This window comes from Dufourea novaeangliae, unplaced genomic scaffold (assembly GCF_001272555.1).
Source record: "Dufourea novaeangliae isolate 0120121106 unplaced genomic scaffold, ASM127255v1 scaffold1, whole genome shotgun sequence".
NCBI lineage: Eukaryota > Metazoa > Arthropoda > Insecta > Hymenoptera > Halictidae > Dufourea > Dufourea novaeangliae.
The window spans coordinates 65,408-137,496 of record NW_015373885.1 but is presented as its reverse complement, the minus strand read 5'-3'; the positions used below and the strand labels follow the sequence as shown (position 1 = coordinate 137,496).

The window sequence follows — 72,089 nt, the reverse complement described above, 5'->3', positions numbered from 1 at the left end:
AGCTACAGAAATCCCAGGGCACGAAAAAGATCGAATACAAACCTAATCAGAATCATGCCACGCATATGGTAGCCAACCGGTAATTCGTATCCACGGGAGGATAGAACGCGTATCGTGATCGCAATTTCACTGGTAGAATCCGCATCGGACGATCGTGTATATACGCGGCAGTCACGTCCGATGTCGTGAACCGTGTCGGGGATGGAAAAACCTTCTTTTTCCAATAGAAGAACGAGAGAGAGAGAGAGAGAGAGAGAGAGAGAGAGACGGGGGTCTCCGAGGCAATCAGAGTGAGACTGTAAACGCGATCGCGAAACAGAAACGTACGATACACCGTGTACGTAGACCGGTGTGTGCACACACGACGTTGGGTCCTTATATCTGCGTCTCTCTGCCCCGTAATTACCGGGATCGGCCTTCACCGCGGCAATTTGTCAAGGCTGTAATAATCCCGCGCTGTACCTATGGCATTGTATACATATCGGCAGATGCCTCCCACCGTAGCAGATAACATCAGCAGACCGGGACCTTCTCGGTCCCATCGGCTGAGAACCATCCATTTCGAGTCACCCGGGCACTATCATCGAACTCGGTTTTGACGCCCCGCTTCAAATTAAAGCCAATCGCCACTCCTCGGATAACCTCGTTCCGCCATCGATCAGCCCTCTATACAAATAATCCGCGAGCCCACGAAGTTTTCCTTTTGTTTCCGTGACCCTCTCCCTGTGTCCTGTCTCACGACGATCTATCCGATCGCGTCGATCGTCGCGAGAGGCGTGATTGGGACTCAGAATTTTGTATTATTACGGCTCGTTAAGTATACACACCCGTCCTCTTCTCGGGACGGAATACTGTCTTGTCGATGTTTATGGTAAAAATGCTTCGATAAATAGCGAATGGTAAAGGTTGCCTCGTACAGAGCCAAGGCAACCACGTTGTGCTTACACCAACACTTTGAAAAATGATTGTACCCTTTCGGGATTTTATGACGATGGACCCCTCTGTATGCGCAACTTGAGAAATTACGACGATACACGCTTGATATTCCTGTTCCCGTGGTAAGCGATAACTCATTTGTTTGTCTACACTTTTTTACCACCGCAATCGTCGAGCTTGCACCGGTAATCATGCTGAATCTCTATGGACCACTTTGCAACATCTATTCCGACTTCGTAATGAACCGTCCAATAGCGTAGCAGGATTGAATATCACCTGGTGCCCTGGGGGCTCGAAGTCTCCCATTCCAACCCCCTTTACGTCATCCCTCTAACATCCCAGAGGGTCGCTCTCTCGCCGAATCGAAACAGTTTCCATCTCCAACGAGATCCTTCACCTTTTCCGAAGAGTCCTCGGCCAGGAAGACGTGTCAGCGATGGGAAAAGAACTAGTCGTCGAAAAGAGATGAGAGGGACAGGCCGGTCGGATGTTCAACGTGACTAGCCACATCTCTTCCTCATCCCCTCCCTCCCTAACCCTGGTTTCTTTTTTCTATGAGAGCCGCCACGCCGTCCAGATCTCGGTTAATGGTGGATGGCAGTTGCAGGGGCCAGAACGTCAAGTCGCCGCAACGGAGTGCGAGCATCCACCTATCTTGATGAGATCTTGTTTTCCGTGGGATCCCCCGCGGCGCGCCGCGATTCGTTCCCCGTGTTCCCCTCCTCCGATCCCGTTCCCGGCTCCATCGCCGGAAAATCAGTGACGTTGAACGCGAGACACACGTTCTGCGTGTACATACATTATACATACATATGCACACGTCGTATTGTGATCCACTACGAGTGTGGACAGACACGAGGATGCGAAAGGGTAGAGGTCGTCGTTAATTGTCTGTGAAGTCGATTGGATGGAAGAAAAGTTCCATCGACTTCTGATTAAACAGAATGCCAAATTATCGGAGGATAAGATATAGACTAAGGAGATAATCTTAAAAATTACAAAAAAATTTGTTTTCGACAAAATGGCGACACTAAGTTTCAAGTCATTTTTACCCAATGTATGTTGTTTCTTATTTTTCAACGGCTTTAACAAATACAGAGTTTCGACATGTTAGATGTTTAAATGATAATGTTATACGATTCAAAATATTACTGCAATGGGTTGCTAAACGATGTGAACTTATTCCTGACTGACGGTACGTTTGGAACTTGAGCTTGGCGAATATAATAAATATGGATGATTTAAAATCATCTGACACCGTACAAGATATACTTGTACCCGAAGGATCGACGGTAAACTTGGCCGGTGTTTCTAGTAAATGGACGCAAAAAGGAGTCGATGATGGCTGGCTAACGATTAATTACTTCGCCTCGCCGGAACGGTCGCAGAAAATCGTCCGGGCGGAGTAAACGAATCGTTTTTTTTTTCTTTCCCCTCCCGCCGGCGAGGTCCTGGGCCTCCCCTTCCGGAGGATGTTTGCAGGAAGCCCCGGAGATTCAACCCTAAAACACCGTCCGACCAAAAAAAAAAAGGGGGAAAAGGGGAGGGGAAGAGGGAAGGACTTTACTGCGTCCTAATTGGAATGACAGAGACGTCAATGGCGGCGACGGTCAAAGAGGCCGTAAACGTTGGTTACGGGTGTAAACTACGGATTTTAGTGTCACCGGGGGTTTCCCGACTCCCATAAGATGCCCTGTTTATGGGGTTGTGTAACCGCCCTCGTAAACTAAAGTGTGTATTAACAAATGGAACGATTACACGGTGCTCCGGCGACCGTTACCAGCCTCTTCCCTGATGCTAAAGCATCGTCTGTGCGCCATTTCTCTGAGGCCCGTTTTGTTTGTTGACAAAATTAGAAAAAAGACACTTTCTTAGTAAATGGAAGCAAAAAGAGTCGACGATGATTCGCTAATAATAATTAATAACTTCCTTTAGCGGAAGGGTCGCGGAAAATCATTCGTGTACAATAAACAAATCGTGGATCTATACGATGCATTGGATTCTCACAAAGGATAAAAGTGAATTAAAAGATACACTTTGTTAGAAGTACCATCAGGAACATTCGATTAAAAGAAACACTTCGTGTGTGTTTAAGTTCACAATCATCATTGTCTTAGGCGGATCGCTTAACGAAGCGTAGGAACAAAAGCTAGATGGACACGGTTGTATCTCACGAAACAGCTGATCGAAGGTTGTAACTAACCGACCATTGTCTACGCTATACCATTAAGTACGTTGTAAGCTAATTGACACAGATCCACGAAACGGTAGCCGTGGCGAGTTCAGTAAATTTCACTTGCGAACGATTCGCGTTATTGCTCCGATTTATTTGCAGCTGATTAGCCTCGTACGAACCGTTTTGTTCGCTTCCTCGTTGTTTATCCTTTTTGTCGGGGCGGCCTTTCGATCGGTTAATCATACACACACACGCACAATCACGCATACAAACGCACATACACACAGACACAGATGGACCAATATTCTGGCCTACAGTCCAATTGTTCTCCGGTGATTCGCAGTCAATTACGCGGTGGTGCGTGCACGTGATATATGAATAAGTGGAATATAAATACTCCGTTGTCCGTGTTTACCACGCGCGTTGTATTCCAGAATATAAATAGTCAGCGGCGGGCGCGCGATCCTGGAATACTAATCAGCCTCTAGTTTACATCACACCCGTCTCTGGGCTCTCGTCGGCTATGCATACAATGTGTGATTTCACGAGATTAAGCCCGATAATTAAGTTCATTAGAATGGCTTGCTGAGTGATTACTATGCCCGCGCCTCGCTTTTAATTAATCCGCTAATAAACGTCGTTATTGTTACCATTGCCCCTCGTTATCATTGCGGAAAACGCAACCTCTCTCTCTCTCTCTCCCTCTTGCTCCCCCACCTTTTTCCCCACAGACCACTTATGGAGGAAAAAAAATGGTAACGAGACTGGGAAATAACGATGGAAATCGAAGAAGTTGAAAGATCGTTCAGACGGAAACAATCTATGGATGGTAGTTGTGTGTTCTCCCTCGATATGTACGTCTTTCTTCTCCTTGTTTTTCTTCATTTACAAACGGACATATATTTCTTTAACCAATTTTTACACCTTTTATTGCCCACACAGTAACCAGTCAGGGGTCCTGTGCAAAACTATGAAATTTGATATTTATTCAAAGGAAAAACACAGTTATTACAAATGTAAATTCATCATTCAGTTTCTGTTCAATACAAAAAGAGTGTTTTAAGATTTTCCTTCGAATAACTTAATAATAGCTGCAACCTTTTAAGCCAGTCTCTCAATAATTCATCTACCGTCCCAAACTCTCTCTCTCTCTCTCTCGACCTCGCAGGCGAAAATGATTTGAAACAACGGGATTGTAAATACCGCAGAGGAAAACAAGCATGTCCTCGTGAATATTAAAAAATAGAAAATTTAAGAGAGTAGACCCCCATCTGGAACGTTAGTCGCGCCAAAGAAGGAGCGTGGGGTTTCGCATAAAGAACCGATAATCGTCGTCGCACCGTGTCGATCGCGTAGCCGATTAATTAAAGAACGGAGTCGCATCGATTTTCGGGGCCCACCGGCCCACGGTGATCGTCTGCTCCCCCCCTCCCCCCTCTACCCGTATGATAATCGAGCGTTTTGCTTTCTTGTAATTAGAAATTTATGCACTAGTTCACGGTCGTGTTATTCAAATGTGACAGCACCACTTCGGCCCCCTCCTTGGCCTCCGCGCGGTCGTATACTATCCGCGGCATAATAATAAGCGATATTTATGCCCGCGTGAACGCCCTGCCATTAATTATCGCCCTAATGGGGGACCTCGGTGGACAACGCGCGTTACCCATTAAAAGCTTTCGGACTCTCGATGGTCCCCCGTCCTTTTCAGGGCCGCCTGGCGCGATCGAACGCGATGGAATTTTATCCACCATCTGGATGAAATCGTTTCATTTTCATGAACAATACGATACAACGAAAAATTTCGAAGACTCGTGGTTTCATAAAAATCACCAACTCGAAATTGGAGCCCTATTCTTGCGAGCACTGATTCTGATTTCTTAACCCAAAAGCACCCAGTGCTATCGAGTGGCGATCAATGGTTCAAATAAGCGTACACATCCCCGCATCGTCACAGAAAAATCATGTAAAACCACTCGAGCAATCCTCCCCCGGGGGCCAGACGAAAATCGAGCTGAGGAAGAGAGCGGATAGCAGCTGCTGCGGGCCTCGTAAAAGCCAATCAAGAGTTCCACGCGAGCGGTCGCTTTCAGCGCGTCTTTTAATAAAGCCTGATTCGAGATAGCGCGGTCAGCCTTTCGAGCGAGCTGGACGGTGTTAATGGCGTACCAAAAGACAACGGGGGGTGTTCCATCGCGTCTCGGTGGGGAAAAAAAAAGGGAAAGAAAAGGAAGGTGCCGCAGCCCACCCTCTTTCTCTCTGCCCTCCTCCTACGACGGCCAACCCCCAGAGCGAAGGACTAACTTCTTGACACCGCGGCAACAAGACCAGATAACGATCCCCGCGACGTATGGCGTGCCACGTAAACGTTTGTTACGTACCTACGCGCGATTAGCGCCGCGAACTTTCATTACCTTAACGCTCGGGAGATTTCATTAGACCGATTTATGGGGTTCGAGTGGACACGATGTCTGTGGCGAGAACCGGCACCATCGAAGAGACCAGTACAGTACCATATGGTGGGCTAACATTGACTCAGTCGGAGTAACTTTGTCCCCAATCACGTGAATTTCAAGGTATACGAAGAATACTCCGAGATTAAGGGAACACGCTCCGAGTCCCCCTTTAAACAACTTGATACAACTTGTGCGAAATACGCTTTGTATGTGTCGTACACATCCAGTAGATTTCAAAAGGGAGTTACCCTTTAATTATATCTTACTTAATCGAAACTCATGTATACTCTAGTTATAATGACTTCTACAGTAGGAGTAACCATTAACACATTAAGCTTGACGAATGTACAGCTCCGAGAAAGTTTCGATCAAACGAGATTTTTTCCTCGATAGTTATACACCCAGCTTTGCCAGATATCCCTCTACCTCGGCTTCACGAGCTCTACCTGAAAGGTGTCGAGGGCCAGGCCGGTTAACGAGCCGTGACGTCGCTAAATTCAGATGTGCAACGATACGGCCGCCGCTGGATCGTTTCGTTCGATTCTCTATGGGGGAAGTTGTGTATAGAAGTGAACGGGGCGAAAAGAGTCGTGATTCGTTTCGAGACACACCCGTGTTAATCTGAAACGGGCGGAGAACCGGACAAGGTGGCCGCGATTTCGCAGCCGAATCAACCTTTCTATCTGGTCCTCGATAATACTCCACCTGTGCGCCTATCGATTGTTCTAGGAAACACCGATCCTTCGTTTCTTCGACGTTTTTTTCTTTTTTTTCATTTTTATTTTCTGCCACCGTTCCTCGTTCTTCCGCCATCGATCCACAATAAAGAGAGAGATAGACCGCGTCACTTCGAGATCAAGCGGCCGACCTTTCTCCCGTTCCCACGCGTGAAATCGGGGACGAAGAATGGACGATTTCGTTGGTTGCAACTTGGATATACATTGTCCGGTGCATTATGGATGGAAATTGCTCGCTGGAAGGTCCAACCCGTGGCCACGCACTTGGAACTCCTCGACAGGCATCGTTACCTCGTCAGCGACTGATTTCACAGGATTGTATTGTCTATGAAACTTCGTGAACTTATTCTTCCTAGCGATTCTTCACGTGTATTGTAACACACGAGACCACTGTACTATCATTTATCGATGACTCAAAATTCCCATCTACATACCAATTTCACTAGCACAGGAATCGAAGCGTGATAATAGTCGTTAAGAAATATCAATACCATCGTACTACAGTCCTTGAATTTTTGTTCACTCACATAATACACTCGATGATAATTATTTATTCGTAGGAGAAAAATGATCGAGCAGCAATTCATTGAATTTCCCCGGTGCTTCTACGGCGCGTCCGCGAGACAGACAGTGCCTCGAACTCCCTTCAAACGGCCATACATTATTAGACGTCGCGAACGGAGACTTGGCAGGTTGGCAGGTCGTTCCTGACGCGAACGGTACCACGGTATACACGGGGGTGAGAGGGGAGGGGTGCAAGTACTCGAAGGAGGAGAGAGATCCGTATCTTCACGCTGCGTGCTCGCGTTGCCAGAGATGGAACGCCGACAGCTTGACAAATTACTCCCTGATTCGCGTTTTCGCTAAAATCAATCACCCCGCCGTGCCCGTGTCACCTTTGCACTCTGGCTACGCCGTTAATTACCAGATTCTCAGCTAATTACGTTTCCTGCCCGGGCACAATGCAACCTCAATCACGGTTTTCGCCGAATGTTAGCGACCCCCGGCGATATACGGACATTGGAACCCGCTCCGCGATAACGCCTTTCGTTCCAAAACCGATACAATCTCGCGCGTAATTTATTATTTCCTAAGAAGCTCATTAGTATTATTATGACGTCTTTATCATACACCGTGGACGTGTGCAAATACGTGGACTTGAGAAATATGGAATCGATAAGAACCTCAAAATCGATCACCTTCCATCGTCTATCACCTCTAAATACCAATAATCCTAAAGGAGGACCACCCAAAATTTGTAAGGGACTGTTTATGAAAGCTTTCCGCGACAGTTCGACGCGAAATGACGCACGACCAGCAGCCAGGATCGAGCTGGGTCACGAGAAGAGGAACAGAAAGGGAATAGGAGAAACGAAATACAACACGAAAGATATAGAGACTTCTACGGGGCACAATACCGTGGCTGTGGGGTAGCCATTGACAGAAACGGCCGTGTCATCCAGTCATGATACATCCCATTGTGCCTCCGAAGGACCTTCTGGAGAACTGCATTATCGTCTTCCTATATCTTTTTATTAGAGCCCCGGGTCCCGATTTCTCTCTGGCCTCCGGGTTCCTCGCCTTGGTGCACGAGAGGACGGACGATGGCGCGCGCGCGCGCGAGATGGAGGATGCTGCTGCCGCTGATACAGAGCGTGCGTCAGCAAGAACGTCGTCGAAACGATTCCTTGGGGCTTCCTTTCGAAACTGGCCGCGGCTCTCAAAAGCGTAATTAATTTCACCAGGGGGAACGGACGCTACCGCCGTCACTCTCGAAAAGACAATAAGCTATGTATGTATATCGGAACATCTGCACTTTCTACTCCGATTCCGTTCAACAAATACGGTTCGATATTCCGCTGTTACTCTCGCGCACGTTTCTTCCGACAAATACCAAAGGCCGTGACATTTGAATTTTGGCAGCCAGACGATTTAAGAAACGTTCTTCGATTACAATCACCGTACATACCTACATCGCGTAACTAATAGGATTAAACAGAATCAACAGACATTATTCATTGATGATTCACTAAGGTAACAGACTATTCAGTACCATTTCTTCGATTCACTTGATTTTCAGAAGGGATTCAGGGGGACTCGGAAGGATTTCAGGGGGGACTCTGCCTTGACTGGGACTTTAGAGGGACAGGATCCTGTATCCACCTACGAAAAAGAGTACAAATTTATTTGTGATAGATAAATATCCAGGAGATTTCGATTGCAAAATCATAAGGAAAGATACCAAAAATTGGCGTCAACGACGAAAGGATTTTCCGAAGGATTTCAGAGGGGACTCTGCCTTGACTGGGACTTTAGAGGGACAGGATCCTGTATCCACCTACGAAAAAGAGTACAAATTTATTTGTGATAGATAAATATCCAGGAGATTTCGATTGCAAAATCATAAGGAAAGATACCAAAAATTGGCGTCAACGACGGAAGGATTTCAGTGAATTTTCGGAAGGATTTCAGAGGGGACTCTGCCTTGACTGGGACTTTAGAGGGACAGGATCCTGTATCCATCTACGAAAAAGAGTACAAATTTATTTGTGATAGATAAATATCCAGGAGATTTCGATTGCAAAATCATAAGGAAAGATACCAAAAATTCGCGTCAACGACGACATCGTGGTTTCAAGCAACGTTACAGAGGCAAAGGGGTGCAACGCGATTCGATCCCGGAAGATCCATCGTTGTCGGTCCCCCAGAGAGGCCGGTGACAGGGGAACAAAAGGCTGCCGGCAGGCTTTTGCAGGCATCGCCAGTGTTTTCCAAAATTCGTAGCAGCGGGCCACCGATTGTCCTAAGCGCCTACGGGGGCCCCTTTACAAAGGGAGTCACCCGCTGACGATAGCGTTGCGAACGCAACGATCCACCACCGGTGTTTACCGTGTCCGGGCATTCTCAGCCGACGCGGCGGAAGGATCTCTCGATAATTTCGATAATTCCTTTGTCGTTCCCCGGAGGTTTGTTCGTTCGAAGCTCGCGCACGAGGAAACTTGAAAAGGGGGATAGCTTGGGCCAGCGACTTGAAATTTGACCTACACCTTTTTAACGAAATTGTTCGTATTTTTTTTTTTTTCACCAAACGAGCACTCGAGACCGACTTGGGCTGTTCTCCGGAGGGGAAACAGAAAACTACCGAGGACGTTTATGAAAAGCTTATTATACTAGGTTGGTTGCCTTGCAAATATGTATTTCGAAAATCGTTAGATTCAAGAACTTCCGAATTCCACAGAAATACACAACAACACGTACCAGAGTCTTAACATCCCATAATTAACGTGAATCGCGACAAACACGGCGGATTAATCGAGCAACAAAATAGTCGAACGGATCGAACACGCGCGGTATCGGTCGAAACGCGGACGATTAATATCTATTAGATGGGCAGGAAGCGTGGGGGCGGTTGTTTTCTGCGGGGGATGCTCCGGACGGATGACGCGGCGGTGACGTCACTGCCGGTCAACTACAAGTATTTCGCATTAGCCCGCGTCGGGGCCGTCGCTAATTAATTGGGTTAAAAAGACGTTAGGCGAATTGATCGGTCCATTCAAGGTGGCCACCAGCCGAGATAAAGTTATTATTCGGCCGTATCAATTTGCCGAAGGGGGGCTGGTAGGGATGGGGGTGGGGGCCAGCGCGGATCGCGTGCCGTCCGGCTATATCTCGCCTTATCGCTCTTCGATTCGCCCGGGGGAGGGCAACCATGGGAAAAACCGTCGGCACAGCTCGTTCCTTTTCCCGCAGTAACTTTCTCGGGTCCAGAGAATCGTTTTCTGGTGCGAAGGCGGACAGCCGGTGCTACCGGGCAGCGTCGACGTCATTGAGACATCTAAGGACGACGCGGGGAAACGGGGGTTTGGGAACTGTAATACTCTCGTACCGATCTGGTAGATAAAATAGAAGGATCGAACTGTCGAGTGATAGATTCGTACTCACCGTACTAAAATCGAATTAGTACTTTATATATAACTTTATCACGATACCTCATCCCACGAGTGGAGTCAGTAACTATAATCAAAAGGTGATGCATCTTTTTTTCAATACAATTTTCAATAGTCCTCGTACAGGCTGTCCGAGGCGTAAGCGACCGGAACAAGGCGGTGTTTAAAATAGAAACGAATTTGTCCTCGAGATTTCTCGACCTATCCAAATAGAGGGTAGAGAGGCTCGGGGGCTCTTACGCGTACCTGCCAGGGTTCCGAGTCAACTTGATTTACCTTAGCCAGCCGAACGAGGGATTGGCTTCTGTTTTTGCTAGACTGCGCTGGAACACCAGCGTGATCCGTTTAGCGTTTCGACTAATCCAGAGCCGGTCGATCGTGGCGTCCGAACGCGGTACGGATCAGAAACCCGGAAAAATCGTTGGAGAACAACCGGACTTAGAGGTCCGGTTTCCAGGCAATTTCAGGTGGACAGACGACGACGACAACGACGACAGGGACGTTCCTTCGGTCTGGCTCACGGAGTTAAACCTATTATTATCATGCCTCGTCTCCCGTAGTGAAAATGTCAAACGGGTATCCCGCGTCGGTGATTCTGACCACGACGACGACGGCGGCAGCGGTCAGATCAAAGCAGAAGGGAGAAGGGTCCTGGCGGTTCTCGCGAACGTCACGCGACAGGACACGTCGGTCCTGTCGACCGTGCTTGTCCCAACTATTTTATCCGGCTGTATCTCGATTCCCGTTCCTCACGTGCGGACGTATCGGTCCTCGCGATCGAGCGCTCCTCCTCTTCGAGCCACGCCAAACACCGGTTTACTTGGATCTTCGACCGTGGACCGATTCCAATTTTCGCTCGAATGAACCACGATCCGTAATATCGAAACTAGGATTTTTGGAATTTCGAAGAATTTCTTTGGATCAGGGGACAGCTCCTCTATTTTTTATACGTTAGCCTGGAGTCGTTCGAAAAGAGGGACTAATGTTGCTCTTATGATTCGTGTAGAGTTACAATATTGTTATCGTAGATCATCGAGCTGCATTTCTCCCGAATAGAATATATATATCGTAACACTTTCGAAGACTAATTGTAAGGTGACTACGACGATCATTCACCGACCAAATCGCAATTAATCTCTCCGTTCTTAGTCGGACGATCTATTCACGAGGCGATACCCCATCAGTCAGCGATCTAACGACAGAGAATCGCGGGATACAAGAGGCCACGAGATAGAGAGAGAGAGAGAGAGAGAAAGTGGACGAAACCATGGGGGAAGAGAGGAACAGAATAGAGAAAACGAATTAGGACCAGGTGAAAAAGGTGGAGGACCCATCGAACAGGGAGGAGAGGACGAAACCGATAAAATCCAGCGGAGCGGAGGCTGAAAGACCGGCAGAAACATCAATCGTTGACTCATCCCATTTGGATCACAAAAGTACGTCGAATTGGGTCGTCTGGTGTCGGGTATAGGTCCCAAGGTATAAGGGGGCCCCGGAGCTCATCCAGCGAACAATTATTTTGCGGGTCCCTCCCCGGCTCTCTCTCTCTCTCTTTCTCTTTTTCTCTTTCCATCGCGAAGAGCACGCTCCCTTCTCCTGTGTCTCGGTTCGTTCTTCTTCGCTTCGGGACACAGAATGTATGTATCCCGCAGCGCGACGTCCACCGACGCGCTGCAAGACAAATGGCCTCGTGACGGCGGCTACATTACGTTTCAAAACTGGCCTAATCGTCGGCTTTCCGGATGAGAAACAGCCTCGATATGTATAGAGAATATAACCGCGGCCATACATAGTATATTAGATGAATGTACATACCTGCATCGTCTCGGCCGGTGCATCGCGGAACGCATTGTCTTTTCTGCAACGTTGCGCCGCACAGTGGGACGAACCGTGTAAAAATTGCGATACGGACGAAAATTTCAATTTCGGACTTTCACTTCTTTAACTATCTCAATATAATCCTTGGACATTAAGGAGCAAGGAAAATTTTTTTTAAATTGTTTAAAACCTGATTTTTCAACGATTTGAGCGAACACTTTTTCAGGCACCTGTTCTTCGAATTAAAACATCTAATATTTGAATCGAAACAAAATTTTTTATTGTACGTATACTTGGCTACCGACTATCATTCAGAAATCTAGAATTCGACGATTAGTTTTGGAAATTGGAAACCCACACTATGGTTGAAGTCCACTATACTTGATCGCAGAATCGAGCGACGTCCGCGTCGATGATCATCTAACGACAGAATTCTGCATTTTTCATTTCCCTATTATTCGTTCTATTCTCTTTCGTTCGTCGAGCGTTGTTAAAACCGTAAACGTTTGAAATAACTGGGAGCTATAGGCAAAACGATACAATTTCGTGACGGACATTTTGCTTCGCTCACGGTGTTCTCGTTCCTTTTTTTTTTTTTGCGGTATACGAATCACCGGAGTATTGAATCCGTTGAATCCCCGCGGACCATCGCGGTGGTTACGATCGATTTTTTTCGCGCCTCCACCCTTTATTATTTTATACGCATCGATCCGATTTCCGGTTATCCTCGAGGAAGATTTGCCGCGTGTCCGTTGTAAAAAATTGTACAACGTCTATTTTCGTTGTCTGAAAAATCCATGAATGAAGTTCGACCTAGTGTCTGTATTTATTTTACTATACTTTAACGAGGAATAATACGAAACGCTGTCGATTACATCAGATGTACAATATGTACATACATTGATACCTAGAAATATCCCAGATGTAATGAAATATAACCCAGGGTAATCCATACAAGCGGAACCAATTTAGAAGTTTTCGAACGTTCCAATCGTACTAGAACAGAGGCCTCCATTATGTATACCGTTGTTCCCGCGCGTTCCTGTTCTGCATACACGTGAAAAATCCACCGGCAGGAACAGTTGTCCGGGAGGAGCAATCTACGAAACCGTCAGATCAACGATCAGAAAAAGAGAGAGGGAGTGAGAGAGAGGTTCGAAACGGTATACACACCGGGTTCCTTGTTCATGGGGCGTGACGCGTTTCCACGGGGTTTCATTGTCCGCGCTATTCACCGGCCAAGAATACCCCCCCATAGACGGTGACTATGGGACAGGAAAGAAAGATTTGCGTGAGGTATCGTTGGCGTAACTAAAGGCCAACCGAATGGTAGAGACCTGTCGCGGAGGGCTCCCCCATGGCGTATGAAAGGAGGGAAAAACAGGGATCGACATGCAAATTCCGAGTGACGGGGGAACAAATTTTGCGTACCACCCGCCCGCCATCCTTTCCCGTTTGTTTTTAGAACGTACACGCGCGCGTGTTCGCCAAGAAACGGTCTCTTTTGTGCTCTGTTCCGGCTTCTTTGTTGTTTCAAATGTCTCCAGAGAGAGAGAGAGAGAGAGAGGCCTCTGTCGAAGTAAGAACTAACTTCTCAGCTATTGATTTCTGTGGTCTTGGTTACCGATAATTAGTATACTGGGTGGACCACCAAACGTGATCATCAAAGAATCTAAGCATTAGATTATTCTACTGGTAGCTGCTCGATCGAACATTTTTTCCCGTTCTTAATCATCAGTGCAGACGTTATAAATAATAGAAGTAAGTAGTAAATGATATTTTCTTAATATTTCTTTGCTTTAGAAGAAAACAAATTGGTTTGTCACGATTTTTGCCGAATTCGTCTCTAATATTTTTCTTTAGACACCGATATATCCCGATACTTCATAGAAGAACCATTACTCTACATCGTATACAGAAATCATTCTCCGTATCGTGTAAATAATATCTCTCAACGTTCTTCCCCGTTCGGACAACCCTTAGAGGGGTTGTTCTTCGAATGGAGAGAACACAGTTCCCCATCGCCGTAACTAACATAGGGGTGATCGTCGCGCTTCGCAAATCGTGAAATCGAGTGAGAGAGAAGAAGGGCCATGCAAATTCTCGTAGGTTCCGTCGAAATCGAATTTCGTGGCCCAGGGCCATTGTCTCAGGTGGCTGTTCCATTCCCCCAGCGACGATCCTCCGACGTCTTTCAGGGGACTTCCGTCCATTGTTCCACGGGACCTGTCAACAGGTCGGTCACGCCGCGTTTCCGAAAGAATTCGCGCTTCCCCCTCCACCCACCCTTGGGTTATCGTGCACTTTTAGACAAAGCCACGCACCTGCTGCCCCATTGACACTCGTCGCAGGTTGAAGGGACGCCGCCCCTGAAAACCAGCGAACTAAAGGAGCCGCTAATTATCAAAACTATCATTTGTTACCGAACGGGGGGTGCTCCGCGGCTGGCGCTCCGCATGGGGTTGCTTGCGTGGCGCGCTCTATTCTGCGAACCAGGATCGGGGATCGTTAACTTCCTTTCCGCGTGAAACCGCCTTTTTACTTCTCCATTATTTTTCCTTATTTCTCTATTCTTTTTAATACTGACTGCGGTTTTCTGTCGTAGAAAAAACAATTCGAGATATCAATGGAAGTTCTTACCGTCTATGATACTTCGAACCAATGCCAGGTGGTCCAGAATCAAAATTTAGCATCTCGTACGATCATTTATCACGAGCAATCAACGATTTTGAAACTTATCAATTTTCTTTAAACACAAGTAGATAAATAAACGAATTTCTTTCATCGGTCACTAACTGCATTCTGAACACCTTCATGAAATTCTACATTTTTGGAGAACCTTTTCCTTCTATTTTTTTACTGAGTTTGACGACACGAAAGGGTCTAGTGAGACCAATAATACGTGGAACGAAACTTCGATGGTTAATAATAGGTTGACGTGAGTTTTTTTTTAAGATAAGAGAAATTTGTTTCACGACCACTCGAACTATTACATTTTGATTTCGGGTCATTGTGGCGATGCTTGCGAAGATTCTCAAGTAACTGAATCTCATTAGTAACGAGGACTCGTTAATCCCGATCTGACTCGAGGTCTCGAAACGGCAATCTCGAACAATTATCTAGGAGATAATAACAGTACCATAGTGTATAATTAAAAGGTACTCAAACGTGTACAAAACTTTGAACAAGATCCCCGAGGGCGACCAAGACATTCCGAGGCATCGATGATGTAATTTCTGGTATCCTCTCGGTTAATATCTTGATCGACGAGATCCGTCAGACTGAGAAACAGGGAGGGGGACAAAAAATATATTGTCTCGATCAAAAATTTTTCTGTTGCTTGTTCGTGGGGGAGCGTACGTGCGTACACACCGTAAATATCGATTAGTCCCCACGTAGGAGGGACAGTCGAGCGATTCGATCGATCTCGTCCAACGAAGAACGTGTCAGGGCTGACTAGCGAGATTCTCTCGGCCTTTACGTAATCGTCCCGACGATCCTGTTCGAGTGAGCAGTTGCGAAAGATCGTCTCCTCCGGCAAAAGGACGTCGGAGTCGTCACGCGAGGACGAAAAACTCCGATTTCGGAACGGGCGTCTACGTCTCTTTTCTAGACGGTCCCGAATGGGACGCTTAATTGCACGACTCTTCCCCTCTCCCAGGCCCCCTGGACGCTCGTTTCGTGTCCGTTTTGCGATCGAGAACCAGCCATGCTCGCGCTGTCCGCCGTATTCCGTGCGACTCTTCCTTTTGACAGGGGGCGTGTGTCGACCTAGAAGCGGAGACCCGTTCTTCGGTCTCTACGAGGCCGATGTTTCCATTTTTAGACGGGTTCGATTCGTTTCTTGCGTGCCGCTCGACTCGCTGTGTGCGAAACTCAGGTGTGTTCTCGGTTTGGCGACCGAGATTTTCAGTTATTTTATTTTTATATTTTGCAAAATTTTGTAGATAAATGTCTGTAGAATACTATCTTATTTCGAGCATGGGGTGATATCCGGTTTGTTTAACGATTTTTGTCTGAAGACCAGCAGTTGCGACGCTGTTCGTTCAGGATGTCGAGGAAGATTGCGTAAACAGTATCCTCCTCGTAATAAGTGATACCTTGGTTACTTTATACGAGCGATGTAATTGCGCCAGGAAACGTCTGGTATCGAACTAAAGATCGTCACATTGGAATACGGTATTCATAAGCGACGATAATAACGAAAGACGAATAGATATTGGTCTGCTTTGATCACAACACTGTACCCCGTTCGTAGATAAATTGTACGAGTGTCGTTCCAACGTTACACAAGGTCTGTCTAAAAAGTACCGAGACTGGTCCTCTAAAAATATTTACCAGCAACTTGTGTGTATACATTCAAGTACCAGAAATCCAACGCTAAATGCATCCTCTATCCGCGTAACCTTGTGTCTGAGCGTCCAGGACACTCGATCCTTCGATAAGCATCTTCAATCAGACCCCCTTTATCAATCTCCAAGTTTCGATCACGTCGTTATCCCGGAAGGAGGCGAAATGAGAGCAAGGGCTTGGTCGCGGAGTACGGCAGCGACGCGAGCACAGTTTGTACAGCACTGTAAACAGCCGGGTTCCCGAGGTTACAGGGCGCGAGTAAATGGTATGTAAACCGTGGCAAGCGTGCTCGCGCGCGCGCGCGCCCACAGGGTTTGGGAGGAGGGGAAGGCTCACCCTTGGCCCGAGCCGCGCGAACCACGGTGCCGCGCGTACCCTCCCTCGCACTCCGCAAACTCCATTAAAACATTATCCACGTGCCGATGCGCTCGGAAAATCAGACGCGACTATCCTGCCTCCGTGGCGTATTGATATTACGTCCCCGGCATCATCGCGTCCCGCGTTGGTTATGTATGCATGCACTCGAATCTCCATTTCGTGGCTGCCTGGCTACGATCGACCGGCCGTGTCGGGCTTTCAGATCCTATATTTGTCTCTCTCCTTCCCTCTAGTTTTTTCCTCCCGTTTTGCTGTGTTTTAAAGGTCAAAAAGCACCGTGGCGAAACGTCAGGATTTTTGTTTTCGGGTAACGCTTGGCGGCAGCAACTGGACAGCCAGGACTTTTACCCCCGGCCCGTCAGTGCACTACCGTTCGTTGTTTCAATGATCACCCACCCCCTACCCCTGTGTGTGGATCCTCTCTTTTTTTTCTGATTCGAGAGGAACAGAGAATGTTTACCGAGTGGGAGGTTTCGATGTTAATTGTATGGGCTGTTCGTTTTCTGATTGAGGTGACTCGTAACAGGAACGTGAAAGAACGGAATTACATTTAGAAAATGGTAAGTGGTCCTGTTTAGGAAATTCAATATCTTTTCGTATAATTCAATGTCGCCGATCATCCGTGTTCACGAATATAAAAATTCAGGTGTTCTAAAAATATTTAGAAAATACTAAACTTTTCCTGTCAAACTTTATATACAGGAAAAGCGATTTTTCCCTATTTTTTACTATTGTTTTTGAACAGACGTATTAGTACGTCATCCGACATCAAAGTGTTGAGAATAATAGTCGCAAATGGAACACTCAACGTTGGCGAGACATTCGAACGTAGATACCGGCGTTAAACTGCGGGGTAAACATTATCTTTTGTGAAATCCAACGATAGCGCGGGCCCGAACGAAAAATAATACCGCCGTAGAATTCCGGTGAAATTCGACGGACGGCTGCTAGACCGGTGTGTGGTTGCCACGCACACTACACGTCTCGCCAAAAATGCGTTTCACCCGTCGCATCGCCGTAAATCCAGCTAACACACCCGACACCCGTGCCACCCTACCCTTCCATCGACGTTCGTTCGTCGGAAAATTCATTGTCGCACGCGCGCGCACCCACCGAGCCAATCCAGCGAAAAAAGATAACAACACCACGCCGTGAGATACAAAAAAAAAATTCAACGTATCGTCAGATGAAACGTTGTTCCTTTTATCGGAGCTTTTTTTCAATTTTTTGTTGTATCAATTGCACGCTCTAAGAACTCCCTAATAACAGTGGAACATAGTCGAGGTTCAAGCTTCGACAGGGCGAAGACAATCTTTCCCTCATTTTCCGTTCCACGAGGGACGTAGGCAATTGACCCTGTGTTACGGTTTCTCAAACGGGTTTAATCACAAATTTTCCATTGACGGGAACTTCTTTCCGTTGGCAGACATTGGGGAACCTGATTACTAATTGCGTACAATTTACATTTTTACGACACTTTGTAAGGATTATTTCAGAATAATTCTCAGATAATTAATAACGGAACGGAAAGGAAGTTCGCGGCGGGAATTTCCATGTCCATTCTCTCCCTTCTTCGCGGGACTTCCTTCCTACTTTATCACCGGTATCCCAGACTTCTCGATAAACACTGAGAATTGAACGGATTTTATTACCTTTATTGTTGTACCGCTTGGAACCCCCGCTCGTGGATCGGTCTTTCCCTTGAAAAACATTCTTATGGTTTAAAGTGTAAATTTTGGCCGAATGAAAACATTAATAAATCATAATTATTGCAAGAATCAGATCGAAATAGCCGAATGTGGCCAAGGAAGCTGGAGGACATTGGCCAATAACTGACTAAACTCGTAGCAAAACTATACCAAAGAGGAAAAGAGGGCTGAGCAGAGGTCAAAGAGTACCTAGAGGTTCCGATATACAATCACATCATGCATTTTAACACGTTACAAATGTTTCACAAAAAATACAAACATCGAACTGTCCTATTGACAAGGAAAACACCGTAACGGTCAGTGAATTCTCCTAACTAAACGACCTCGTTGAATCACCCTGCGCTTCTCATCCTCATTGCTGAGAACCACGCCTCTTCGCGGTAGACTCAACAAACCAGATAGTAACCCTAGACGTGAAAAGGCCCATCTCCGTTCAGGCAAAAACGTCGATTTAACAGCGATCATCGAGGGTACTCGTTCCAGAAACCGATTTACAACCTGCGTCCTTTCCTCTGCGAGAAGGTCCAGACCGTCTAGGTGGCAAGATCGTCATCGCGCGGTTTAATTAAATCGAAAATCGGATAGTCATTAATGACAAGTGGCGCCCAATCGGGATGACTCCGTGATTTCTATTGATCCCACGCTGGGACCGCTGCGAGGGTCCGGGACCGCTCGCGGAGTCCCCGAGGGGCCCCCCGATATGGCACCTACAACGACAATCATCGCCCCCGTGCCCTGCCCCTCCCCGTAACAATCCGCGCCGCCCTCTTAATGTTATCGCCCGGAACAAAAAAAAAAAGAGAAGGACGCGCGCGTAATGGATCCTCCCGCGCTATATACGCGCACCTACACACGACCCCGCTTTCCCATCGTCTCGATACGACAATGAGTGATTATCTCTGTCTCTAGCGCGCCGGAGACCCCGGCGTTTCGGCACCGGCTTTGTTTAGGTTGAACGTCCTCCGCTAGATCCAACGTGGGTTCAAAGCCTCTCGATTGGTGGCTGTTATTACTAAGGGGCTAAAAGTCACTAGGAATTCCTCGAAGGTTAGACCCGTGAAAACCAGAAGTCGTCGCAGGGTACTTTGTCTTCAACGCGGATGAAGTCCTGATCCCTTTGGACTGGCAAATTTGAAGGGGTTGATAAGATAAAATACTCGATACCATACTAAATGAATCTGGTGCGGATATTCTACCTAAGTTTGCTACATTAGGGGTACCAGAAAGTAATGTGTCCATAGTTTTTTTAATTTTGTCCATAAAGAGGACAAACAGGATTGTATCCTCATTGTTTTTCATCACATTTTTCAATAATACGCACCTGTTACAAAGTTTGTTGTTATAGCCTTAGAAAATTCATCGGACATCTTTTTTACTCCTGGGCCTCGATTAATCGTTCCCCGGCCAATAAATTCACGGTGGGTTCACGGTATACGGTACGGGGAGATTGATGGGGCCCCAGATAGAAAAAGGAAAGATTAACGTGCACAGTTTCGATTAATGTTTTCGTCGTACGCGAAACGCGGGAACCGATATCATCTTTTGGTACTGTGTGTATCTGTGTGTGTGTGTGTGTGTGAGTATGTATGTGTGTCTGGGCGGTAAGAAGGCCTATAAACTTTCGTGTCCCGAGATAGGAATCGTCAGGTGCGAAAAGCGTGACGGTTCTGGAGGGAAAGCGCCTCGAGACCTTACGGGTGTTTCGACGATTATACATGTACGCGGCGCAGCGCGGTCGGTGTCTCTGAGAAAGCAAAGCGCCGCGACTCGGACACACCGTCACCGCGGGCGTTTTCCCTTCGTGAACACTTCCTATTGCGATTGTTCCGCACCCTATTCGTATCCCTCGATAAATTCCGCGATGTTGAGTAGAAACTCTTAGAAGGGGTTTTCACGTAAAAATATCCAAGGGTAGCATCGCTGGAAGATTGATACCGTTGCTTTAATTATATAAGATTTATAATTTCTGATTCTTTTCGAAATTAGTTTTACAAACAGGATCATCCCAATTCTTGTACAACTAATCCGGAACGTCTCTAGGGTTAATGATCGGTACCCTCCTAAGGTCGAATCTCCCGTTGTCAAACCTGTGATAGAAATTAATATGGTGAACAGGACCAAAAAAGGGAAATATCAGAAAAATAACAGGGGTACGAGAGAATACCCATGGAAACGATCCTCGGGTACTCCTCGAGAGAACGATTTCACCCCGGTAGCGTGTACGTACGCGTCGTAGTACGGGCGATCGCCGTATAAACCGAGACACCGTGGCGGCAGCAGCAGGTTGATGGATGCCGAGTCTCATGAGAAAATCCCGCTGGTGGGGACTGCCGGTACATTCCAGCTCGCGCAGTATTGGTAGCGGCCACGGCGGCCAGGTATATAGTATATCGATATATGTGTGTGTACGTGTGTATAGCAGCAGGAACTATCCTATACCCGGGGTCCGTTGGTAACGGCCGGGGCCACGGGTGTATTGGTAGCCCGGACAGGAAAGATGGTAGGGGAGCGAGTCCGGTGGCGGGTAGAGGAGGTAAGTAAGTACCCTCGGTGCCACGGCGACCCTAGGTTGCGCGTCCGTACCGATACCCGGAGAGACACAGAAGCAAGAGAGAGGGAGAGATAGAGAGAAAAAGGGAGAGGGAGTGAGGGACAGACACACGGTACGGTCGAGCCGGGAGAAGGCTAGATGCCGCGAAAGGAGACAGAAACAAAACGAAAGGACAGGGACCGAGAAGTACGTGTAGAGGGGTTGGAGGGGGAGGGATGGGCAAGAAACGCGGGGGTGGGAGGTACCCGGCACGGATGGGCGAGTGGGTTGGTGAGGGGCGGGGGGGGGGAAGGTTTGTCCACGGTCACCAACACACGCGCTAATCCGTGGCGGCCAAACAGACGACTCTCTTTCTAACCCCCGTCTCTTCTCCTCTCTGTTTGTTCCAGCGCTGGCGCGACTCTCAGGCCTCCACCAGCAGCAGCAGCGGCAACGGCGATCGGGTGGGGATGTCGTCTCCAGCCCCCGTGGCACTGGTAGGGAGGACAAAAGCGGCGTAGGGAGGGTAAAGCAGGCGACGCCGACGACCACGGTGACGACGACGCCGCCGACGACGACGACCACCGCGTCGAGGGAAGGAGGAGGAGGCGGTGGCGGTGACGGTGGAGGTGGAGGTGGTGCTGGTGTAGGAAGTGTCAGCGGTGGGGGAACGTTAACCGGTGGGGGGATCAGTGGTGGGGATAGAAACGTTGGAGGTGGTGGTGGTCGTAGTGGTGGTGGTGGCGGTGGTGGTGGCGGTGGTGGTGGTAACGGAACTGGTGGGGGCGGCGATGTCGCGGAGAAGGAGGAGAGGCCACCGGCTTCAGAGAGTGTCGAGCCGACGGCCGCGTTTGACGTCGCATCTCTCGTACTCTACGGCTCGCGCGCACTGCCGATACGTCTTAAGATCTTGCTCGATCAGTTGTTCAACCAATTGCCGCACGCGCAAGTGACACGTTTACTAGCCGCTTTCGGCTGGACGTACGAGGATTACACGCGGGGATACATACTGCAGGTGAGTTCGAGATACAAAAATTTCACGCGCGAACACACAACAAACGGAAACGTGGGATAGGTGGACCCCGTGTTCTTGTGGGAGACACGGGGGCTGAATGGGATAGTGGACACCGGAGCATCAGTTTTTATTCGTCGAGTGCTCGAGATCACCGATCGTATAGACGACAATAGGGTGTGGACATCGTTTTGACTGGACAGTTTGACGGACGAAGTGACAGAGTGCGTGACAGGGTTGGTAGGGTAGCATGAGGGGTGGATGATATCTTCGTTGTTGTTGATCGAAACGATCGCCAATGTTGTTGGAAACTTGGGCGATCGTGAGGTTGTATTTCATTCGATAATTTCGGAAGTGATGTTAGATCAGTGGAATTGGAAATCGACTAACAACAGAGGAACTGACAGGTAGGATAGTTATGGAGACTTGTATACGTTAGGAAACAAAATGGAGTAAAATAAATGACAGATACACTTACCACGCTAGAACCACCGATTTTTATATCCTTCACAAAAGCAGTGTCACCCGGTGACAACCGTAAATCTTCGTGTAATAAACACACTACGCCAATTCGAAAAATCGAAATGCAGTGACTGTAGACAATAATCAGTGACAAAGTTTACGAGTGCTTCATCCATCGATGCCGAACATTGTCAGTGTCTCTGAATGTCATCGGTTCTACCGCGAGATCGACGGAAAGTCTCTCTGTGTAAATGGAATGCATCGTAGATTCAGGAAGAAAAGGACAGTGAGAACGATTCGGAGAACGTTGTTCGAAAGTGCAAGATCGTGAAGAAGTGCTCCTAGTGCCCGTTGGATCGAGATAAGAGTTTCGAACGGTGTGCTATCGCGGTCACATGGAAATGGGAATAGGAATTTTGTCTGGCACTTCCGGCGCGATGTCCTCCAGCGGTATAGACGGAAGACGGAAGATCACGGAGAATCGATCGATCCGTGGTGGGAAATAATTTCTTTTGGATCTCGAGAAATATCATCAAAGTTTGTGATTGTACCTGTTTACTCAGAAAAACCCTATGGACTATGAATCTTCTTCGATGTTCGGTGTTATTGTGAGAACAAGCGAAAATGGAAGGTGATTGCGAACGTTGACTTTTGGAAATATCTGCAGATTCAACGAATCTGACGGAGCTCGTAGATGAAGACACTGACTGTATTTGTGTGCCAGTGCTAACGACAGATGTAACACGGAAGATAATGTGAAATGTTTACAAAAGTTCACTCTCGAAATGATCTATAGATTCGGACGATTAAGAGGACCTTACGAATGCAGAGAAGTTTGGATATCCACGATCATATTTCGAAAACTATCGAATCTACTTGCTCAATAAAAGATACCGACGAAGTTAATATGAAATCGATCTCGATGATCGATAACTCTAAACGCCCTCTTCGACAAAGAAAATGATCTCGAGTTTTTACAAAGCCTACGACATTCTTCTTCGCGAAAATAAAACCAGAACTAACCGTGTCTCGTGAAAAGTGCCGATACAAATGTGCACCTGGAACCGACGTTCGCCGGAAGTGCCAGGAGTTCAAAGGTCGGGAAAGTTTGCCGTTCGTAGATTCGAGGAAGTTCCGTCTAACTGTCTCGAACTTTAGTTACCAGAGTTTAGTTTCCTGTGCGTCTACCCGCGAGACATAAAAATTGAAAACCCGTGGCGGCGTGGCCGGTTGACGCGGGACCAACACGAACGGAAAAACTCCAAGACAAGTTTCACCGCGCGTTGATCAAAGAGAATTCTCACGATGACTACCCTGGACGGAAATCAATCCCATTCTAATTAACTGGCTAGGAGGGGGAGAAGGAACCCAGACAGGAGTGCGTGAAAATAATTAATCCCAGGTCGATCGATCGGAGCCGTCGATCGATGTCGACCGGAAACGACGAAAAAAGGAAAGAAACCGGTGTATGTGCGTGTGTGTCGTCTGAGATCCGCTCAATTAGCCCCGCGAGCTGATCGCGCGCGGATGATTAAGATCGAAAAGTGTACTTACGTGGTAGAGGAGGAAGATGAAGAGGAGGTGGAGGAGGAGGAGGAGGAAGAGGAGGAGGTCGTCCGGCGGTGTTCCTGGGAAACGTGTCGCGGCGTAAATTCCGCGGAACTTCGAAAACACGCCGCGTACACACACACACACACGTACACACACCGGCTAGACATTAATCTCGCGGGCCGCGCTAGAAAATGGCCAGTATCCGTGTAAACTGAATTGCGCCGATGTCAGCGTGAAATTAAAACGTATGGAAAACCGGTTTCTCACCGATATGTGAATTTAATCGGACGAGAAGGAGTTTTACGCGCGACCCACTCGCTCCGAAATCGTCTTGATCTTTGACCGCCGTTGCGGGCTTCGGGGGGTGGGAATATCGAGCCCCGAGGAGGTGCATCCAAAGTGATGGCGGTTCGATGCAGTTTTCGCTTTGTGTATACTTATTTCAATATATACGAACCGGATCTTGTGCGATGGACATTACGGATTTTCACGACTTTTCCTTCCTGTCTCCTTACAAAATCGGTGGTCCCATAGTGACAGATAGATGCAATTAGTGCACAATACTAAAATTCAATCCTTCGATAAATTCAAATGCTTGGAGTCCAATTCCTTAATGTTATCTATATTGACATCTGGAAATAATGTTTCACATAGATAGTTTTCGATACAGTTACACCGAGTACATAGTACACTAATCAATTCTATGCTCCGATCGGTCATACCGCTTAAAATTCAATTTCCATTCTTATAAATCATCGGAAAATCAAACTACAGAGACTATCGTCACAATAGCAACTCCGAAAATATCGTTTTTGGTGTCTGTTCCACTGAGAAATAAAATTGTGAAATATTTATGTAATAATAGGTTAGTGACTTTATCAGGTGACTCACGATCGTGTGAGGTCTATTCAATCTAATGTCGCGGAGAGAGTGTCGTAGGTCCGGCGAAACGCGTACGATTACTTAAAAGTGGCGGAACGTGCTCGGAATGTCGAATCGGGGGGCCGTCCTTCGTTCCTTCACGCACGTTTTTTTCCTTCTCCGCGGGTCGGAGCCACCCCGGGGGCGTCTCATAACTCGAGATCACGATAATGGGTGATTACGATGCCCGGAGGGCGACAATTTTCCCAGGTGTGTTTTGTCAGTCTCTTTGCGACTCAAGGTTTAAGACCCGCCAAACGTACACTGTCCATCATCTTTTGAACACTTCCACCGCCTGCAATTGATACTCTGCTGTTCCAAAGTACCTACTGCGAGACTACTGAAAAATTCATAGTAAATACGTTAAATTTCGACAAATCCCATTTTGTTCCTAATACCTAATTCAAAATATCTATGAGAAACTGAACGCGCGTGAGATACTTTGGAGCACCAATGTACAGTGTGGAACGATAAATTCCAAGACAAAAAATAAAAGTAACGGAAAAGATCCTTTTATTACCCTTTCCGACAGTTAGTTTCCAATTTACCAATATATTTAATCGTCGTGCGAGCAGACAGTTCAGGAGAATATAAACAGTCCGTATCATAAAAATTCCATGATAACGTAGGTACTGAGTCCATGGAAAAAAACAGGTCCAACTTTCTATGATTCGCCCTCTATTATAAATACACTCAACTCCTTCTCTACCAATCGTACACCTATCATTGTAAAGATAGACGATACATGGGCCGATTAAACGGATCGAGTGAAAATTCGACGAGCAACGCTTTTTAAATACACACGTGTCTCCCCGCTGTCTCTGTACCTCTCGACAATGTTGTAGAAAACTGATTGGATGCGCTAATAATGCGTCCCGACGTTACCAAACGAGAAAGTCAATGGATATTTATACAGACTTAACACGCGAGACCGGAGTTACATTCGGTTACTTTCACCGGAGATCGCTTACGAGCGATCTGCCCTCGCGTAATGTATCTCCTCCTGTAGCAACAATTGTATTAGCCAGACAGATTCCACCGACTAATAATCCTCGAATCGACGATGGTCGTGTAACGACGAACACCGGGTGAAATTCAAGTGGTTAAGTGGACGTGCTGTGTCGGTCATTTTATTTCAGGATTCGATACAGTCTACTGTCTTTCTAAATGGTACTTCCCCGAGGCTCGTTTCTTCTTCACGGTGGACAGAGGCAAATAAACGTCTCCAATCCACGTAAAATAACGTAATCAGGCGGGGGTTTTGTTTCAACGTGTGACGGCCGGGCGAGCGGCGAGCTAGGATAGACGTTGTTTGAAATCGCTGGCCTAGGTCGTCGTGGACGTGGAATAGATTTATCGTCTGTCAAGAAATTCCGATCTGTCTGTGTGTGTGTGTTTCGTAATCCGTGTATAATTGATTCAAACTTTCGATCCACTGTAAGACTATTATACTTTGAATTTTGGATCTAGGTAAATATCAGGGCGGAACACAGGTGTTTTAGATAGTTAAATCGAAAAAAATGTTTGTGTCGAACGATAAAACTTTAGATAGAAACTTTCATCCAGGTGACAGAAATTAGTGTGGAAACTCGAAGCGGTAGAAGTTGTTCTTTACTCGAGATTCTTGTAATACCGTTCGTTGAGTGGAAATATTTTGAAAGCTTGGATTCGATAAAAAGTCCTGCAAATATCGGGTAAGACGTTGTCCATCTTCTTTTTTTTACCGTCTGTGTAATGAATGAAGAAGATACGGTCGTTTTGAGTGCATCGTTTCGTTATTACCGTGTCATATTTGACGACTGATTTTGGGAATACCGATGAACGCCTCGATGTTTCGTGCGGTTACGATACGCCGAGCCGATTATCATAATATTCGTGAAACCGAGAAGGTGCTAATTCCGCGTTTCGCCATTATACTTCGTCGTTTATTATACGGCCGCGATATTAGCGTCCTCCGCTGTCTCCTAATAACCGCGTTAGTCTTTGGTGTACTGTTCTCTGGAGAGTGCCAACATTAATCAAACCACACTTAACAATTCCCATTACCGAATCCTTCTTCTACAAATTTCTACTCCGTTACAAGTGATTCTTGATAACTCAAATTGAAACGAACGATTAGAAAACATATTAAGAAGAATATCTTCAGAAGTCTCAAGTTGATAGAATTTATTCTTATCGTTGCATACATGAACCCCGTAATCGACCATAGTCTTCGATACACCATGTAACTTGAAAATACTCAGTGCGAGGTTCAACCCTCGTACACTCTTTAATCATATTTTCCATTATCATTCCTCGAATTGAACTTGGTCCAAGCTGAAATCGAACCAAGAGAACGATACATACAAATCGTTTGATCGTTACACGTACATATGTAAACCACGTGTTCCAACACGTTACCAGCCGAAGGTACAAGGAAGTAGTCGAGTGTCCGAAGGTAGAATGATATCCGTGACGAATTCCCTCGGTTTTTCGCGGTTCACGGACGCTGGCCCTATCGCGTTTATCTTCCCGCGAATAACAGAGCCAAAAGGAGCGGGGCGAGGTCGCGGTACAGTGGAAACGGTAAATCATATCGGTCTGTCGGTCCATATCGAGTGTACTTACGTGTTTCGCCTAGGTGGAAGCCAATTTCGCACGACAGGCCGGCTGGCGATACGGCTGGGCCCCGTGGAATCCGGTAGGGTTTCGCCTGGGAGCCCAGAAGCGTTCGCAGGTTTACTACGGCCGCGGCGGATGCCTCTCTTCGCAACGGAACGCTTTAGAACGCTGAAACCCGCCTCCTTCTGGCGGTCGCGGCCACCGTCAGATTTACGAGCGAATATCTGCGCCGGCGAGAAGACCGCGTCGCGAATCGCTCCTCCGAGCCCCCGAAGCTACTGCACACTTCGTGGCCCGGCGGTGGTAGACTTTCCGTGCAAGATGTCGATGCAACAGCCCTTTGTCGAAGACCGTGACGCTTCTCGATTTCTTGCCGCTGCTCGTTCAATATGTATAGGGGATCGTTTACTTATGGAGCTTTCGCGTCGAGAACGAGTAGATACACCACCGATCCAGCCTCGAATAACGACTCTGTCGATGGTTTCACCTGTGTGTCCCGGATCATTTTTCCGTGGAATTCTCATTCGAAAGCTACGTAATCACCTGAACTAGTATTCATATTGTATACCAATTCAAGAGTGGTTAGGAATTAAACCCTTGAGTTGGGAGAGCGAACCTATCCGCCTTGACTTATACTTTCGTGTAAGCACAATTTTACGTCACAAAAATGGCCGTCATTTCAGTTTGTTTTAATAATATTAGAAGAACAAAGACACTCTTTTTGTTTTCGATTAAGTTTAAAAATTGGAATCTTGTGCTCAGATTTTTATCGTCAAACACTCCACAATGCGAAAATTCTTTCCCTGTACAAAGGGTCCAGACAATTTTAATTGTCGAAGAATGAAAAGCTTCTGAATCGGTAACGATCTAAAAGTCGAATAAATCGACGGTACAGGTGGCGATCCATAGACCTCGATAATGTCTCAGCCAGATCGGAAACGATTTATACTCCCTAGCACCGTTGACGGCCGTAATTGTATAACGATTTTTTCTTTCCTCTTATTAGCCCCTATACTATTCATCGGAGGTGATTTTTCCTCCTGGGACCGCACGTCAGCCGTGAAAGGGCTGCAGGCAACCGTGACGAATTTATCCGCGGAACGCTCGGGAACGGACCGATTCGAATGGAAAACGAAAGTGACGAGCACCGATCGTCGTCGTCGTCGACCGCGGGTGCGTGTGTTCTCTCCTGCAAACAAAGGAGACGGGGATAGAGGGATTTCATTTCGCGCGAACGCGCATCGCGAGTCGCGACGTCGAATAGGCTTTCTAGCCGATTCCACCAATCACGATGATCTTCCTCGACTATCTCTCTCGAATCGAAACAGTAAGTTGAAGAATTTATTTAATGAAGTTCCTTTGATGAAGCATCATCCTGCTAATGAAACTTGGCGACATCATCCGCCAGCTTTTTACCCAGCTGGAAGTTGATTTCGCACCAATTGCTGTCATTTTCCTAGACGATCCCTCTCGAATCTAAACAGTTAGTTGAAAAGGATTGTCGTTATTTCGAAGAGACATCCTGCTCCTAATGAAATTTCACGATTTTTGAACCTGCGAATGGCTCGTTAACGATCGAAACACGAGAATCGTGAGCCTGGGCTGGTCTCGACTCTCAACTATTCGCGTGGGCACAAGTTTTTTCTCCGTTGTCGAACCCCACTCGCTGAGGATCGCGATTACGATGTCTAACCTTGCATTGTGATTTTAACATTGCGTTCTTCTCGCCTCGGAGATTTGTCTCGATTTATGTTCCTCGGGGTAACGGGACCTCCGCCTAACGAACACTTCCGGAGCGTTAATCATCCTCACGGTATAATATCCTGTGACACTACTTAAATTTTATTGCATCAAATTTAATCAATCTCGTTAGAGATAGATCTTGAAAGGACCACCTTTCGTACTTCCTAGAATACATATATACACTTCGACGCCTTGAGAAATTCTAATTAATTGTTAAATTACATTGTCTTTTTACATGAAAAGTAATTTCACGTAGAAATACCTGTAAAAGAGCTGCAAAATTTGTATAACTTTAGGGACAAAGTTATTCCTGACCGAGTCAAAGTCATCCCAACTTACAGTATTATGTTTCCTCTCCGAATACTTAAACTATTCACACACACACACACACACACACACACACACACACACACAAGGTTTCAGTTGCTAAATAATGATCGAATGCCGATTAAATCAGAACCACAAACGACCTCGGACAGGCCCGTAACAAAGAATTCCCAAGCGGAGTCTCGCGCACACCACGCCGATTGTGACACAACGAGACCGCCGCCGCGGGTTTCGTGCGGATAATACGCCCGAAATCGTGAGTATTCTAGGCTCGATTCTCGATGCACGAAATCGGCGAACAGAGAAACAGAAAAAGGAGACACAAAAAAACACGCGACGACCGCGTAGCGACTGATATTCGTAAGATCGAAAGTGGCAACGGTAAGTAGACGCGCGAGAGCGAAGGATCGGAAACCGGGGAAAGATGGTAGCCCGAAGCCGATCGACCTGTCATTACTCCACCTCGATGGAAGAAGCATGATCCAAAACCGTAAATTACGGAGCATCCTGGAGCGGAGGAGAGAGGATATACACGGAGGGACGGATCGATGAAGAACGAGAGGCTGAAATGAGACAGGGAATACGACGTGAGGGGGCGAACAGAGGGGGAGTAGGGGGGAGGGCTGGTGGTATACGAGGAGATGAAAGGGGAAAAGAAGAGAAGATCTCGACGGCGGGGCCCGGGTCTCGATCGCTCGAGCGGAAACGTAAAAGCGGGCGCGCGCGAGCGCGTTCAGGTCCAGGGAAATTAAAACTACCGACGGTGGCATTTACATCGACTACCGATCCCGTCGAATTCACGGTCGGCATCGAGGGAGCCAGGGCCCCAGACCCGGCAATGAAAGGGAAACGAAGAAGAAGGAAGGAGGCCTCAGAAATCGGAAAAAATTATGGGGTTGCGCCGAGGCCAGGCCAGGGTCGAGTCTCTTGCCTGTGAGACTCTTTGCCATTCGCGTTCCGTTAATCATGGCGTGTTTCGTCTCGATCTCTCGACGCTCATAGAATCATCATCACGACCACGACTCCTAGGCTACCTAGTGAGCTTAATCGTAATGGCGGTTCGAATTTGGAAGATTGTTCTACTATGTTTGGAAAGGATTGTTTTTGGGGGAACCATGGGTGAGAATTCTGAATAGATCGAAAGGACACATTCTCGCTCGTGTGAGGACATTTATGGATTATATATGCAGTAAATGTTACGATGCGTTAACGAAATTGCTGAATGTCTGAAATCGATACTATTTTAGGGCATCTTAATGCTCGATGCACGAGGCTTATACTACTATGAAGTAATAAAAGTAATTTGTAACGACACATTTTCTTCATACAGACCCTGGTGTCCCCACAACTAAAAATCTGTATTCGCATAAATATCCGCAGTTTATTTATGAGGGATACTGTGTCTGGTCTACCTTCGCAATGATTTCTGTCACCTATTAGGTGTTCGATTATCAGGAGATTCATTTTCAGGTACATAACTCTTACCCGTCACGGGGAGTAATTGCGTTTTTATTTCAACCAGGATTTTCATTCGTGTCTTCGAATGCTAATTCGTACAATAATCGTTTAAACGGATAAGGGAGTAATTGGGCACGCACTTAGGAAGCATTAACCACAATTTTATTGTACAAGTTTATCGTGTTTTGAATACGATTACTGTCAAAAGTAAAGGTTAACAAGCGTACTGCACAGAGGCACACGATCTGGACACGAAGATGGCTGCGTTTGTTCCGGTTTCGAGCGCGGCGCCGTTTCGATTCGAGCGTATTAAAAGAGAATCGTTCTTTTATTAATGCGATTTTTAATTCCATGTTCCCGTTACCGGGCATCCTCGCGCGGTAACATTAATACAATCGTCATTGCGATCGCGTAACAAATTTCAAAAGTATTCTAACCGCAAACAGCCGTGTTATGCGTTCTGACTTCCATTGTGAATTATATTTTCATGTTTGGAGCAATTTGTAAGCGGAGAATAATCATGACAAGCGAAACAACTGATAAATCGTATACGTACTCGTAATAATTAGGGATTGACAAAGAGGTTCCTGTGAGTATTTCTTGGAATTGAATCTACTAACTTATCGTAGTGAAATCATTCCAAAATCTGGCTAATAATCAATTATTTATACACCATTCTACCGAGCAACAGAGAACCAAAGATTCCGTTTCTGAATGTCCAAGCCTATCTTTACGGTGAGCGACTGATGTCCAAACAATCCATGAACGTCGTCTAAATATCCAAGAACCGTACGGCTTTCCATACCAGTAACCAACACTTGACGACTCAAGTACCATTGTCAGGGTAACAGAGAACCAAAGAATCCATCTTAAAGTGTCATCCACATGACTACATAGAATCTGATTTCCATTCGCTATAGCATACAAACAAGAATTCGGAGAATACTTTTTTCGAACAGCGTACAGCGCTGACTATCCAGAATTCAAGGGACATTCCTCCGTTTAAAATAACAACGGTGATCATATTGCCGTTCCAAATTGTACTGTTAGCACTAGAACTACGAAATGATCTCGAAATGTAAATGTTTGTAAGCTCTTACTAAAAGTATTAAAGTGTGATAACAGTTTTTTCCGAGACTCTTCGCAACTGCTAATTCAATATACACTGTGTCTCAGTTCGGGTAGTAGAACCGGGTAGGAAGTGATTCTATAAGCAAAAATAAGTCAAAAAAGAAGAATAAATTTCTTTCGTTTGAGGTTTCGTTTTCGAGATAATTGAATTTGAAGATCTGCTGGATACGCGTGCAATTGAACAGGACTCGACCATCGCGTCTGTTCAACACATGCCGTTTCTACTTATTATTACCACGCATACTCTATGAAACTTCCAATTGGTTTTCTCTCAAAACGAAGCCTTCGTATGAAAACATTTATTCTTCTTTTTCGATTTATTTTTTCTTATAGAATCACTTCCTCCTCGACTGTACCATACCTGAAACAGCCTGAAAAGGTTCATTGATTTATCGATTTACATGCTTTTGGAACCAGCTGCCCTTTGACTAACGCGATAGAAATAGGAACACATTCGTCGTCGGTAATTCCATATACACTACTGCTCATAAGTATCAGGATGTATACCCCATATTCGATAAGTGTCACAATACTTACAAGCAGCAGTGTACCTCAATTCTCCACGAAACGCGAAAGAACAATATTCTCCAATTTATTCGTTGCCAAGATCGGTCGAGTTACCGGTTCATATCGATGTCGTGCATTGTCACTGACGCCTGCCCGAAAAATCGCCACGCCTCTTTCGTAAGGGGGGGCCAGGAGAGCGGCTCCCAACAGAAAAACACGTTCCGTATGTAAATCGGGGCCCACCTCGGGGTCTGGGAAAGGAAGTCTCGCGGCGGCGTGTACGATTCACTGGTAGACGATTTCGCGTCGAAGTCGCCCGCGGCGACGCGGAATTGTTATTAGTCCCGCGATAATGGCAGCGTTAAACGTACGGAACGGGCCGATCAAAGTCACATTGTTCATCTTTCGTACGACGGCGTAACGCTCGCTCGTTGCCTCGCGGTGATCGCGAACGAGTCCGTTTCGCGTCGTCACACAGACACAGACACACACACACACGGATGACGAAAAAAAATCGTATGTACCTACCTCGGGACCACGATACTCATCGTTAATGGCCGGTTCTCCGTTCTCGTTGTCCCGCTTTTACGCTCGCCTTCACTCGATTCCACCGAACATCGCGTCGTTGCGGAACCAACAGGACCAACACAGGCTGGGTCGTTTAACGATCGGAACGGAGACGGGGATCGAGTCCCAGGATTCGGTGGCCGATCGATAACGCTACCGCGGAATATTATTTTTTCGTCTGTTTTTTTTTTTTTGTTAATGTACTAATGCGTAATGTCAGTGTTTAATGTCGTCCGCACGTAATCACGGTGTTCCAGCCTCTAACTGATTGAAACCATGCAGTCCAGGCCTTGCCTCGGCTTGAAATTACCCGCGATCCGGATAAATTGTATGCACGGAGCGTCGTCGAACCGGCGATCTTTCTTTTGTTCAAGCGATATATAGGTACTCCGGGTTTGCAGAGCTTTTCACGAAGAGGTAGATTGCAGTCGTGACTCAAGAAAGTTTAAACTTGAGATATTGTCGGATTTATTAAATATTCTGGTCCACCGTGTTTTCTTGACGCAATAATAAATGTTACAATTTTAATAGAAATTCAGATCCTAAACTTCGTCTGTGAAACTAATTCGATTCTAGAGTCGTTCTGACAGGAAGAACTCTGACTATAGGCAATATAGCCACACGTCAATTCCGAGACACATCTTTTCTCGAGGACAAATGAATTCTGTATGCAGGAAAGAGAAACGCAGTAACTGACAAAGTCTCGCGAGGATTGAATGGGTGGGGGCGCGGAGGGGAGGGGGAGGAGAAAAAGAGACTGCAGGTAGCTGCAATCCAATTTAGAGGCGGATATCCACGCGAGATCTTCACGATTTCTACACACGAATAAGACGCCGAGCACCGGCCGTGAAATCATATGCGGTGTCCAGTCACGGATGGCATTGCCGTCGCCCGCGATCGCTGTCTCTCCTTTCGAAGGGAAAAGACCGCTGTCGAGAGACCACGGCAGCCACGACTGTTTCGTGATCGTGCCGACAGATGGCACCAGCCACTGGAACCAACGGATCCAGACGTTCACTCGCATCGACGAGGCGCGTGCTCGCGCGTTACAAACAATCCAGAAAGCGGTCGTCCCCGCGAGCCACATGATCGAAAGCGATTTTGTAATTCCCGCGCGAACACGATATCGCCGTGCTTAACGATCTCTCCTCTTTCTTCCCTGTGCGATCTAGAATCAGGCACAATTTCATTTGAATAATATGCATAGCGAGAAGCAGTGGTAGCTATAATTGTTATTCTGGCCTTTAATTAATTAACTGCTATAGATCGTCTGTGATACCGCTCCCAATAATCCCTATTTTCCTCTCCCCTACCACATAAGAGCATGAAACATACGTTTTTGAATGCATTTGATAGTGGTCAGTTGCACATGAAATTGTTTGTTATTAATTTATGCAGCACGAAAAAATGCAGTTGACCTGTATTCGGTATTTGTGTGTACGTAATGATGCAATAAACATTAGCGGTCTGTCAGACCATCCGTAGTGGTTGTGAAAGTTCCAATGTCTGCAGTAGTTAAGTGTTAATATCAAGTGATCCACGTTCGTCATCCGGAGATTCGAAATGGCGAAATTCTTTCTATCTTTGTATTCATTATTCAAAACTCTTCTTATGTAGACAATGAATTTGCCCATCTCTGTACACGATCAGAACGAAAAGTTGTATTAATTTGAAGTAGATAAAATGTTGGTAGTTACAACCATCGCTAAAGTTATTCGATTGTCCAAGAAATCTGCATGATATTTTTGGAGTCTGTTAGTTATACAGAAAACTAAGGCGTCCAAACTAAATGAAACAGCAAAGCGTAGGTATCGCGGTTCTCGCTGCACCCGCGCGATTACGCATTGCGCAATGAAGTCACCGACGCCTCGAACTGCTGCAGCACAATGTATTCCCATGCTCCCGAGGAACCCATTTTCCACCTGCAAAAATGAATTCTCTTAATGACGTGTAATGTAACCGTATCGTTTCCCCGCGCTCATTCCTCGGTTTTATTACTTTCTTGCTCCGTTGTCTATTTTATTAAGTATCTTGCTATTGGGTCACTTTAATTAGCAACGGGAAGGGTGATTTGTAATACGACGGTACAACAACGTGGGCAAAATTATTTACAGACTTGTAATTCCATCCACCTAATTTTCATTTTCCTTAGAAACTCGAAAGAACCGCTCGAAGTCTCCCATATTGGAAATCTGTAATGCTCTATATATAGCATGTTTCCGAAACAGTGGTACAACCCAAAAGGATGCGATTCTACACGGAAAAATAAGTCGAAAATGTAGAATAACATTTTTCTTGTACGACGCTTCGTTTTCGAGAAAATCGTATTTGAAAAACTGCTCGATACGCGTGCGATTGAATAGGACTGGGTTAACGCGTCTGATCATTACATATCATTTCTACTTACATTACGAACTCTTTCTACTTAAACGAAGCATCGTACAAAAAAATGTTATTCTACACTTTCGACTTATTTTAGCATGTACAATCACTTTTATTTTTAAGAACCTTCTGAAAATTCTAGTTGATCCACCATTTATCTGATTTAACTATCAATCGATTCTGATTCTTCGTCGAATTCCTGATAAGTACTTCGCGATTTCTTAGCGAACAATCGTCCGGGCGGTATTCCGTCTTCGTTTCGTATCCACCATGTATAATGGTAATTGTTCGACAATTTCATTAGCCTGTGGCTGATTTTTCCGTGAGAAGACCGCGGGAGTTGAGCTGAACCATTTGAAACGGGTTAAACGCGATTCACATCGTTCCGATTCTCACCGGGTCGGTATGATTTATTTTTTGTTTAAATTAGCAACCATCCTAGTCAGGCGTTTCCTTTCTTTTGTTTACGGTGGCGTGGCACGATCGACGGAGGCACGGTTAGGGAAAGGAAGCGGGGCTGCGGTTAATTTGCAAAAAGAGAGAGAAAGAAAGGCAAGGGAGAGGGAACTAGGGCCCCGATCCATATTTTACGTCGCGCCGCTGATTGATTTATCGCCGGGAAATGGTACTTTATGAAAATATAATTGGATAAGTTAAAGAGAAACGGTACTGCAGGGAAAACCGTTCTCGAGAGTCGCTACTGTTGTTATGCTAATAATTTGGATAAAACCCGCGACGTCGCGGGCAACCACAATTAATACGAATTGTTTTTATTTTTCGATTTAATTATCGTTTCGCGATTAATTCGCCTGTGGGCTACGGTTTATTAACATTAGATCTACCGACGATAAACATATATCTATTTCCATCGGATCCATAAACATAACAAACCTTTGGAAATATTCAAATTAATATAACAATAGTTGTCACATTCTATAAACGTCGTTACAAGAGTCAACTAAAAAGTCATTTTTAATGTTTGTGGTAATTCCAGCGTTAAAAATATATAGCTATACATATACGGGGTGTTTCCGAAATCGTGGTACCAACGGAAAGAAGGTGATCCATCCTGTAAAAGTAAGTCGAAAATACACAATAAATTTGTTCGTGCAATGCTTACGTTTCCAAGATAATCGAATTTGGAAATCTGCTGGATACGCATGCGATTGAATAAGACTTGGCTACTACGTCTGTTCATTACATTCCGTTTCTACTCAATGCCACGCATACACGCGTTGCAGATGAATCGTCAAACTCGATTTTCTCAAAAATGGTGCTTCGTATGAAAAAATTTTATTCCATATTTTTTATTTACTTTTTACACGAGGAATTGCCTCTTTTCTGATTGTACTCACGATTTCGGAAACACCCTGTGTGCACCTGATTTCGTATAAACTGGCTTTTCCGTTGGCCTCTCCGTCTTCGCCTCGCAAGAATGTCCCGGAAGAGGAGTTTCAACGCGCGACGACCACAGTATAAAATACACAAGAAGTAACCGCACCGGAGGCGATTTAAGAGACAGTAAATGGCGCATGAATGCCTTCACTGACAGTGCGGCGTCGTCGAACCCGACTGTAACATCGCCCCGTTCGTGCTCACTTTTTCACGGTTCACATTCAGAGCTTGTCAACATACGTCAATGATCTATCGTTGAATTACCCAACCTAACCCACCCGATAAACTTTATTACCAGAAAATGGTAACAACGCTTGATTCATCTGAACTGATTGTTGGTTTTACAGTACACTGAAATCGTAGAGAAATTGTTTTTCATAAAGTTGCAAAAAAAATATTTCTGGATCATGATCGTTAGAAATTCAATATAGTTAGCGTTCGGAACCGAAGAGGTGTGTAGTTGAAGACGACCGAAATGCACGTCAGTCGGGTTCATCGACCAATTTAAAGGACATTAGGGCATGCCCCGAAAGAAACCTCTGGAGGAGAGAGAGGAGAGGAGAAAAAATTGCCCGCCCGGAGGAAGCCAGTGGGGCCTGCCGCGCAAAAAGAGACATTCTGCCGTGCAGAAAGATACTACCGATTACATGGTATCAACGGTTTAATGGTCGCTCTCACGTACGCGCGATTTCGCTAATTCGACTGTTACCGGTGGCTCACGGGACTTCGTGTGAGCTCTCGCGAGTTCGATCATTACCAATTGCCTCCGAGCGAACTCGCGCGCGAGCGAGCGCCCGCTCGATCCAGTTGAAACGTTCTCGACTGCTCATTTGTCCTCGATGCGTTCTCCTTTTGCTCTGAACTCTACAAACACGAACATCATTTCCCCCTCCCCGGAATAGCATCTCTTCGTGGTTATATAATTTATGGGTGTTCGTGACATTTCGTAACATAAAACGATTCGGATTAAAAATTCCTGATTCTAGGGTGCAAGGAAGTATCTAATGTTAATACAAGACGAAATATCTATCGGAAAAATTGATCAGACTCAGAATGGTGATAGAATCTTTGCCACCAATTGGAGCCTCTTCTGCATACTCCGTAATATCAGGTCGATGCATAAATAACTTTCCCTCTTTATAAAGGTATTTCTGTTTAAGTGACCCTTCCAATTACCATTAATGCCGTTAATGAACATAATGATTAATATTTAATAAATTATACCTTCCGTCATTGGATGAATGTTATTTATGACCGAAACCCTCCCCATACACACAGACACACACACGAGGAATAACGAAAAAACATAACTCCCCGGAGCAAAAGAGGCTCGCCTTCCCTCATCCGTGTTGAACAGGCCCCCGTGCTTTTAAATGGCCACTATTGGGCCGCAGTTCGCGTGCGGAACTATAAAAATTCGAGTCCCACGGTTCACGCGGCGACTGTGGCTCGCGTTCTCAGACACACTCAAACAGACATACACCGACCGTTTAGGTCCCTGGCCGTTCCTTTCACGTAACGACGAACAGTTTAGCCGATTCGCGGAACGCCTTTCCACTCCGCGGATTCTCCTTGTCACGCATACGCGAAGCCGTGGATCATCGCTCGTTCCGCCATTCCTCTCCTTGTGGAATCGGTGTCTGGAACCCGCGGGGGAGTGAAAAAAAACCGGGTGTGAGAAAATTCAGGAGCGGAATAGGTGGAACCCCACAGCCGGGAGAGCTGCGGGTGTCTTTTCGATGTCCGGAAACCGCGAGAAAATGTCGGTTCCGTTTTTATCCCTCTTAAGTCGCGACCGTTTAAAGGTGAAAGTGGAGGATCGAGGGAACGGAACGTTTTTGCTCGTGGTCTCTCTCTCTCTCTCTCTCTCTTGAGTTTCACAGAGACAAATTTCGTTTATGGGTCTTCTGGGTCACGTTTACAGGAATTCAGATGTTAATCCGTATCTGGATGTGTTTACCTTTACCGTCGAATGTGTACTCTACATTCACCGTCGTTCTTGTCGCTATGCACATCGTCCACTGGTTTCTCATGTTGTTTCTGGGACAGAGGTTAAAAAGGGTTCTAAAAAGAAAGGATCAACCGTCCCCGAAGTAGAAATTAACTTTCTGTACAATTACCGTCGATTAGCTTCATTCGTTTGTATACCGGTGGGGTGACTTTAACTCAATCGAAGGTAACTTTGTCCCAAAGTCAAATTAAAAATATACACAGCTGTTACCCATATTTACGGTACCCATATTGCTGCATCGTTCTCGGTGTGAAAATCTGAAGAGGATGCCCACTCTAGAAGTTTTACGAAACGTTAAGCGTGGAATTGGAACATCGAGAATTTACATCTCGGGGAAGCCCACCATTTTCACGATACTCCCAGTCGCCCGAAGATCAGATCGGGACTCGGGGAAAGTGAGATAACAGTCTATTTGCCGGCAGTTTCGCACGACAAACATAAAAACCATGAAATTGCAGCCCGAAGGAGTGTCACGCTATGTGTTGCGACCGAGGCCATTACCATAATTTTGCCAGCCGTATAACCCGAGGGGGGACGTTCCGTAACTGTATAATACCCCCTTCCCCTTCTCCCTCCGCTGTGTTCGGTAATTCATTATCATACGTCCACGACGATCGACCGTCTCGCAATTAGAACGTCGGCTTTCGCCTGTTGAATAATAGTCATCGGCAGCCGCGGCGACTCGAACCGATCGACGAATCCGTGATGCGTCACGGGCGCTTAGACTTCGTCGAACGGTATTATATTTAGCGGGGCTTAAACTGCAAATCGCGGGAGGTGACGGTGCGAGGCTTGGGATTTTTCAGCAAAAATCACGCGACGACCGACAGCTCCCTGTGAAATTTTCTCTCTTTCTCTCCCTGTCTGTCGATATTCGGGGTCTCGTGTAATCGAAAGAGATTTTTTGGTTGAACGTTCGTTTTCACTCTCCCAAGAAATGGTCATCGTCTGTTTTGCACTTTGGTCGTCGAATTAGAGAGTTTCTTGTTGTTCTCTTATTCCTTTCTGTTCTCTCAATTTATTAACAATGTTTTAAAGAGACAATTTACGGGACCGTGTTAAATCCTAGTGTCGCTTAATATGTATATTCTGTTTCCTGTTGGGTCACTGTCCTCGTGTCCCGATAATGTCCTCTAAATCCGTCGTTCCAAGGATTCCAGAACGTAGGTCTAATACATTTTCTTCGTTATAGTAATCTTTTAAGTGGTAGAAAGCAGATATATATATGCTCGTCAAGGCGATCGTAAAAAAGCTGGTGCGCTTTTATTTTAACCACAACGCATAAGGATTGACAATGTTAGGGTGGTTTTATAGTTATGCCACGCAGTGTATACTGTTATAAGAACAAAGAACACTATTCTTGTTTCCAATTAAGTTTAAAATTTGAAATTTTTCCTGGCATCTTAAGTCAAATACTCCACAGTGCACCGTACGAAAATTCTTTCCCCCTTTAAGGGGTTAAACTACCATATTTCATCGACCAGTGTAATTGCCCGTTTCCAGCGTTCTATTGTCTTTCTTTTCGAAAAGATATAATGTCAGTCGTTATTTAATTCACCGTGTTGCATCGAGAAATATTCTTTTCACTTTTGAATCGATGTGAAATCACAGAGGGTGGGCGTGCGAGTTAGGTTAGCTGTGTTCCCCCCTCGCGCTCGCGACAAAGAGCAAAATGGCGGGTGTGTGTCTCGTGTTACAGAGTCGCGTGTTTCGTGGGCTCTGCGGTCAGCTCGGTGCGAAAAATAACGCGGAACGCCCGTCTCGTTTCGGCGGCTCGCTCGATCGGATTTGGAAGTGGCGTCGGTTCGGTGGAGTTGACGCCGCAAGGCGGCCGTATGTCGTTCCGCGCGTGTGCGTGCTTGAAGAAATATACACAACCGGGACGCGGGCGAAAAGCGTCGCGGCGTTGGGGCGTCCTGCGTTACGTCGAGCCCGTCGGTATGCGTAAATATACAAGCCCGCGAGAAAGAGAGAGAGACAAGCTTACGGCCGCCGCCACCGCCGATCTATATACGCTGGCCACCCTGATTTTAGAAGAACCAGTGACTCCGACAGCCGATACGTGACGTCCAAACGGAAACCCTCGGAAACTGGACCGCGTCTCCTGACTTCTCCGGCCCCTCTGGAGATCGATATATCCGTGAAACGAATCGAAAAGTAATCCAACTTTTGCTGGAATTACGAGAGGATATATATGTTACCTTTAAAATATATTTTGGATCGAATGAAAATTGTGTGTTCGATGTTGGAAAACCTTTATGGAATGGAAATGGAGTAATTAGTAATTTCCTAGTTAATACTATTAATATAGGCCAACGTACTAATTTCGTCGAGTAATATTGGATTACTTATTGGTACACGTAATAGCAACCACGTTGAAATTGTATTGAACGGTTTACCAACAATAACTATCGTTCCGTCTCAGGTTTCGCATTCGCGAATTTGTAAAAATTTCAGAGTATTGAACCGAGCTGCTCGAGTCGCTAATTAAGCGGATAATAATTTCCAATTGCCGAAGATCAGAGATTAATGGGAGGGGGGGGGGAGAATGTTACGAAACTTCCGGTTACTTATTATTATAGTAATTAGAAAGTTCGATCGACGGGAACGAAACGGTCGATTCTCGGTGTGCGATCGCAAGAACGAAAAATATTATCACGGCCTGTTAATCGATCGCTAAGAAGTGTGCTCTTGACTTTCGATGCGACGTCGCCAGAAGAACAGGTGTATCGAAATCAAGAACGCGAAAGAGAAACCCGACGTGAACCTCGGAATGGCCTTAAGTTGGATTCGACTGCCGTCACACTTTTGCCAGCCTGTTCTCCGGTAGCAAAACGATAAACGTCTTCAACTGGCAGCAATTAAAAACAACGATAGATAACATTTCCCGGTATATGTCAATTTATTTTCTAAATCTGAAACAAACCATGTTCAATTTGTCCAGCAAAACAAGAATCGATATTTTATGGTCGTCGTGATATTAATAACGAAAGTGATTCGCAGAAAGTCATTATGATCTACAAGAAAGGCATTAAAGTAAAATTGTTTTCTTCTTCAATGAAATATTTCATAGAGAAAACAAATCTCTCTTTATCTCTGGTTTTCCCATCTTCGAATGAGTAATGGAAATAAAAGCTTCGGCTGACGATCATTTTACAGTCAATTATTTAGCGGTTCACTCATCATCGAGCTGGCAACTGAAGTAGAACTAATTAAGCGCCTGCTAAAGAGAATAAATTACTTTGATTATTCATTGATCCGTTCTTATTAATTGTGCCGCACAATGTAAAACTACGTTACGTAAGCGGCCTTCCACGGCCGTAGGAACAACGGAAGTGTTTTTACCCGGATATGGAATTATCATACGCCGGTCGTGGCGAAACCTGAAGGTTAAGAGAACGAAAGAGTGCAAGAAACTGCAACACGATACATACAAAGAAACCGAAAAGAAAAAAAAAGGAAAACATAAATTCATACTATCAGTTGACAGTTTGACGACGTTAAACACTTAATTTGTAATCAACCTGGAAGAAATTCATTAAAATACCATAACCGTTAATCGGTGTAACGCTTCAGCGACGGACGACCGTGACACACAACGTTCTTTTTCTATTTCATATTGTTTCTTGCGTGTACATTCCACGCCAGCGATTGCTATAACAGACTCACCTAGCGTGATAAACACCAAAAATAAAAATTAACAAATAACGGGGCCAAGTTATGCAGAAAGCTACCAACCCTCGATAGTCTAAAATGGAATAAATTTAGTTTGAATACAGTAGCTTCATTTCTATTGAGTATATTTTATTTCTTATTCTTGTTTTACAATGTTTTTTAATGGTTTATTTAATAGCGAGTAGTGTAACTACTATTATCTTAAATTTTCTATAGTTAATTTCAATTGAACCTTTAAATCTCTATGGCTTTGTAACTATTTGTAAGTAAAGATCGTAAAATTAATTGGATCCGTACTGCGCTTACCTGATTTATTTGTCACTGCGAGGTTTTCCGTATAACTTGGCTGCAAATGTAAATACGATAGACGATTACTTGAAAGCTAACGAATCCACGTGATCTGTGCCCGCAGGACTCGCAGAACGGCCCGGTGCTGGACCGATGGAGCATCTGTTCGCCTGAAGAGGAACCGCTGGTGTTGCAGCAGTTCCTCAGATTCGCCGAGACGCGTCCGTTTGTGCAGCAGTTGCTGCTGGCCGCCGGAACGCCGGGGACGGATGCTATGTCACCAAGCAGACGACCTTCGCCGCCGACGATGCCACTAGCACACCTACCACCCCCTCTCCACCTGCTTCACTGCGGTCTCCCGCCTCCGGGCTCGAGATTGCCTCCGCCTCTGCCACCGCCGCCACCGCCGCCAGCGGTCTCGCATCCGTCGATGTCACCGACCACACAGAAGCATTATTCCTCGTCGGCGAGCGGGAATTCCGGGGTAACGAGCAGCGCCAATTCGCCGCCCAGAAGCCTCGAGTCCCATTTGACGGTGTCCCCGTTGAACAGACTTCAAAGCATGCAGCCGTTCGACTTTCGGAAGCTGGGCACTCTCGGTCTACCAGCGTTTCCGCCGTTGCCACCACCGCCGACCGCGGATCAGCTGTTGCAGAACCGTAAATCCATGAGGAATCCTCACAGTCCGCACAGTCCACCTCACCATCACAACAGCAATCAGTTGCAAAGGCCTCACATGCCGCCGGTCGCGCCGGTCTCCTCCTCGGCCTTGAATTTCGGCCATCCGTTGTCGGTCGCGGTGTCTTCTGGCGCTCTTCCGCCAAATTTTCCCGCTCACTTTCCACCACCGCCTATGGGCAAGTCCTCGGGAGGATTGACCGGAATGACAGCGCCCTCGGACGTGCACAGCGGCGGTGAGAAGAGCAGCGAGTTCGGCTCAGAAGAGGACGAGGAGGACGACGAGAACTCGGACAGCGCGTTGAATCTGAGCAGACGGGACAGCGCGTCGAAACACGCGTCCGAACATCGACATCATCCGCCACTACCTCTACAGGCTGGCCCTCTCGGCAGGCCACCCGGTATACCAGGAAGAAAGCCTCATTCGCCTGGCAAACGACACGGTAGCCAGTGGGGCGGGTCGGCTAACATACCGCCCAATCTTGGTACACCGTTCATCAATCCCACCACCGGCAAGAAGAGGGTGCAATGCAACGTCTGCCTGAAGACCTTCTGCGACAAGGGCGCCCTAAAGATTCACTTCAGCGCGGTCCATCTGCGGGAGATGCATCAGTGCACGGTGAAAGGGTGCAGCATGATGTTTAGTTCCAGAAGATCGCGCAACAGACACAGCGCAAATCCGAATCCCAAACTACATTCGCCGCATCTTCGGCGGAAGATATCGCCTCACGACGGACGATCATCGATGGCTCACGCCCTAGTCTTGCCACCCCAGGTTGGACTGCCTGTTCCAGGCTCGGGACTGAACCATTTACCTTTTGGATCGTTCCCGTTGCTCACCCCGCCTCCCGATCTCCGATCTCCTGCCTCTCTGTGCGGCCTAGACTTCAAACACCTGGACCAACCCAGACCGTACGACGAGGCGTTGCAACAACGAATGAGTGTTAACGCGAGTCTCTCGTCGACGACGGCGCTGACCACGTCCTCCATGGCGATGACAACCGCTGCGGAGACGCCTAGCACCACCGTCGCGACCAGAGGATCGTTCTCCAGTGGGAGCGCAGCGGATACCGTGTCACCTTCCACTCAAGCGTCGACCGCGGTCGCAGAAGGGGACGAAGACGACGACGATGACGACGGCGGAATCGTGGTCGTTGCGGAGGACGACGCTAGCAATCTACCGTCGAGGCTACCTCTACGTTCCGGAGAGGAGGACGACGAACAACCAGCCGATTTCAGTCTGACAAAACGATCGAAGTTGTATTTCGGCGAGCCCGCGGACGAAGACCTCGTTAGTAATCCGGATAGCAACGAGGATAATGATTCAATGGGCACGGTCGATCAGCAGAGCTTTTCGATGAGCCAGCACTCGTTGAACTCGACCTTATTGCACAGCCGAGGCGTACGGAAGAGAAAATCGCAACATCCGACTCGATGCGCTGTCTTGACCGAGGTACATTCCTCGTCGTAAAGAGTGAAGCAACGTTGCCTGTCCGACAGCGCGGCCGTTTCGTCGTTGAACGACTTCCAAAGCCAACCGGAGGACATGTCGATGTCCCGATTAGAAGCGGAGGAACGAAAGGCCGTCTCGCCGTGTTCCCCAAAGAATATGAACTTCAACGACCACGAGTCGAACTCCTCTCGGTCCCCGGAGGTGTGCAACAGGGACGCGGGAATGATAAGCGGTGCTCGGCGGGACGCGGTCTCCGCACACGACAGCGCCGAGGATCTACCTCAGGACGAGCCGCGTGATCTGAGCTCGAGAGCGAGCAGCGTCAAATCGCTCAAGAGACAGGTTAGTCCGGAACCAAAGGCGTCACCTGACTTAGCGGACGTTGCTCCCGTCTCGACGATCAAGAAAGAGTCGAGCTCCTCGGACCTGACCGACAGACTGAAAAACGAGTGCGAAGACACGGCCGCGACGACGACGACGACGACGACGACGACACCTACGGCGACGGCGACGAAGGAGGACGAGCCGTCGAGAGTGTCCCCGAAAAAGGAGGCAGAGACGGCAGAGGCGAAAGTGAAGGAGGATGAGATCCAGGAGGATGATGATGATGACGACGAGGATGAGCCGTTGGAGGAGGTCGAGGAGGATGATGATGATGAGGAGGTGAACGTAGCGCTGCGTAATCAAGAAGGTGAGCGTCCCGATGATCCCTCCCGTGCCCCGAGCTCGGTCGACAGCCGTCCGACGACAGCCGACGACCTCTCCCACGACTCCTCGACCAACACTTTGCGTCAACTCGAGTCCTTGTCGCAGGGTCGCGCGATGCAGTACACCGGGATGCAGCGGGCGGTTTCGAGGTCTGGCCGCGGCTCTACCAGCCCCGTCAGCCTCACGACCCACCAGGAGACCACCATGGACAACTCCTCACGTGGCTCTCGTTCATCCAGCGCCTCACCCTCCACAGCGGCCATGGATACGGACAATAGCCTGATCACCTATGCCCGTTACGAGAACGGCGGTTTCGTCAGCACCCAGGAGGTGCCGTTGGATCGGGAGAATCCACGTCGTTGCACCGCGTGCGGCAAGGTGTTCCAGAATCATTTCGGTGTCAAGACCCACTATCAGAACGTTCATCTGAAGCTGATGCACCGTTGCAGCGTGGACGGGTGTAACGCGGCGTTCCCGTCGAAGAGGTCGCGTGACAGGCACTCGGCGAACCTGAATCTCCATCGGAAGTTATTGTCCACTTCGTCGAGTCCGCCGTTGTCCTCGAGCCTGCCGCCGAGTCTGTCGCCCAGGGTGGACGACACCCAGATGAATCCTCTGTTGCGTAACGAGTTCCTCGCGAGATTGTACGCGGACGCGGGCATTGGCGCCCTGGGTGCCTATCCTCTAACGCCTGGACTACCTTCAGCGGTTGATCTGGCCGCTAGAATACCGCCACCGCATCCGCTTCTGCTGCCACCGCACCTGGGAGCAACATTCTCGGGTCTGTCCTCGTTCGCCTCGCACCTGGCCGGACTGAACGGTCTGACCCATCAGCATCTGAATCATCTGACCAGAATGTCCCAGGAGCAGGGGACCAGACACATCCCGGGTTCCGGCTCTCCGTTGTCCTCGCCAGGCTCCGAGGACCGAAAAGAGGAGGCCAGGTGTACGATACCGGGCTGCGAGCGTGTGTTCGGCTCCAGAGCGGTCAGAGATGCCCACTCGAGGGATCCCCAGGCCCATCGTGACCTACCTTCTGTTCTGTCGACCAGCGGTTCGTGACCGATCTCCTTCTACGGCCGCGAATACTACCCCCTACTGTGATGCCAAAATTCTGACGATTCGATCGATCGCCATATGATCTCGATTAGGGTGGATCAGCGCGAGGCCGGACACTCGGGACACGCTGGCCGATCGCTGATCCCGTGGTTCGACTTTAACGTGCAATATCGGGGTTACGGGACACCTCGCGATGAACGGCTGTAACCCATCCCCACCCTGTTCGGGTAGAGAGTTCAGGTGGTTTTTCCTGGTCGCGTGATCGTCCCAAGGAAACCCGGTTTCAGGTGCGTAGCTGACCACACACAGTGCGGTTCCAGTGGTTTTTCGATACTACATTATCTCCGCGCGAGTACATAAGAATTATAACAAGTCGGAAAACCTACCAGTCCACCCTTTGGTTTTCATGTTTCACCTTCGATTCACGTTCGAAAACACGTTATCATCATCCTAACCTGCTCTAGCTTCAACACGATGAGTTCCTTAGAGACGGAATAAAGTCAATCGATCGCTGAATGACCTCGAGTATTTATTGTCTGACTCATCAACGCGGTTCGTTGACCACGGCAAATTCAGTACAAATACATTCCTCTCGATTCTTCCTTTTCTGTCTACTGGTACTTCACCCTCTCGTGATCTACTCAACGCGAGCAAATTTTTTCGTTAACGACATTTCTCAAACTAGAACTTCACTGTTGTTTCGTCCGGAGGTCAGTCCAGATTCCTCTCTCCCGAGTCCATTTCTCATGAAACTTAAGGTGCTCCAATCTAGTCAATTCGAGAGTCTTCAGCCACGATGCTGGAGTCGAAAAAATTCATTCCTCCCTCCTCCCTTCCCCCTTCGTCCGGGCAGCTACGGATCCTCCTGAATCCCGACGATGTTCCTTGGTTCGAGAGATCCCGCGAACTGGAGGAGAAACGCATACGGTTGAGAGCTTCGTTCGTCCGAGTCTGTCGAGAAAGAAGACTGTTCAAATGTAACTGGAATATTCGTGTGAACCGAGTTCACACGTTCACGAACACAGCCGCATGAAGTGTGTCGATTGCAAACAAAATTTCGCGTGAAACTAAATCAAGTTCGACATATATTCTCGAGGAATCAAACAGTCGAGTCACTTGTTCGAATGTAACTGGTAGAAACGAGGTTCGCGTGAGATTCGACGGAGGTTGTTCCCGTTTCCCCAGTCCGCGTGTCACGAAGCAGCGAACGAAAACTGGTCGACTGAAAAAAGCATTCGTTTCTCCGTCTCCTGTCTCTCCTTTTGCTGGTAATTAAACGGAGATCAAGAGAGAGAGAGAGAGAGAGAGAGAGAGAGAGAGAGAACAAGATCGGAATGATCGAACGAACGATTCCGGTCTTCCGGCTGATTTTATCATCGTTGTGATAACGTAACGTTTAGTAAATATGCCACACTATTTAATCAGTAATCAATTGCTACCGCTGTATATATAAACATAGTACCTTTCGATGTGTATCCGCGTAATTAATCAATTAAGCTATCGACGCGACGCGATGGCGCGACACGAACAAAAATTCTCGGGATATACGATAGTTTTGTAAAGGGCGAGAACCGTGATCCATCGTGGATCGGGAATATCGAGGGGAGCTGTGCATCGAGAACTCGAAGTGGGCCAGCCAGGCCTGGAGTAGCGTTGGCGCGTTCACTGCTGGCGGGACGTCATTCTAGTTGCACCCATTAAACATCGAACAGAAATCGTGTATATGTCCTCGACGCAAAAACAGTGCATTTAAACTTCCTCAGACACACACCTTTATCCGTAAGAATAATATAGCAAAATAAAAATTCCGAATACATAAGATATAGTCGATAAACAAATTCACTTTGTCGCAACACGTAATGGCGAGAACCCGGATTCCACTGGATACCGATATCAACGATCCCCCTAAAAACACAGCCGGCTCCTGTGATGAATTTCCTAATATCTATTTCAGTTCGAGCAGTGAACGCGCCAAGGCGAATAGAGAGAAAAAAGACCCACCCCCGCCCCCCCGCGGAAGAGTTGAAACAAGAGTGAGAAAGGCTGAAAAATGAGCGGAGAGAGTGATCGTCGCGGCGAGCTGAAGCAACGGGTACCGATCGACCGTTCGAATCAAAATGCGACGGACACGACGGTCTCGCAGCTAGATAAAATGAGAATAGGTAGATTTTATTTATTGTTTCCTAGGAATCCTACACATGACATACACTGTACCAGCGGCCAGTAGCGGGCACTGCCGCCACAGAGACCCCTTCCTTCTCTCATTAGAGTCGAACGATCGCGCGCGACCGTATTCGTTGTAATACGTATGTTCAGAAATTCGATTGTCGACGGGATCGCGGAACGATCGTCGAGCCTCCTCGCCTCGAATCTCCATGCGTCTTCTTTCATCGGAGCTCAACGATCGTTCGACTTTCTTGTCGATCATGTTTTTTATTCGGTTGTACATATACATTTGTATACATTGTTTTTCGTGGTCTCTGCGTCGATATCTCTTGTTGTTTACGGCCAGGTTTTCGTGATCGGGTGGGACCGAGAGAACGGGAGAGGTGACTTTTTTTCTACGCGCCCGAGCCCCAAACACCGTTTTACACACTCTTGCCTCTCGGCGTAAGGGGCGGCTCTCGCGGGACACACGACGAACCCAACTACTAATTTACACTCCTAAGGGCGAACCAGATTTACAATTGTAATTATGTATAAACTGAATGCTATGATGTATGATATTATAGATCGATTATAAAGAACATTCATCATTATGAAAATAAATACCTATCGAAATCAAGCACAGTTTGATCTGCTTTCAGTTCCTTGTACCTGTCCAGAAAAATGGCATAATCGTATATAATGTTCTATAAATGGTAAAGCTTGCAGGTAATGGGTCGACGGTTCAAAGTTCGAGGATGCACTGTGACCACCAAGGGTAAGGAGTATTAAAGTCTTCGGGAAACAGTTTTCGTAGGTAACTTGTGGACGTATCACGCTGAACCAATACACTAGCTGCCAGTGGACTTATTACACTAAACCAATAGAGTGGCCAATGTTATCCACAATTGACAAAATAGAACAATAAGAGTTTTTGTTCGGTATAACTAGAATTTAAATCGTGAATCATCGCTAGCCACACTCCTGGTAGGATTCAACTCGTGCGTGTACCAGCCATTACGTCAAGTCGTACGTTAGCGCTCGAGAGAGTCCAAGGTGCTAATCTAATCTGGCTGGTCGATTAAAGGTCGGCGAGTGAGACACGAAACCTCACGAAGAGCGATTCGAGCGATCCGAGGCACGGTCTGGACCAGGTAGACCTACATACGTGTAATTAACCGTCTCTCTTTGCTCCCTGGTGAACCCGAACCGGGACACTCCTAATTACCTAGGACCGGTATCAGACGTGGATCTTTTTTCATTTTGTTTGCCGGGAAATTCACCGAATAAAACAGGCCGTTGCTGGTTCGTCGCGAAATTCAGGCAACCTTTCTGGCAACCTTTCTCCCCTACCCTTCTCCTTCTTTTTCTTCTTCTCCTTCTTCTTCATGGTTCCTCGTGGCACCGAGGATTGGTAGGCGTGCGCGTGCACGCCCGCAAGATTCCTGATAAACGAGCCGCGGCGTCCCAACGCTCCGAGAGGATTTCTTTCGCAGAAAGAACGAGATCGAGCGTTCGTGGTCGTAGGCGGGGTCCACGGTTTTTCATCTTCATACATGCGGGCGAATACGTACCTCTTTACGCGGAATCGCGGTACGGAACAATCGCAGGGGAATTTCGTAGAATTTGGAACTGGAAATTGAACCAGTGGCCATTCGAATGGGCTCGACCTGGAGGACCCGGGAATCGAATCTTCTCGTAATTGAGACTTTTAATACTACGATATGTTACGGTTTACGTATGTTTGTCTTGATAAAAAAGAAATTGCGTAGGTTCAAAATCACCACGAAGAATCTACAGTCGATCGAACGGCACAAAAATGGTACCTTCGGAACCATAAGTAGGGATAACTTTGTCAGTCAGAGTAACTTTGTCCCAAAGTTAGAAAATTTATCATTTTGAAGTTGTTAAATTAAGTTGATCGTTATGTGAAAAGGTATTTCACGTAAAAATGCATGGAAAGCTGCAGGATCCAAAATGATCATTTTCTGACTTTGTGGCAAAATTACTCTGACTGATTGTGAGTCAAAGTTATCCCAACCTTCGGTACAATATCGATTCTACACAAACAATTTACGTGAACCGTTTTCCATTAGCTCACGGGTGAATTCGTCAGTCTGGAACAATCGGTTCGGCAATCCCTCTATCTACAAAACCGCGAATCATCGCCCCAGGAATCGACAACAGCCTGATCTTGAAAGGGAAAAAAGTCGGTATCGAGAGACGAGAGATAAATGGATTGTGGCGTGGCTTCCACCTCGACGCGGTGTCGAGTACGCGTACTCGGCCTACTAAAACTTTACTACCACCTCTCCAGGTCGTTCGGACCGCGCGCACGACAGGTGTAGCGTGGGAGAACGAGGGTTGGAGAGGGGCGGGGAGAGGAGCAACGGGTAGACGGTCAGAGAGCAAGAGAAGAAGGATAGGAGGCACGAGGCAAGAAAAAGGAGAAAATGGAAGAAAGAACGAGAAGGCGGTCTTCGGTTAACGTTTGGCTCGCCCATCGATCCCCCGCGCACCCCCGTCGTTGTCCAACCCCCATGCTCCGTCTCTCCTACCCCACCATATGCGTTTCGCTACCTTGCCCCGGCGCTGAGTACCGCGACAATGGAACTCCTGGATTTCGTTTTTTTTTTTTTTTTTGGAGGATGGATCGTCGTATTATTAAGGGACCGTTGTAATGAGGAACTCTTACGGGAGAACCTAAGACCTAACCCTAATTGTCCGACTTTGATTTTAACGGGTTCTTATAAGCTAATAGTACGTAGGCTCCCAATAATATACATATATGTACGTGAATATATGTGAAATATTAGTAGGCACTTGATCGTTTTGAAAAAGTGAATAATTAAAGTTACATACCATCTGGATATATTGTGAATATACGAGTGGAGGTTATGGAATTCGCATTGATGAAGTGGAATAATTCTTTAAGTGGTAAATGGATTCCTGGTAATTATTATTTATTGAAATCGATTCACGTTCAATGAAATATTTCATTTCGGTAACAACGTACACGCTGCTGGATGATCACTCGTGTGAACTTGAACGGTGATTTTGAAATTCATCTATCGAAAAATAACGTTCAGTTGGTTATTAAAAGTATTACAAAGTTAAAGACAAATACCTAGAGACCTAAATATGAAACATTTGCTTTTGCGTTCAGTCGGTAATATCTTTCATCAGGTTTGTTGTAAATTATATTTAGTAAGTGCGTTGCTACAGTTTTTAACCCTTTTCTCTCGTTCATTTTTGCATGAACGTAACTCTATGAAACAGATGATTACGCGAGTATTCGACAGAAATTTAAATGAGCGGTTATTACACACTTTTTAAACGGCACACGCGGTTGCCGCTCGCGATCGAAAAACTTCTCGCCTGGGAAGGTTAAAGGCTTTACGAGGCCGTTTAATGCTCGGTAATTAAAATTGTACCAGGTTAAGGGTAGGATCATTGTTGTTGAGAACTCGGCAACTAAGGGCAATAATTGCAATAATTGTCTTGACGAATGTTACCCGCGATTCTTTCTTTTTTCCTCGCGAAACCAGTATGCACGTGGTTGTTGTAATTTACTTTAACGGTAACGGTGTGGGTTTAACTTGATAATCGCGTCAGTTTTAACTACTGTTTGATCTGTGCTGAAACTGAAAGTTAGTGAACTTAACATCTCCTACCGTTTGCTACCGTTCTGTTTTTTATTTCTACAGATTCCACAGACGAAGTATACTGTAAACAGAATTATTTCGGGGACTAACTGTTGTAACTCGAATCGTGACATATGTTAAATGGATTTTCAAATATATATATTTTTAATAATTGAACGAGAGCTTATAGTTCAAACTTGAAAACTTTCGAATTATTTCAAGCACTGTATAACATGAAAACCCTTCTAAAGGAATAACTATATTATACATTGTGTAATATATATGTTTAACATTATATATACTTAATTATTTGATCAAACAGAATCTCGATCAAGTAACTACCACAAATGGGTAATTCGCAGCGATAAAGAGAGTGAAAAAAACTTCTCGTCACAAGTCCTTACCAACTTCCGTCTTCTGGAAGTTAAAGGAAACAGCGTACCCGCTCGAGGGACAAATAAATTACGAGGTTTCGGAAACGTAGAGCGAAAATTACCCTTCAATTATTACATCGATTCGATGCGCGATAACGACAAAGTTAATAATGACTATCGGGGAGTTCACGCAACGAATGCGGTGGGCCCATGAAGCCTGTCACTTTTTGTTACCACGTAGGACCACCGTTCGTGTCGATGCTGAAGAAAGTTGTCAGGGCACCTGCAATCCGTAGATGCGTATCGATGAAACAGATTAGACGGCCTCGTGATTACGGGCCGATGAAAAGGTGCTCACTTCTGCCTACTTGAAAGAAAGTTCTCTTCAATACTCGAATGTACAGACGATATAGGTTATTTAGCAATGTAATTATGTAGTAACGATTCGCGGAAACAGGAACTATCAACAGTTATTCTACAGAATATAAACAAATATTCTGATCCTCGCGACTTTGACGATGACGAGCGAAAAACTTCTTATTTAGAATTGGGTTTAATTATAGAGGAGTCACCGATATTTCCAAGAGGAAGGAAGAAAATGAAAGTGGATCTGGAACATTATGAAAGGACAGAAACCAATATCTATATATGTATAGGAAGAATAAAAATTAAACATCGATATGCGTGCGATTGAATAGAACTTCGCTCGTCCGTCTGTTCAATACGTACCATTTCTACTTATTACCGAATACACGCGGTTTAGATGAATTCTCTCGAAAACGGAGATCCATACGAACAAACTTTATTGTATATTTTCAACTTACTTTTACACGAGGATTCACCTCCTTCCCGGTTGTACCACGATTGCGGTAACACCCTGTAAAATACTCAAAACAAATGAAATTCACAGTTTCAAATTGAGCGAATATAATTTTTTTAGGTGACACAAACTTAAAGCCTGACTAAAGAATCCATTTTTTCGAGACACCTGATTAGTCTTATACGCTGTAATACAAACAATCGTCGGCCTAAGACAGTCATCGTAAGGTGAAAGTATCCGACGAAGCTCTCGAAAACATGGATGAAAATACTTGCTATTTCAATAGATTTCTTATATCCAACGATCAACAGCCAAGGACCTACCACTAAACAGGTCAATCACAGTAAGAAATTACATTCATGAAAAATTTCAACCATAATAACATAACGTAACAATTTCTCCCTTAACCTTGATTTAATGGTAATTGGCTTCTCTATCTGTAAGTATTGAAATTGAAAAGTCAACTAATAGTAGATACTAAACTAAACGGAGGTGTACGTCATTGACCAGAAATCTTCCAGCGAATCGGCGCAGCAGCTGCAATTTTTCGAGCTCCCCCACCTTCGATAGAACGTCGAATCTGTACGTCTTCCGACAAATTGTGCGGGGCGACTAAGTGGCCCGCTGATTAGAAGCACCGTGGCGATCGATACCGGGCAAGGGGATCGATAGATCTCTGGGTAACGATAAAAGCAGCCTTCTTCGATTCATCCCGGTCGTGGATCCCCGTGCGCGCGCAACACAGTCGGCTAGGTCGGGCCGGATGGGGACGCGACATGTGCACGACGCCGAAATTACCGTGGGCGATTTTTATCTGGCCGAGATACGAGGGCCCGATATTCACGGTTCGACATGGAAGTTCGCCTGCGGCGTCTGATTAAACGACCAAAGAGTGGGCTATACACGCTTCTAACGTGTATTTAGAACGCGCCTATACGCCCGTGAGACGAGGACCTGAGGTACCTGCTCGTACCATGCCGATTAGGCGTTGTATTCCGATGCCGCTAAAGGTTATTTTATTCCATAATTCTTGTGTTTTAACGCGTCCACCGCCACGTGTTACAGGGAACGTCTTCATATACTCCAACCGATCGAATTGAATTTCTGTAAATTTTTTAATTTTAGTAGGTAGGTCGATTGAGAAGTTCGATCGAATTTTAACCGATACTTACTCAGACAACTTGATGAAGAATCTGAAAGTCTGTCAAGGTCCCTCTACTTTTTATTTCAAATGTTCTAAGTTCTCAAACAATAATTATTGTGATCGAATTAAAAGGAAATCCGTATTTTATATCTGTCTATTCCAGAATTATGTTTATTTTAAAAACGAAACCAGTCGATGACAACTATGTAAAATGTGCAGAAGAAGCGACCAAGCAATTGGAAGCACAAGTTTCGTCCTACGACAAGTCTGACCGAAGATAATTTACCTTTCCTGTACGAAGCTTGAAAAAATGAACGCGTCAGTTCTTGGAACATCCACGACTTGTTCGTTAATGGAAACGACGGAATCGCAAATGACAGGCGTCCACGTGGAAGGTGCATCTTTATTGTCGTAATGAGGGCCGTTTTAATACCGTCCGGAATGAGCCTAACGGTCATTAATGGTAACAGACTTGCCCACCTTTATCGTTATTACGCGATCGTTAACGGGTTCACGCGCGCACTCATCTACGGGGTGTCGTTTTAATCTTCTCACGCGATTCTCTGGTGGATTTGTTAAGTGTGTCCGGATACTGTTTGGAATGCTAGTAAATGGAATAAAACTGAATAGAATTTAAATTTTATTTAGTTACGAAAGTGAGAAATTGTTCGAACTACGAAAAGATTTCTGGTAGATTCTACTCAGTTTTTCATTGAAAAAGTAGAGACCCAACCACTCGATATACGATTGCATAATGTTCGATAAATATCGACATTATTGGATATCACGATCAAAAAGGAATACTCGTTCCATGTGTAAAGATTGACGTTTCAGGAGTACCTAAATTAGAAACGAATATTCCGAGGTTCCGGTTGAAATACGATACGTGTAAAGATCGAAGCCGATGCTTTAACAAGAGGTCTTGCTTATAAATCAATTTATTAGTCGAGGGACCCGAAGAGTGAAGAGAAGTTGGGGGGCGATCCTTATTAAAATTCGAGACACGCGGTTTTAACGATCAAGGGATACCGAGGAAGGTGTGCGGAAGGAGACAAGATGTAGGTCGATAAAATAAAGAGCACGACGGACTGCGTGGAACAAGCGCGTGGATGTACTTGAATCTTTTACAAATCATCAAACATAAATGTCAACAGAAATAAATCAGTCACAGTCGGCATACTTTGACAAATTATTCAAAATAAAAGAATATCCTACAATCAAGTAATTTACCATCGGAAAGAGATATAAATATCATTTTCTTTTTAAAGTGGACTTAATACACTCTTACTCTGGAGTCCAGATATAGAAAAACTTTAAGACACTGATTCGATTATTTTTCCAAGTGGCTCGCAAAGACGCGGATCGAAAATGATTCGAACCGACAACCGATGATTTCCCGTAAAAAATTATTTCCGGCACTTATCTCGAATGAATCCATTCTCGATTCACCATTGTAGCGATTAGTGGCCTTTCGAGAAGAAATCCATGTATCGAAGAAACGACAGGGTGGCGGCGGTGGCGATTTTAACGAAATCTCGGAGAATCGTTTCTCAGGCTCGACCGCAGTGCTTTTCCGGTGCGACCCCACGTCAGCTGGAGTGACAGCGCACGCGATGCGACCAGACCGTATCCGGTACCCATCGATTGTCGCTTCTCGAACGCGCGACAACTTCGCCGTTTGACCATCGATCCCCGAGCGACACGATTTTCGCTTACGTCTCTCCTTCGACGATTGCCCGTGGACACGCGAATCTTCGGGATCCGAGTTCGTTCACACCGAACCGTGCTTTTGTCCAAAACCTTTTGGAAACATTGTAATACCCACGCGTCGAATCTGTTGCCTTTGATTTCGTTGTCTCTTCTTCTTTGGCGACGCATCCCTCGGGAAGATGATTTTTGCGAACGTGTCCGGTCAAGTGGAAACTGTTAGGTTTTTAAGATGATGCAGAAAACAAAGGTTAATGAGTCTTGAACGAATCAGTATCGTAACCGAAAGAACAAACAAAAAGAAACAATTAAAAATTATTATCTAAATTGGCGACTCGCGGTCAGGTGGTGGTAAGAGGTTAAAGAATCGTCCGAGCGGCAATCTGTCCTCGCGACGACACCTCGCGCCCACCACGACCATTAATCCAACGGTGGAACCGTATTGCGCGTTGATTACAACTTCTACACAAAAATGCCAGAGCACTTTGTGCCACCGTCTGTGTCCGATTAGCGTGTACAATGCTTCTCGCGTACTTAAGGCCAGCCAACGATAAGATCGACCCTATTCGCAAGAGAGAAAGAGAGAAAGAGCGAGAGGACTCTCGCCGCAATTTCACCGTCACACCCGTGCGCGCCGCGGTTGATGCATTAGCGCGATTATAGAGCCCCAATTTGTTGCTGTTGCGGATAACGGGCCGTTATCGACGGCCACGATCGGTCGGAGCTTTGCTTGCCTTGCACGAAAGCGACGCGGCACACGGGGTTTACGCGACCGGACTTATGATTACACGTCCCTGGCCTGTGCACGACCTGTCGTTCAACCGTGATCCCCGGGACTTCCTTTCTAGTTAACCGACACACTCGAGATCGCCGACGTCGCGTTTTCATCGCCGCAATCAACCGTTTCCGCCATTCGGACTCAACGATGGGATTTGATTGATTGTGTGCTTCGAAGATCGCTGTACATAAATTAGAGCGATTGAGTTGAGATTATCCATCCTGAAAGTCGATGATCGGTAAGAAATACAAAAAGAATAGAAGTTTTTTACTCGATACAGTTCCCTGGCCAATTCTGCGATCGAGCACAGAATTTTTCAGAGTATTCGTGGTAAGTAATTTTTAAAATCAAATTAATACTTATAGTAACCTCAATTTTTCTGCTGATAATTAAAAGAAGAACCCGGTACATTTAAGGTGAATACAACTATATATTCGATCCGCCTGATCCTCGATCTCATGCACCGAAATCAAATTACGATAATCTCGATCAGCGATGATCGATACACTGATTGTTTGCTAATGGTCCCCTGGCAGGTGCAGGCGGCAAGGCTGCTCTCAGAGAAGCCAGCCGACTGCGGCCGAACAACGCGGGACCGTAACCGCATTATTTTTTCGCATTACGCGAACGACGCATAATTCGTGCTTCTTTTCATCGGACTTATCTTCACCTCATATTTCAGTTAATTGATCCGCAATACATTATTATACTTCCCTTATTTATCCTTTAAATTATACGCACGATGAAGTATGTCCACGGGCATACGCTTGTTCAACGGTTTACTTACTAACTTACGCATCGATTTTACCCTTAAAGGGTGTACACCACCTTGTAAGCCCAAAAAAATTAGGTGAGCATTAAAAATTTGTTCTGAGGTAATTCTTGAGTAAAATATTGAGATCTTTTCAAGGGATGTTAGGAAACATTTTAAAGATTAGATTAAAATTCATAAAAATCCAAAATTTAAAAATGTTTATGCAACGTAACATCATCCCCATTTTTGCGCTTGACTAGTTCCACGGGGGGACACCCCACCCCATTGGTTGGGACGACGTCTAAACACTCTGAGTGCCGAGGAACCTTCAAACACTCACCGATGATTTACTGTATAATAAACTCGGAAGTTCCATCAACCCCTTGGAAGCCCTTACTCCAAATAGACTATAATGCTCGACGCTGTTACCCCCAGAATCTCCCAAACACGAAACACCAATAGAGTTCGACTTCCCTCGAATCGGTCGCAAAATCATCCCCCTCCATCGGATACTAGAGCGAAACAAAATTTCGTTCGGAAACGATCGAGCCAGATGCAATTGCATCCTGCCTGTTCGGCAGTAAAACGTTCCCTACTCCTATTTCCCTCTCTCTTTCTCTCGGTCTCTCACGGTCGAAATTAGAAAAGTGCCGGTATAAAACCAAGGGAAACGAGTTAGTTACAACCTATGGATGGAACAGCTGCCGCGAGTCCAACGTCGGGATATCACGAGAGATTTGAGGTCCGATGAAAGAGTGCACCAAGGGACGCGATGATGGCGTAGAAACGGTGTGCGCCAAGCGGGGGAAGAAAGAGAGAGAAAGAGATAGCGTCTGTGGCCGAAGACAACGACCCTACACTCAGAGCCTCGTAAAAAGGACGGAATGTCACTGAATGACGGGTCCGCGGATCCATCGTGGTCCCGGTAAGTAATTCTTCGGCAATTACATAATTACTCGTGGTTAGGCGGTTGCGCGTTAGCTCCGAACAGCGAGGCGGTGCGCGGCCGGTCGCGCTGATCCAACGGCGGTCGTTACGATATTTACTACTATATAATGGCTGCCCCTGCTGACGAAGAAACGGGCCGCCACGGCGAGCGAGCGAGGCTCGTCCTCCGAGCGTTTGCAGCTTCTTCTTCCCACCAGAAGGGACAGGTGAGCCCGTGGTGGCCCAGGCGTCGTCGTTCGACAGAATCGACGTCCTCTCGTTCCACGAACCACGTATTTCTCGCGACCCCAACCCGTTTCTTCGTGTCCACCGCGGTTCAACCAGCTAATTGACTTGGTCTCGAGCGTACACCCAGAGGATTCAGGGATACTTCCTTCGAGAGAGAAAATTGGAATCGCTTCAGAAAAAAGTCTGAAGATAGAAGTTGCTTTGCTCGTATCGGGATATAGTGGTTATCGGGGCGTTGGACGTTGGTACACGCTGGTTTTGTCCCTTCAAGTGTCCAGAAGTTTTTGTATCATTACCGGCTGGGCACGGTTTTTCGCGCCTAGACGGTGATCGTTTAGACGCCCTGAATCAAGAAGACTTCTCGGGGAAAAGAGTAGGTACAATAGAGAAAAGGGATGTATAGTTTTGTTTGGATGCCACGTTGGGTACCGTAGGATTTCTCCTTTTTACACGTCCAATTATCATCGGACAATTGTGCAATCGTTAGGTTTTCTCGTGTCCGATGAATTAAAGGCACTGTAATAATTGGCGTTCGAGAATGTTTCCAGATGAAACAGTCGGGAAATACAATACGATGATCGAGTGGTTTTGTCTTCTCTTCCTAGTAATCATTGGTTAGACGGTTTGATGGCGCTCCTAATATCCCTAGACCGTGAGCATTATCGCGGGGCGATTGATAGTGAAAGGTTCTAAGGTTCCCCCCCAGGCGCATGGTACGTGGACGTTTCTTAGCGAAGAACGGCCCGGATTACGTGGAATTGATGTAGCGTTACGAACACCGCGACGGGTGTAATGGATGTACCCGCTGGTGGTGGTGCACGATAAGCCGGCCAGAATGGATGCACTTTTCACGCGTGTAGTTTTCGCTCACGGCGATGCACTTCTCGCCCGCGATACTCCAGGTGGTTTCCGTGTAATTGTGCTCACTTTTCTTGTGACAAGAGGCCAGTCCCTGTATATCGTGGCCGGGCATAATGAAACGCAACCTCTGGACAGGCTATTCCGTACAGTTGACGTTTGCTTTTTGTTTTGCATTGTTACGTTTCACTGGAAATTCTTCGTTACAAACATTAATAATAACTGGACTGCGGATTTTATGCAATTATATAATAGTAGTAATACAAAGTTTATTATAGTAGTAACACAAAGAATTGTGTGTCTATTACTTCTAGAAAAAAATAAATTTGTAAATTTTCTAAAGTTTATTAACCGATCGAAATAGATGAACGATTATCCTCGGTAGTTCTAGTGTTAAATACGCTATTTCTTTGCATCTTAATTTTTTTTTAACAACTTCGAATTCCAGTATACCATCGTTCCGTTCCACTCACCAACTCCTACATTCGAACCCAGACCTCTCTCCCTGCGTGTTACACGTACACCCTCCGATATAAAACGCCTTCAATTTCACTCAACGATTCTCCCGTCACGAACCACGTCGATAAAGAATCAACAAGTATACACCGAGAACGCAACGACAACGTACACCCACGGATATAACCCTTCCCCTCCTCGGGGAGGGCGGTTTCGTGGTCCACCCTGTCTACAATTCGCGTACTGCACGTAAACACACGAAAGCCGCGATTAGTATTATTAGATCGTCATTCCCACCGTTCTTCTCGAGGTCGTCCACTCGAGACTCTGCTACCAGATTCCGCATAAGAGAACGCATGTATGTATACATATGTATACTAGTCGGTAGTGAAATCGCACCGCCGTCCTCTCTGTTCTCCCAGCCTGCACACACGGAATCTGTTCTAACGATGACTTTTGTACAGCGGACAGCAGGTAAATACGGCCACGGCGTTAAAACGTCGAAAAAAGAGGATCCAACGAAGAAGGACGAACGTGTAACAGGGGGGGGGGCAGGTGGAGGGTAAGGAAAACGCCGGCCAAAACACGCGTGACCTGTATTTAAGGTGGTTTCGCTCGCTCTCGTTCGGCCCAGGACCGGGGCTTCCACGTATCTTTTTTTTATTCTTATTTGCAAACCGCCCTCCTCGCAGCACACACAGCTCGTTCGCTCCGACTATTTTCCCCTCCCCCGACCGCACTTCCTCTCTCTCCCTTTCTCTCTCTCTCTCTCTCTCTCTCTCGCCCTACGTTGCACGCGAACGTGAGAACCTGGATCGTTGCGTTTGCCATGCTTACGCTCCTCACACGGAGTTCAGCCTAGATGGTCAAGCCATTGGATATCCTCGTACCTCGTGGGAGCATGGGACACACCGTCGGTCAGTCGCGACAACGAGCGATCTCTGATTAAAGTCTGAAACGAGGCTCCACCTTTCGTTGGAATCGCTGGGAAAAAATTCTACTATGTGCAAAAAAAAAACGGAAGCAAACTGTTCGTAGCATCGTATCTTCGACCGAGTACACCACTTACTTCTTCGAGCTCCGGTCGCTGGATCCTCCAACGAACAGAGACATACACACCGGTCGGCCATCATCCCCCTCGAAGCGTAACAGCCCACAGAAACGCATCGAGGCTCGCAATCGACTTTCCCGATATTTATTACAATAACCTCGAGACTGACCCCTGGTACCAACCCCCCAGGAACCAACGAATTAAATCCTGTGTGTTGGAAACAACCGACTCCCCCGATCTCAATTCGATATCACCGAACGCAAAGAGAAAGATGGGAGGGGGGCATTCACGGTGAACGGTATATCGGTCATCGGTAATAAATTTAGAATCAAATTGCCGGTCACCCCGACGACCCTTCGCGTCGAGATCCTCTCGAGACGCGGGGGTTGGAAGAAAGGATGGAAGGAAGGGGGAGGGGGTAGGAGATCGCGAGAAGGAAGCTCGGAGTGCTGCAAAGCAAACAACAATAATAATTATTTGATAGGAAGGTTACGGTGCCCTACGCGGCCCCGTAATATCTGTAATGGGCTGTTCTACTCGAGTGACCTGTCAGCCGGCGCTGAATTAATGGCAGCCGAGATTTCGCGTGGAAACGAACCGATCGAACCGCGCGGGGCTACGGGGGAGGAAACGAACGACGTCCGTGGATCCGTGGCCAAGGTGGACTCTCTGTTTCTCCGAGCAGCCGGTCTTCTCGGTCGTGGCTCACGATCATCTCTGTACCCCGAAGCCAGCGGATGGAGAACGTATCCGCGGCTTTCTTACGATCGTATTTCTTCATACACGTATGCCTGAGTACACTATCGATTTGAGGGGGACAGGTGGGTTTAACCTTTGAACTGCCGGCATTTTTTTAGTAAAAAAAGTAGTCGTTTTAGTAAACAATTTATGTATATTAATATATAACATATGCACTGCGCTGAATTTTAAGTTTTATCAGGGTCTCAAAGGGGATACTACCGACAGCCTAAAGGTTAATTCTGGGAGAATACCTGGAGAATTTAACGAAGTGAGTTAAAGTGTTTAATTCGAAATGGAACATTTTTATTCAGTCGATCTCGGTACTGAGAACCGTAAACATCAACGCCTGTGAAATCTGAAATGATGAAATCTTCACCCACCATTTTGAAGAAACTATGAAGTATATAGTTTGCTGAAGTTTATAATTTTTCCGTAAGTTAGGAAGAGTCTAAGATAAAAAACACTTGCCAGATGTTACGAAAGCTTGATTTCTTCCAGAGACTACAGCGAAAAAAAGACAATATAAGTAACCGCGCAAAAGGGCGTGCACCGGATATCTCCACCAACGTAGTATAAATCTCGAAGATTTTACGAGAGCCGAACGAAGAACAAAGTCGAGTGGAGCAGAGTGGACCGAAAAAAATATAAACAAAAACTTCTTGAGATTTATTTCTACCTAATTTAGATGACGTTGTGAGGTTCACCAAGCCATTTTGATGGTCTTCCTCTAACGTTAGTTACCACCTCCAGTAGAAAGTGGTAATTATGGTCTAGAAAAAAAAAAAACACTGAGCGTTAAGAAGTGGTCACCGATACAAATTTCCCAGGCGTGAAACACCAGTGGAAAGAAGGTAAGAGATGCGGGCCCATCAGAAGACATCTGCCACCCAGCTTTCCCATCAGTCTGAAGATATAATGACACGGACGAGAAGAGTGGTAAAAGGGCAGGGTCCACCGTGGTGCTAATTAAAAATCTGCCCACGGAATACATTACCTGCGCGGTGGTGTAGTATCCTAGGCGGACTTCGCGAGAACCAGGGGACCATGGATGAAAACTAACGCCCACTTTCTGGCCTGCCCTCCCCCGATTTGACACTTCATCATTCGTCGAGCAACCAGGACCCTGTCATTAAAACGAGATTAAGTCTCGTAATCGTAAACCGCGTCGGGGGAGGCACCCATAGCCACGGTCTACCTGGATCTTTCAAATTGGTGAAACGCATTGCCGTCCAACGGGAGGAGGGCGGGTCCGTTTTAATATGTTACATTATTGCGCACTGTTAAAGGTTCCGGTTAATACTAAAAATAGTAAGTGTCCAAGCCAATGCGTGAATACTTAAATACATCGTTGACCCTTTCGTTAATAAGGGTGACTAGTCACCTATCAAAATTGTGCTAGTTAAGAAATTAATTTAATTCAAACTGATTCAATCAATTGCCTGCATTAATTAAGCAGATTTTACAAGTGTCACGAACAGCGACAGCATATTGGTGGCCAACTCCGCTCTTATTCAAAGGGTTACTAGCAAGTACTTGTCATCATAATATTCTCCCGGTAGTAAAAAATGTGACAGTAAACGTGTTAAAAGATGGAATATTCATGCGAATGGATTGCACGACCGCCAACAGACAGGTGTGTAGTTACCAAAATCTAGAAGTACATAAGGGGCGAAGACCAAATAGACGTCGGTGGGGTCTAGTAGGAATACCGGTGGTTGAAATTCTCGAAGAGGAGAATCCCGAGGGTGGTGGTGGATGCGTGGATGCTATACATGAAATAACGGGGCTTCAAGCCGTGTTTCGAGGTTCGCTGAATATCGCGGCAGGACGATGCAACGTCGCGGGCATTCAGCCCAATCCGCCGAAAAGGAACGAGGGTGGCTGGTATGTTCACCGGGGGCCATTTCTCCATTCGTGCATTGTGGATTCGCGCATACGTAAGTGCCTCCTCCGGAGGGGGGCTTGTTGTTCGCAGCGAAACGTGGAAAGACGTCCAGGCTTACCGAGGATTAATGTCACGTTAAGAACGGTCCACTCTGATAACAGAGCCCAGAGCATAAAGAGCCGATAATGCACCCTTTGAAACTAGGTAGAAAGAAGCTTTCGCGAGAATGTCGCGCCACTACGGTTTTTCGGAAACACGTGTGAAATGTGAAAAAAAAAATTGCAAAAAAAGTAAGAGCACGGTAGAAATAACAGAAATACAATATTTCTTGGAAGCATACCAGACCCCCACAACAGTTCACTAAATTATCTATAAACGTTCCTCCACACAGACACACATATTCGGGTGGCCAATTAACGGCGCGAAAATATGCACGCTCCGAGATTCCCGCAACAGCAGGTTCGAAAGTGAAGCAGAAGTACGATTCCGTACACGCAACACAGGACTATTCCCACGTCCCCCCGTATCTTTGTTTACCCGTAACAACCCCAAACACAGTGTTAAGCTCTAAAATCCTTTAATTACCCCCGCCCGGGAACGAGCTATAATTTCAAAATTCCAGCGCGGCAGGACGGTCGGATGCTAGACACGCGAAACGACGGTCCCAGCCCCGCTATGACTGAGTTTAGACACGCAAAATTCCAATAGAGGGAGGTGGGGAGGGGGTAGGCCGCCTGAGATTCACACTGTTCGAAGCGATTTCACGAGCCAGGGCCGAGTAGCTGCACGGTACCACACGCCAAGAAGCATCGCAGTAAAATCGAAGATCATCCATAGGGAGTTACCCCCCAAACCAGTGATGGGCAACCGAGCCCGCTCGGGCATATTGCCCGCACGGGCAAGTGGCGGGCAGCCACGGGCTTCTGTGAAGGGGATTCCTTGACCCTTCTCGCACATTTTAATCTAAACTAGCGTATCACTCGTATAGATTAATAATCATTTATGTTTCTTTTTATTCAAAACAGATAGAAGCAACCTGATTTTGAAATTTTCATTCTTGGGGACATACGATAGTTGTCGGATTACTGTGGAGGGGTTGCGAAGCAGGACACATCACGAGTCACGAGTCGTGATTCACGACATATTTGTGTGTGAAGAAAATGATAAATACGTGCTCTCATTCACACATTTCACCCACCACTGCTATATGCCCGCACGCTGCACGTTGTTGCCCGCTAGTGAGTTTGGCGGGCGCTGAGTTGCCCATCACTGCCCCAAGCGGATACCGTGGAACCCGTGGCTCGAAGAACTCCCTCGAAGTATCCGCCAGAACGCAGTCCTCCTCCTCCTTCCTTCTTTCTTCGTCCTCGAAGAGGCCGCGAAAATGAGAGTTTACTGGCCTGGCTACAGTACCGGGGCCCTGGGTCCGTCGAAGAAGAAGAAGAACGCTCCTTTGTCTCTTTATGGTCTGAAAATGGGCCCGCGTGGATCGAAGCCGAGGGGCCGCAACGGACCACGGCCTCTGGTCGCCATCGACGTCTCCCAGGGGCCCCGTCTCTTCCTCTTGGACGCGGCTGCGAAGAAGTACGGTCGGATAATAACGAGTTTCGCTCTGTCGTCCCTTTCGCCCTTTCGCGTAGCGCGAGTCGTAAAGTCGGGCCCCAGCAGCCTCCTCATCCTCCTCTGGTCGCCCTTCCTTGGCCTGTCCTCTGCCTCCCCCCTCGCCAGACCGTTTTTCTTCCCCCGACGAAACAACCAGAGACGCGGTGGAGACGATCCGCGTGAAATTTTTATTGCACCAACGAGCGCGCACGGGATCGGCCCATCGCGCCTTATACGGGATCACGGGGTGACGTTCAGGGAGTGCAACTGTCGACCGGAGGGAGGAGAAGATACTTCGTAACTGATGGTTTTTACGTGAATTCTTCGGGCTACCGAGGGTAAGGTCCTCGAAGCATGCAACGACAACCCGTGTGTTGGCTGGAGATTCTTGCGGGAATGTCGTAATCTTTTCTGGTACTTGTTTAGTTTGATGGGAGCTATTGTTGCTTCGTATTTCCTGAACAGAACTTCGACCAGAATGGGAGTTCTGGTGAGTGAAACAAAAACCAGTGTAATGATGTTTTTAGAAAGGTTGTCTACGAACATAACAACTATTAGTTTTTTTCGAGAAATTGTTCACCGCGTGTTATAATTGATTAAGAGAAATTATTAAAATTAAGAATTGAAAAACCCTGAAGTGAAAAATTATTTAATTCTTTACTCATCATTAGCAAGTACACTCTCGTCATCGGACATGTTTGCGCTGATATTTATATTTTATTACGGTTAATATTTGATACCGAATTATTTTATACCGGTTAATATTTGATTAACTTCACTTATTATTCGATACTTGTGTGAGTAAGCGATAGTATCGAAATGAATTCGATACGTATTGGCCGGCATTGTCTTTCGAAACGAGTTCAGAAGGTTATTTAAATTTGTAATTAAAAAAGCTAATAGAGTTCCATTATTTTTCCTCAAATTAAATGCTCAATGTTGCGATACGTATTCCGTTGCGGTTTCAATGGTGAATGGAATTTGTTTCATACGAACACAGAATTTTAATCCACGAGCCACGATTACCAAACATATTTATATTAATGGTTGACACTTTATTCAGGGAAAAATGTTAATTCAAGAAGTTACAACGGCCACGGTGGGAAAATTTTCACACAGTTCCCCAACGAAACTTGCAAATCTCGGCAGCTGAAATATCGCCCTGAAAATGGTACAACCTCGATCCTTATTATCCCTGTTTCATTAACCCTTAACTATAAACGACCACGTCCTAGAAATGTATAAACCAACTTTGTTAACACAATGCCACTTACTGTCAATTAAAGCCTATATGACCGCAACGAAAGCAAAATTCAAATTCGTCACTGAGACCAATGGTTTGTAGTTAAAGGTTAATATTCTCACTAACCGAAAAATTTATTCTCAAGAGTACTACGAGCAAGTAGAATCGAGAACATCAGCTGGAAAACCTGCTCGCGACGCGTCGGATGTACACGATGTGTCTCAAAACAAGTGCTATCCACCTGGATTTTTCGAACTAATGAAAGAAAGATGCGATTAATCCAATTCGACTTGAATTAGAATCCAATAAATCTTCAGTCCAAAAAGTGGTACAAATCAATTCTGCAAAATACCGAAAGGTAATCGAGTCTAACCATAAGTAGATGTTGAAGTGCTCGAAGCTGTTCGATCCACGGGGATCGATTCCAAAATCGCCACTAGTCGATTAAGCTGGGATCGACAAAACGAGTCAGACGGCAAAACTACGAACAAGCAATATTTGTCGAGCACACGGGTCATCGGTCCGAAACAGAGGAGTTCACTAACGCGATATTCCAGAGGTGGTTATTTTTCCCCACCCTCCACCAGCCCTCCGGTTAAAAGGGCGGCGGGGAAAGTCGAGGCGCGGTGGGGTGAAGACGCATTACCAGATTGGCTCGCGCCGCTCGCATTCGCCAGTCTTTTACATTCATGAAGCTTTTATTCGGTTGATTTGACTATACGCTTCGTATTCACGGCTCTCGATTTGATTTGCATTGATTGGAGTGCCCGCGTCCCCCCCTCCCGATAACCGGCCCATGACCCACCGTGTGGTACAGCGCCGCGATCCTCCACCGCCGTGATATCGCGCTGGGTTGCGATCCCAAACTCTCCTGCACTGGTCGTTTTTTTCGAACTAATTCCACACACCCGTTGAAACATCGGAAACAACGCGTTTCACCGGCCACTTTTGCGCCCTCGAATGTGCAAGGAATTTAGTTCCTTCGCGGCTCTCCCCTTTTTACTCCCGCGTACACTGGTCAATTGGAAACTGATTCAGGATCAGGAACACGTAGGCTTAGGGGTTTGCGCACACACACGGTATCGTATGGTTTTAGCAAGGTATCCTCGATCTAGGGTGACTTCCCCTAACGGCGGATACTTAAGGATTTCCTTAGTTCTCTTCGTGGCCTTTTTTGCGCAGATCCGTTGTTCATTTACAGAAAACCAAAATACAATCTAGTTTTGAAAATATTCCTCACCACTTTCTGCACATTTTACACCGTGTCTCGGGCAGTCGGTGAATCTCCTCTCGAAAAAATGAGGCCGGTATATGGAATGAATAATTAATTGCGAGGGCCTCGAATTAATTTGCACACCTAATGCAAGTTAACAATATACTGGCTGGCACAACTATGAAACCACCCTCAAATGTTCAATTCTTATGCATTCTGGTTGAAATAGAAAACGAACCAAGTAATCCAAGTATGCCATGTCAAACTTACTTCCCAAATTTCTCTTTTGTTCTTCAACTTTTTCGCGTTTCAATTGTCGACACACATCTAGAGCCAATGTTCGATACTAGGTGTCATCCAGGGTTAGGGGTCTCCCCCTATCGTTGCACAGGTAAGCATACCGCGATACTCAGGATTTTTCTCTCAGTCCATCAACCCCGTTCACAGTGGCACCGAGAACGATGCCGAAACACACACCTGACAAACAAGAGGAGTCGCCGCGAGTGGGGCCCCGTTTCGTAACACCCCGACGCGTCGTGGTTCTTGCGTAACGATGACAGCATTATGCCGATGTCAGCGGCGGGAACGATGATTAATCGATCAACGGGGGTCACAAATATCCCGGATTCCGTGACTCAACAACGGCTACCGGCGGTCCGTGAAAAAAAAAAAGAGGCAGTCGATGAATAACCTTTCGACCACAATAATATTTTCGAGGGGTGGGGTGGACAATGCCCGCGCAGCGAATCACCGTGTGTGTGTGTGTGTGTCCATTAATAAAAATCATATGATCGTTAGAGCGAAAATATTTACAACGATCGAAGGGAGCGCGTTTTCTCCTGCCCTGGCATTTCTTCTTTTTCACAAGGATAAAATTTGGAACGATATACAGATCGTTGTGAAAATAAATCGATAAGAGGACGTCCGCTTCCACAAGTAGTCGGTCAACTAGGATTTAAATGTATCGATGACCACCATGGGGAACTGTCGGTTAACGCCGATTCTCCAGGTTCTAGAATCGTGAATATATCCCCACTCGAAGGCTGTATCGTTCTAAACATTGTTAAATTGCGGCTACGGCGAAAGGATTTAATCAGAGTCGCTTTCCTGGCTCTCCACAAAGGACAAGAGCGGCAATTTGCAGCGGGCGCATAAATCACCCGGTGAGACGCTCACGGACCCGATACATAATAGGTGCCGGCCGATCTATACTCTTTTTCACCATAAATAACTGTACTAATAGTATAGCAGGCCGAGATGAATGATGCCAAAGGGAACTCGCGCGCGATATAGGTACCTCTGGTATCATCCGCGAGACGCGCGCGCGGCCCGTACGAATCAATTTCATCTGAGAAATTCCCAGGTGGACCCGTTTACGGGAGACCAAACCCCTTACCTCAGGACAGGAAAAAAGAACTCAAGACTCACCGTTCGACGATTAAACCGCCTGGATTTTCTATCCCCCCTTCCACGGTCTTTTCTTCGACGTTACTCGCGATCGACTTGTCTTCCCATTCATTTTTTACGATGGAAGATAGAGGACAGCGACAGAACTCTACCGCGTGAATATAAAACGTTCTGTGAACATTTATCAATCGATTCTGTTCGAGAGCTAACGTTATTTCCATCGGTTTACGTTACAATGCAAATATAAATGCGATGAAAGTGATCTGTCTGGATCAGTTTTTGGAATTATTTGATCATTCAGATTGCCCGTATACGTATATATCGTATCAAAGGACTTTCAGCCCATATAAAAATACGTTAAGTGTACAGAAAAGTAATGTATTTTGTAATGTATGTCTTTTTAATGTTCTAAACTAACTTACGAAATTTTATTCCGCAGTTTTCTTTTAATAGAAATCAGTTACTAACAAGTTTAGAAGTAATTTATTTTTCACTTGACGGAATCCTCGACAAAATAAACGGCATTCAGATTCGTTTCACCGTACAACGTGCTGCATCTGTATTTCTGTTAATTCGCTCTATCGCTTTGACGCAGGTTAAATAGATCCGGCAAAACCTCCAAAATTCCCAGTACTTCCTGCACTTCTAACCCCGATCAAATGCCCCGAGTAATTATCGGGATTACTAGGTCCAATCTTGTAGTTACCCGATATCACTTCTGAACAATGAAACTGAACGGCTAAAAAGTAACAGTTACAACTCTTGATAGCTCAACTCCGAGTTCCTAACTATTCTGTCGATCACAAGCTTCAGAAACTAACAAATCATCCTTCCACGTGTTTCGTAACGAACCTCAACTTCACCGCGCCATCGCATAGTGGTTCAGAATCAAAATATAACAGCTCATACACTTTTCTACTTCAAATAATCAATAATTTTGAAAATGACAAATTTCATTCGAGTAAAAGTAGAAAAATGAAGAAATCATATGAATTTCAGGCTTTCTCTTTAATCGTCATCGACCAACCGTGTTCTGAACATCTTCAAAGAAAGTCTGAATTTATTTTTCGATGGTAATAATAATGATGTTGACGCGAATGTTTGGTAGATAGGAGAAATTTGTTTTCGACCATTTGAGCTGCTAAGTTTTCATTCTGGCCCATCAATGAGAAAATTTCTAAAGAGATCGCGAATCGCAGCGGTCGTTCATCGTTAACAAGGACAAAAGTCGCGCACGATTCGGCTCGGCGGCTTCCTGTCCGTGTCGTCGAGGAATTTGAAATGGAACACGGGGTAACGACGAAGTCTGAGCAGCTCGTGTTCGGTTTGCAGCTCGAGCAACTGCGCATAATTATCCTGGAGCTGCTTGATCAGATCGGATCGTCTCATGACCATCCTCAGGTTTCTCTCCCTATACTCCCGCTGTCTCGCCTCGCTGATATGATCGCGGCGTTGCTCCATGTCGCACCTCGCCACGTTCAGCTCGTAGATACGACGATCGAGCTCCTCGTTCTTCGCCTTGGTGATCCCGATCTCCTTCTGGATGGCACGCAGCCGTGCCTTCCGTGTCTCTATGATCCTTTCGCATCGCGCGTTCGCGGCGTCCACGTCCACATTCAAACGCGCGAACGTTTTGTCGTCTGGAAGACCTCTGGCCCTACGTTTCAGGTACTGTTGCATCTCCTTCGTCACTGTCACCGACTCCACGAACCGTAGATCGTCCTCCAGGTCGGTCAAATGCTTCCTGCGACACTCGTGCTCCCACTCCTTCAAAAGAGCACCTGCAACAGGAGTCCAGAGACCCCATATTGTTAGGGTATTAAGGTATGTTTGATCATTTTTTTATTTATTCAATGGAAACAGGGTGTTATTCTAAGCTCGATGAAAATTAACAGAGCCACTTTCGTCAGTTAGCCCTTAACTACAGACCATGTGTATTTTTCGTTCATCAGCACAACTTGGCGGAGAATTTTGGAAGCTCTAGTACGTTCAATTGACAAAATAAAGGGCACACTATTCCCAATAACGGTGATGAAAAATACTATTCAGTTGGTTGTTAGAAGTGTTGCAAAGTTAATCGTTGTTAGATTATTGATTTAGAAGACAAGGATCATGTGTACGGTTA

General features: G+C 46.3%; 1 protein-coding gene across 1 annotated transcript; it reads left to right on the top strand.

Moving 5' to 3' along the window:
* The first annotated feature begins 21,791 nt into the window (after positions 1 to 21,791).
* On the top strand, positions 21,792 to 46,969 carry LOC107193799 (zinc finger protein basonuclin-2-like). The gene is given in 2 exon segments (XM_015583309.1): positions 21,792 to 22,052; positions 43,193 to 46,969. A coding segment is annotated over 1 exon segment (3,627 nt). The 5' UTR covers positions 21,792 to 22,052; positions 43,193 to 43,342.
* The last annotated feature ends 25,120 nt before the right edge of the window (positions 46,970 to 72,089 follow it).